The 72,089-nt window shown below is 32.8% G+C and overlaps 6 protein-coding genes, 1 non-coding gene and 1 pseudogene across 11 annotated transcripts; 1 reads left to right on the top strand and 7 right to left on the bottom strand.

Annotated features, from left to right (window-relative positions):
* LOC141696467 (UDP-glycosyltransferase 79B30-like) overlaps positions 1-568 on the bottom strand; it is a 798-nt pseudogene extending 230 nt beyond the window's left edge.
* Positions 569-4,923: 4,355 nt separating this feature from the next.
* LOC141695122 (uncharacterized) lies at positions 4,924-7,074 on the top strand. Its single transcript, XM_074499379.1, has 4 exons — positions 4,924-5,097; positions 5,173-5,223; positions 5,439-5,869; positions 6,052-7,074. The coding sequence occupies exons 1-4, from the start codon at positions 4,983-4,985 to the stop codon at positions 6,661-6,663; spliced, it is 1,209 nt and encodes a 402-aa protein (XP_074355480.1). The 5' UTR covers positions 4,924-4,982; the 3' UTR covers positions 6,664-7,074.
* LOC141695121 (cyanidin 3-O-galactoside 2''-O-xylosyltransferase FGGT1-like) lies at positions 6,848-8,386 on the bottom strand. The gene has a single exon (XM_074499378.1). It carries the CDS (start codon positions 8,219-8,221, stop codon positions 6,848-6,850), a length of 1,374 nt encoding a protein of 457 aa, XP_074355479.1. The 5' UTR covers positions 8,222-8,386.
* Positions 8,387-14,115: 5,729 nt separating this feature from the next.
* Positions 14,116-25,886, bottom strand: LOC141698499 (uncharacterized). The gene is given in 10 exon segments (XM_074503204.1): positions 14,116-14,442; positions 14,538-14,658; positions 21,656-21,886; positions 22,087-22,278; positions 22,379-22,489; positions 23,571-23,939; positions 23,941-24,063; positions 24,204-24,407; positions 25,424-25,489; positions 25,491-25,886. Coding segments are annotated over 10 exon segments (1,893 nt in total). The 5' UTR covers positions 25,854-25,886; the 3' UTR covers positions 14,116-14,329.
* On the bottom strand, positions 19,981-20,087 carry LOC141699128 (small nucleolar RNA R71). The gene has a single exon (XR_012565613.1). It is a non-coding gene; the product is annotated as a small nucleolar RNA R71 (small nucleolar RNA).
* Positions 25,887-26,613: 727 nt separating the features above from the next.
* Positions 26,614-30,234, bottom strand: LOC141698217 (uncharacterized). Its single transcript, XM_074502878.1, has 4 exons — positions 29,931-30,234; positions 27,586-27,720; positions 27,077-27,163; positions 26,614-26,956 (listed from the first exon to the last, which is right to left on the bottom strand). The coding sequence occupies exons 1-4, from the start codon at positions 30,057-30,059 to the stop codon at positions 26,801-26,803; spliced, it is 507 nt and encodes a 168-aa protein (XP_074358979.1). The 5' UTR covers positions 30,060-30,234; the 3' UTR covers positions 26,614-26,800.
* A 952-nt stretch (positions 30,235-31,186) lies between these two features.
* Positions 31,187-41,056, bottom strand: LOC141697230 (protein HESO1-like). Of its 3 annotated transcripts, XM_074501509.1 has the most exons (10): positions 38,316-38,542; positions 37,028-37,150; positions 36,251-36,398; positions 35,672-35,836; positions 34,686-34,864; positions 34,510-34,605; positions 33,968-34,037; positions 32,617-32,741; positions 32,281-32,391; positions 31,187-32,071 (listed from the first exon to the last, which is right to left on the bottom strand). In XM_074501509.1, exons 3-10 carry the CDS (start codon positions 36,387-36,389, stop codon positions 31,529-31,531), a joined length of 1,428 nt encoding a protein of 475 aa, XP_074357610.1. In that variant the 5' UTR covers positions 36,390-36,398; positions 37,028-37,150; positions 38,316-38,542; the 3' UTR covers positions 31,187-31,528. The 3 variants fall into 3 exon arrangements, with proteins under 3 accessions (XP_074357610.1, XP_074357609.1, XP_074357608.1); XM_074501508.1 differs by lacking the exons at positions 37,028-37,150; positions 38,316-38,542 and adding an exon at positions 40,923-41,056; XM_074501507.1 differs by lacking the exon at positions 37,028-37,150 and having other exon boundaries at positions 38,316-38,541.
* On the bottom strand, positions 40,924-60,133 carry LOC141697231 (protein HESO1-like). Of its 3 annotated transcripts, none has more exons than XM_074501511.1 (14): positions 60,006-60,133; positions 57,894-58,075; positions 57,502-57,603; positions 57,347-57,417; positions 49,787-52,426; positions 49,238-49,402; positions 48,605-48,780; positions 48,435-48,530; positions 47,929-47,998; positions 46,981-47,105; positions 46,658-46,768; positions 46,134-46,469; positions 45,785-45,895; positions 40,924-41,056 (listed from the first exon to the last, which is right to left on the bottom strand). In XM_074501511.1, exons 5-13 carry the CDS (start codon positions 49,923-49,925, stop codon positions 45,887-45,889), a joined length of 1,227 nt encoding a protein of 408 aa, XP_074357612.1. In that variant the 5' UTR covers positions 49,926-52,426; positions 57,347-57,417; positions 57,502-57,603; positions 57,894-58,075; positions 60,006-60,133; the 3' UTR covers positions 40,924-41,056; positions 45,785-45,886. The 3 variants fall into 3 exon arrangements, with proteins under 3 accessions (XP_074357612.1, XP_074357613.1, XP_074357611.1); XM_074501512.1 differs by having other exon boundaries at positions 40,982-41,092; XM_074501510.1 differs by lacking the exons at positions 40,924-41,056; positions 45,785-45,895 and having other exon boundaries at positions 45,933-46,469.
* Positions 60,134-72,089: the final 11,956 nt, after the last annotated feature.

Genomic DNA, 72,089 nt, shown 5'->3' with positions numbered 1-72,089 from the left:
AGCAACCCACTGAAGGATGTGCCAATAGTAGTTGCTGATGCATCCATCCTCCATGAACTACGCCTCTTTTTTTAGTTCTCTCGTTAAATCCTTCAGGTACTGCTGCTTCTAGACTCTTTATGCCAACTGGTGGCCTAAGAGCAGCCAAAAAGGGAAAAATCTGTGAGCTCAAATCCTAATAGTAACTCTTGGAACTGATCTTTTCTTAAGATATACTCACTTCCGAATGAACAGAAAATCATTGAATTTGGCTTGCATACGTCCAACCACTTCTCCTATTTTTCATCTAGTTTTTTTTAAGTTGGTTGCTCTGCCACATCCGGTCCTGCAAGTAGAATAGGCCTCTTAAAATGATTCTCTACATAGTCATAGTATGGACCTTCCATTTCTCGACAAGATTTGAAAGCAATGGCATCACTATCAGTTAATGAGGTAAAAAGACGTTCCACGAATGGTATATTTTTCTCATGTATTATCATATCCACACCACTCAGTGACGAGCTTCGTCTGCATAAAGCTCTATCATAGATGAAGTAGGGAATCCCGGAGGAGGTTTCATCAAATCAGGTTAGATAAACATTTTTAGTGACACATTTAGGTAGTTAGATAACATTTACAGTAAATTAATGATCTCAACCAACACATTTGGGACTGAAACAGTAATCCAATCAATTGAGAAATGGCGAGTGAATGAGCCAAAATTTTGCAACTATATAAACCATGATGTTTCTGCGCTTCCCTGCAAGTAGGTAACTAACGAGTTTCAACTGCTGCAAAAGAAACCATGATATTCTATATCTACCTATTTCAAATTTTTTGAGACATTTCTTTTCCTTAACTGCTTTACCCTTCCTTTAAGCAAAGAAACCTGTCCAATTGTCTAACTTGCAGGAGAGATTGGTTGCCAAAATATGCATCTAAATTAACAACCACGCAATCTTAACTTGGCTGATCTAGCTAATTTTGCTAAACAGGAGCCAGTCTTTACGGTATAAACAAGATTAAGGGTAAAAATGTTGGATATCAGGGTGCAGAAGAAGTTAAAATAACACGTACCCTGTGCAAAGAACCTAGTTGAAAAGGTGAACCAAAGTGTCATGCCGAGCTGATCTTTGAACGGTTCTTTGAATTTTGGATTCGATTTACGTTCCAAGAACCAAACAAAGAAAATAGTGTAGAACGAAATGCTAAATATCGCTAGCCTTATACTGGACATATTTTGATCGGGTGAAATTGATGATTCATAACTCAACTTCGACTCAACTTGCAGTTGGGTAATCGAACTCAAAAAACTTGCAGTCAACTATTTAAACCATTAAAAATTTGCAAATGGGTAATGATCGTTAAGTCACTTGACGGGACTAACGGAAGACTCAGGTGGCACGCTGATGTGTATTTTTTTTTTGATATTTCATGTATATGTGTAATTCGGATAAATTAGTATGGTGAACTCAATCTTTATTTTTCTTGGCCTTTGCATTAGATATTTTAGAATTCTGTTGTCAGCTATTTATTGATGTTGCAGACTAGCAATACAACAAACATAAGAGCAGCAATAGAGCTAACAAGATAATTTAATAATTTAAGCTAACAATGCAATTTAAAGAGTACCAAATATAGAGCTAACAAAACAATTTAATAATTTAAGCTAACAATGCAATTTAAAGAGTATCAAATCCAGCCTTAAATTAATAGCACCAAATCCATACAAAAGTAGTACCAAATTAAAATAAATCATAGAAAAGTTGTCTAACAGTGAAATTACTTGTCTCAAGACACAGAGTACCAAAATCAAAACATATAGTGTCACAGTGATGGTTTAAAATATATGCAGCAGTACAATCAACTGGAATCACTTTTGGGTTTTCCTTGGTGCTCTAAATTTCTTCACATTCTTTGAAACAGTTCCACTAACACTCTTTGTGACAAGAACATGTAAAGTTGGCTGCTGCGTAGAAGTAGGTATGGGGGTGCAGATGCAGGTAGGGTACTACTACTCACATAGGATTGTAAATTCGGCATCTACAAAAAATAAAGAGTATATAATAAGAACAAAAGCAAAAAATACATCTGACAAAAAATTAAAAAAAAACTTACAAATTCCATAGCAGCTTTGGATACCATTTTGGGTTGCACAACTTTAAAAACTTTAATATCATCATTCAAGTTGAGAATTTCTTGTTCTCATATATCATCTTCATTTTCCATCCGATTCAACAAATCATCCATCATCTCTGCTTCACCAGTGGCAGCCTCCTTGCTCTACAACTCTTCTTCAACCATCATTTCATTATCAACATGCTTTTTCTTTGGCCTACCTCTTTTATTTCCAGTTTTAGGAGGTGCATACCCTTCAGGTTTTGTTGGACATTTATTTATCCCGTGTTCTGCAGATTTACAATAACCACAGTGCATGATTCTTCCTTTGTAACTCATCCTAACATATTTTCCATTGCTAACACTTCCCTCCCATCCTTCTCTTCTTCTTAACTTCTTTGGCGTACCTCTAAGTTCTTTTTTAATTATTGGTGACAGTATAGTATCTCCCATCATATCCTCCCAAAATTCCTCACCATTGAGAATCTCTAAATAATGGGAATAAGTCTTCATGTATGTATCTTTTGTAAACCAGTTGGCTACAAAATCAATGGGATTTTGCCTTGATTATTGGATAGCTGTGACAGCATGACAACATGGTATGCCTGTCAAATCCCAAACCCTACAAGAGCATGTCTTAATTTTTAGGCATCAATTCTCTTAGAGCATCTGCAATGCATGAACCCATTTTTTTCTTTTTCTGGGACCCTTTTTATGCCACATATATAATACATGGTAAATGGCCAATATCATCCAGTGCAAACTTGCAACTCACCTGGCTACTTAGATTTAAATATTAATAAAACTGATCTTGTAACACAAAAATATTTCACACATAAACAGTAAAAGGCAGTGTAGCAGTAGTTGTAATCAATAAATTAATATAAATAGTACATTTCTGATCAAACTGGGCAGGGACATCAAAGAGGACTTGAACTAACTTTCTTATGCTGCTCCAATGCAAAATATGATGGTCATGTCCACTTTATTTGTCCCAATGCACTAATTGGACATGCATTGAAGTTGCTCTTATAGCCTTGTCCAGGCCGCGTACATAATAGTAATATTTAGGAATTGTTGCATTTCTATAAATATGAACAAGTTTATTAAAACTAAAGTAAAAATAAAGTTAGGTTATTTTACCTTTTGATGATCTGAGATTAAGGTTATATTAGTACCTTCACCTAAGTCCAGGTTTTGCAAAATAGAAATATTGTTTTCAATAGCATGAATGTATTGTCGAGTTCTTAATCGTTGGTATCGGGTTATAATAGCGATATGTATTCATGGATCGAGTCATAGTCATTGGGTTTTAATTTATTTTTGTTTATATTTATATTTTAATTTATGTTCAAATTATTAGGTGGCAACCGATCTCGCATGATTTAACGGAGGCCCGTCAAAAGTCAACATACGTTAACGGTCGTGCAACTTTCTTTCTGTTTAATGATTTAATCCCCATTAATAATTGGTATAATTACCCAATTGTAAATTTTTTGAGTTCGATTATTAATTATGAATTAGCCAATTAACCCTATTTTGATCGATTTGATAGTGTAGTTACATCACCCACCCCAGCATCAAAATTCTTCAAATTTTTTGTTTGATTCACATGATAAAACAAAATAAAATTGTCAACACCAAGAGCAAATCAAGGCTAAACAAACAAATGAAACTTTTCAAATATTTCCACATAGCGTTGTCAGTGGTCCCGTCAAAGAATATTCAACATAATTGTAGAGGTTTCAAATAATCGAATTAAAGTTTTAACCCAAATCAAATAACCATTCAATCATCTTTGCTTTAGATGTGATGTCCAAGTTATTTTTGAGTGAACAAATAGTTCTCACCGCTTTGTAGAACAGTTAGTGGAGCAGATAATGCAAACGAATCCACAAATGCTGCTCACTGGTAACAGCTCGGGGAGTACTCCGCTCCTCATTGCTGCCAAGGTTGGGAATATTAAAGGTACAAAGCTTTTGGTAGAATCAAACCAGGAAATGTGTCAGATGAATAACAACTGTGATGAAAACCCTTTAGAGGCCGCAGCAAATCACGGTCGGAGAGACACACTGTTGTATTTGTTGCAAAACACTAGAGATGTCGTTGGAGAGGACGGAACTAGTCCTTTTCGAGGATCACATGGTGCTGATCTTCTCTCCTACACTATCATGAGTGATTCTTATGTTAGGTCTGAGTTGCTTACTTAACGTGGTATGACAATTTTAAATAAATTTCTCTGTTTTTTATCTTTATATCTGTGTGTCGTAATTTGGTTATCAACTATTACGAGTAAGTCGTGCTCTTAAATATAGTATATGATCTGGTTAACATGGTATAACAACTCTAAAATAATTTCTCTATTTTGATCTTTATATGTGTCGTAATTTGGTTATCAACTATTATGAGTAAGTCGTGTTGTTGAATATAGTATATGATCTAGTTAACATGGTATAACAACTCTAATATAATTTATCTGTTTTGATCTTTATATTTGTCTGTCGTAATTTGGTTATCACCTCGTACCAGTAAGTCGTGTTACTGTTGAATATAGTATATGATCCGGTTAAGGCATCCGTCTAACATTTCTTCTAATTTTTTTTTGTAAATTATACTTTTCTGGTTAACTACCACTATCTTGGACAGATATTGCTCTGTATTTAGTAAGAAAGTACCCAGACCTGGTGCCGGAGAAAAGTAAAAGCAATTCCAAGCAGACCAGCTTAGAAATACTAGCAACAAAAAGTAAGGCATTTCGCAGTGGAAGTAGCTTTGGATTTTGGCAACAAATCATCTACTCATGTGAGTAATTTTCTCATGAAAACGTCGTGTCAGTCAATTTCCTTGTAGTGTTCATATATTTGTGTTCTGGTCTTTTATTTCTTATGGAAACACGATCTGATAATGAATTGGAAGGGATGCCTGTTAATCGCGAAGTAGCACTGGAATGTCCTGTAGAAAAAGCATCACAGCCGATCACAACCCAAAACTCTATTAAAGGTATAATTTCACTAATGTCAATCTGAACTATAAATATATTTATAAAACTAATCATTTCTACTGATTTATTTGCAGCAAGCTTTGGTCTAAAGAAATCCATGATTTGGAGCGTACTTCAGTACTTAGGTATCGAATCAAAGCCATCCCTGATATTGTTCGAGACGTGATTTTAAAAATAATTATAGTTTTATATGAAGTACTGCAACATAGTCTGTTCATTTGTTTTGCAACATCAAGAATAGTTATTATTGAGAGCCATTTGTTTTGAAATAGATTGCCGGATTATACGCCATTAAATTTGAAGTAAATAATTTCTGAATTATAAGATGATATCACTGCAGCACCACAAATGAAGCGGATTCATGACAGCAAGGTAAAGCACATACAGGTAGAAGAACTAGTAAAAGAAATGTGCTCAGCTATTATAAAGAAGGGCAACCATACTGATGTTTGGGATGGATTCGGAAAGGCAATAGTAGCAGCAGTAGAATATGGTGTTCATGAACTTATAGAAGAGTGCATCCAACAGTATCCAGGCATCGTCTGGTATGAAGTCAAAGGATTCTACTTGTTCTCATTGGCGGTCAAGCACCGCCAGGAAAAAGTGTACAACCTTATATATCAAATGTCAGGGCAAAAGTCATATGCAGTGGCAGATAAACGCGATGGAGAGAATTCACTGCATTACGCTGGAAAGCTAGCGCCTCCCCATCGCCTCAACACAGTCACTGGTGCAGCTTTGCAAATGCAACGCGAGCTTCAGTGGTTCAATGTCATATTCATACTTTCAATTTGTAAAATTTCTCGATTTTATTTATCTTACTTTAAACTACACACATCTGCGTTGGGAATATCTAATATTTATGTACTACTATTAATCCTGCCTTTAGTTAACAAGTCATATAACCTAATCAATATCTTGTGGTACTTAAACTACTTATTATCTTGGTTCAGGAAGTTGAAAAGCTCGCGAAACATTCACACAAAGAAGCCTTAAACAAAGAAAAGAATACACCAAATATGGTATTTACTCTTGAACACAAGGAACTCCTCAAAGAAGCTCGAGAATGGATGAAGAGTACGTCATCATCAGCCACGGTTGTAGCAGCTCTTTTTGTTACCATGACATTTGCAGCTATATTTACAGCACCTGGAGGAAACAACGATGCTGGAAATCCACTCTTCTTACACAATGCAGTCTTCATTCTCTTTGTCACATCAGACGCAGTTGCATTATTCTCTTCATCAAGCTCTGTACTGGTGTTTTTGTCTATACTCAGTTCGCGTTTTGCTGAAGAGGATTTTTTATATGCTTTACCAAAGAGATTGACAATCGGACTAATCTCGTTATTCATATCAATAGCGGCCACAATGGTTGCCTTCAGTGCGGCACTTTCACTGGTGATACGTGATGCAGTACATTCGATCACTGCTCCTGTTATTTTACTAGCTACCATTCCGGTGACATTGTTTTTATTGTTGCAGTATCCTCTACTTGTGGAGCTACTTCGCTCCACATATGGAAGGGGCATTTTCTACAAGCAAAACAATTTGTTGCTTCATTAAATTTATTAATCAATATTAGTTTGTACTTTCAAAACAACGGTTGGTGCTGTTATGCACTACTGGAAAAAAGTCAATAGACATCGGTTCTGAGCTGATGTAAAAAAACTCTGAAAACCGATGCTCCACATACAAGATGATGATAAGCAAGGACAAGAACTTATTGAAAGCAATTCACAATATAACATCACAGTAGAAGGCCTTGCATCTTCTGAACAAAACCATCAATATAAGAATTCTCGAAATCTCTTTTCAAGAGCAGCTCTCTAAACTTGCAGTGATTCTCTCTTACCTCCTTCCCAATCTCACTGTCAACATCCATCACAGACTGTATAGCGTTGCAGATGCTGTGTTTCGTAAAAGCACCATCCTCTCCTTTCTCAACCTCCACTCCTACTTTCAAATCTCTCCCCATCACCCTTGCATTGATAAATTGATCACCAACACTTGGTAGTAGCACTAACTGGCATTTATTTACTAAACCCTCGGACAAGGACCCGTATCCACAGTGAGTGACAAAGCACCCCACTGAAGGATGTGCCAGTAGCAGTTGCTGCTGCATCCATCCTCCATAAACCACACCTCTTTTTTTAGTTCGCTCGTTAAATCCTTCAGGCAATGCTGCTTCTATGCTCTCTACGCCAACTGGTGGCCTCAGAGCAGCCAAAAAGGGAAGCTCCGTAAGCTCAAATCCTAATAGTAACTCTTCAAACTGATCTCTTCTTAGGATACACTCACTTCCAAATGAGCAGAAAATCACTGAATTAGGCTTGCATGCGTCGAGCCACTTCTCCCATTTTTCGTCTAGTTTTGAAGTTGGTTTCTCTGGCACAACTGGTCCTGCAAGTAGAATAGGCCTCTTAAAATGATTCTCTATATAGTCACAATATGGACCTTCCATTTCTCGACAAGTCTTGAAAGCAATGGCATCACATTCAGTTAATGAGGTAAAAACACGTTCTGAGAACGATATATTCTTCCCATATTCTTTTACACCTGCACTACTCAATTGCCTAGCTTCATCTGCACAGAGCTTTATCATCGATGAACGAGGAAATCCTGGAGGAGGTTCCATCAAATCAGCTTCTGTAAACTGTACATTCTTAAAAGTACCTGTTTCTCTTATCAAGTATCCAGTAGCTGCAGAGCTTATGGTGCAATAATGAATAGTCCTAATGCCTAAAGGGCGCGCCACGGATGGCAACCAATGCGTAAAATCAAAGAACACAAACTGAGGCTTGTGTTCCTTAAGAAAAGCTTCAATGACTGGCTGTGTCAAATCCATGGCAGTCATGAGATAAGGCTGCATTGGATAGGCAATATCAGCAGTTGTTTCAGCACCAGGAGGAAGTCCTTCGACATGCGGGACAGTGACTGGTATGAATGTGATCAGATCTTGGTGCAGATTGAATTGCTCCAACTTTTGCAGTGTTTTGGAAGGTACAAAGAAGGAGATTCTATGACCTCTCTCTGCAAATTTATTTGAAAGATGAAGAAAAGAAGTAAGATGGCCCATGGCAAACCAGGGGTACATGACAATGTTAAATTTTTTGTCACACATTCTGAGAGGACTTGTACTTGAACAAAACAAAAGATCTTACTGTAATGATTTTAAAATGGTTAAGAAAACCCAAAATGTATTAGATGTATGTGTAGGTTTTTCAGTTGTAAATATGATTTGTACATGGAAGATTTACGAATTACCAGGAAGAAGTTGGGATCATTGAAGAACTAGGGAGACTTGGTACAACATGTCCCCGTGGAACAATAGTATGTTAGACTGCCACGTGGATGTTCTTTTTTTTTTTTTAAATAGATGAAAATGAACTATGAGTATAAATCTCAGTATCTTACTAGCTCAAAAGCTGATATCAGAGAAAAAAAACAACCTCTAGGGGAATTATCAGAGTTCAAGTGAATTTGTAGTTAAATCTGGTGTGGTATTTTTGTAAATACAGGAATCTTCTCGTACAATTGTGTTCTCGTGTAATTATACGAGAAATTTTTGTAATTACCCCGGGTAATTCTCAGGAGCATGAAAACTAAATAGTTTTATCTAGTTTTTAACATAATCCTTTAATTAGAGGTTTACAATATTAAATTTTGTTGGTAATTCCAATCAACATAAGATGATCTGGCTTGCATTCAGGAAACACAAGTTTAACATCAACACCAAATGTGTTTCATTAGACACAATTAAAATTAAAAAGGCTAGACAACCAAATAGTCTATTGCATGAGACAAAACAGAAGCAGCACAAGGTGTTATAAAGACAGAATTTTCATTAGAGGCTAGCCAGAAGCTTTCTGGATCTCTCTTATCTTCTCCAAGCAATAACTCTGCAGATCTTGTAATTTGTTTTCGGTATCATCCATGCAAGAGTCAGTTCCATTGGAGTTCATGATGTGAAAGCAGAAGTTGTTCAATATAGTTTAGATGGCTCACCAGCCAAATTACGTTAAATCCCCATCTCTGTAAATCAGCAAATAGATCTCTGTATTCAGCGATAATATTAGTGTTGAACTGGTCATTGAGGTTCTGAGAAACTCATTCACTGTGGTGCACAACATGTTCATCATCATTGTATGGAACCTCTTGCTTTTGGCTGTGGAGTGAGCAAAAGTCTCTGGGTAATTTTTCATAATAACATCAAGGAGGCCTACAAACTCTAACTTAACTTCATGGCCATGCCATAAGCCGGAATCACTATCTCCTCTAGATGAGCTAGCCCGGTCACTGGTTTCCCCTCAACTGGAACACCAATTTGTCTTCCCCTGTTGGCATCTACTACAGAATACACATTGGTTGGAATTGCGAAGGGCTCATCTAGAATCACCTTTTGGGGTGTACGAGAGACTGGCACCGCTAGATGATTCACTTTGAATCTAAAAGAAATCAACATTCCAAGTAAAATAAACATTACCAATGTGAACTGTTTAACATATTAAGTTTCTGACAAAAAGTTCAGACCGGAAATTAGTTCTGCACATCAAAGAATTTGTTCATAATGCAAGTAGAATACTACAAATATCAACATTGCACTTGCTGAGTGTAAATTTAGTCGAAAAGTCTAAGGTGTAGCCTTTAAGAATTAGTTAATATAAAGAGTCAGATTAGTCTGAATCATTTTAAGTTATGCTCTTTTTAATTGAAACATTGTTGTATAAACAGAGTTTACCTGATTTAATGAACATAAGCCATTTTCCTTAATTCTAAAGTCACTTGTCGTTCCATCATCATATATCTCTGCTCTATAACTTAAAAAATGACAATATATAGAACTATACAGAACCATAACATTAATCTAAAACCAAAAGATCATAAATCTAAAACAAAAATATTAATTATGTTCACGTCATGGATACCGAAGGCAATAACTTCTCTATATTTGCTCAAGATCTGTTCTGCATAAGCAAGTAACAACTTTGGGTACTAAGCACGTAAACTTCCTCTGGAAGTGTTATGGGAAGCTTTTAAATAAGACTGTTAAATTTTACGAATATCCTTATTTCACACCATGGTATTGGTGACAGAACAAAAAAAGTGCATCAGAGACAAAGGCTTACGTGATTGCTACTAAACAATTACCATTTTCAAAGCGTCATGTCTCTAAAGTCACCAAAAGATGTAAAAAAATGGAGATGAAAAAATTGACAACATGAAAGTCCTTAATTTGATCAAGGGAGATCAGGAAAGTCTAACACTTCTAGACAATCCCAACAATGCCAACACGGTATCAGCTAAACAACAAAAGATAGAGAAATAGAAATCAAAGACAAAAGGCTTGATTGTTTGCAGCACTAACAATTACCAATTCCAGAAGCATCATGCCTCTAAAGACCAAAGACTTATATGATATATGGAGTCGAGGAGAAAGAAATAAGATGACTTGAAAGTGCTTTATTTAATCAGAGGAATTAAGTTTAAAAGATCTGGGAATTACCTAAAAAGTCATTTGATTGTCTGCTCGGTACTGCCTGATAAAATAATGTAAGACTTCTTGGCGCTCAATTATAAATCAAGAATTGTACAAAACACTCATGTTACATTACCACAAGGATACAGATTAACTACTCTACTGGTCCATCGGAAAATATCAAAGAACTGCCAGAAATCTTGTAGACAATATTATTTATTAGAGGCACAATGCAAAAAAGGATAATAATAAATGAAGGTATAATGGAAGCCTGGAAGGCACTCTAACAGCTTTTTATGTATTTTCAAGTGTCACCATCTTTAGGTTCATATCATCATTTCCTTTAGTGTGTGTCAACATTGTGAACAAAGTTTGATGATATATAATCTAAAGGAGTTAGCTTTTGTCGATTTAATAAGTTGTTACTTATTACTAAACATATTTGGACAAAAATTAGGTACTAATAATATTGATAATTGCATGTTTTTCTCCAAGTAAAACTTATTCTATACTACTTAAAGCTTCAAATCTCTTTCAGTCGAAAGCTAAGACTCATATTTATCAAGAAGACTAGCAGAGTAGAAGAACTTTTTCTAGAACAAATAAATATACACGAAAGAACAATACGTTCTATAGAGATTCACTTTTTAATGCAAATGGATACAGAACTTCAGGCATAATTCCCCTGCCACAATAACATAATTTGAAAGAAATATACATAACTTACAAAAAAAAAATACATGCACTATATCCTACATTAAAAAAAAGACAACAAATGCATTACGTTATCGAGAAGATTGAAACAGATTCATTACATACCTGAGACAATGTTGTGACAATGGTGGCTTTTGGAGAGCCACCAAGTAAGTAGGTTCTCAGAGCACCAGACATACTTAATTCTTTATATCCCGGTGGTAACTTCAAAATCTTCAAGTCATAAAATGGAGAAGGTAAACTTGCAAGAAAATCTGTCGCTGAGAGCTCCTGCAAATTAATATAACAGGGTTCAGAAAAAAACAGTCAAGTGAACTTTCAATATATAGAGCAATTCGAAATGCAAAAAAATATAACACTGTGCCAATTTCCCATGACACGAGTGTGAGCATAGCATCTTAGTCGGGTCTTTCTGATTGAAAATGGATACATAATCTTGCAGAAAATAAAATTTAAAAATATATATGTAAGCCCTTACAACAACTTTTAATTATCTGAAGTGAGATCCAGAGAAGCTTTTTCTATGTTATTATTTTGATAGTATGCTACATGATGGACACGTACAGTTACAAGTATAAGTTTAATTTCTAGAAGACACTTTTAAAATGTAAAATAAATTAGGAATTACAATATTTTACTTATGTGATGCTTATCCCAGAATCCTAATTTTTTTAAACTAAGAATCCAATGGTTGGATCTGCACTTAGTGTCACCAGAGTCAAGGTACATAACGGAAGATAAGAAGAAGTGACATAACTACTTATCTGCTAGGGAACTCATGAATTGCAGCTGTCCACCACAGAAGTTTGGAAAGAGCATTGGCTACTGTACATTTGTTAATCTAAAATTTGTCCATCTGGTAGCAACTAGGGTTGGATATTAATCCTAAAGGTCAAAGATGTAATAGATGCTCATCATATAGTACTAGCATTATACATATATCAACATATATTGATGATTGAAGCAAAAGCGTGACTATGACAGACATAGCCAAACATAAAGATCCTGGCTTTTATAGATAAATAAAGACGTTTTAGCAACTTGGGAGGGTATAAAATTGAATGTATGTTGTCGAAAGTGTATTCCTCCACAGTCTAAAATCAACTCAGGTCTACTCATTCATTCATTGGAATTAACTGATTTCATAAAATCCATGATCAGAAACTAATTTTATATAAAAGCAACAAGTTTAACAATCAAGTATCAGTACTATCTATCTTCAAAATTAGAAGAGGGTCTAAATGGCATTGATATATTATCAAGATAAAAATTTATAGAATGTTACCTCAATGCTACTCAAGTCAAAACTAAGATTCTTGACATTACCAAGTCCGAAAGCATCTCTGTAAGCAGGTAAGATAATTTTTTCCTGTATATCCAATCCAGCTTCCCGAACCAAGGGCATGACTTTATAGTTACAGTCTCCAACTCAGGAACTTCAAATGTGACTGATAAGATACCAACACAACTGAAATTGCAAAGTTTTGGTGCTAAAACCTCGATGTTACCATAAAGGGAATCAGAGGAGTTGATCTTGATATTCAAGTTCAAGCAATTGAGGACATGATATTGTATGATATTGTTCCATGTTCGACCTCGTTAAAGATAATGTGAGATTTTGTAGATTGTCAAGTGTAGTGAATATGTCACTCATGTTTACAACAAAATCCACATCATCTAGTTCTAGAGTTGATAAAGCTGGGAAGTTCCAAATTTTTCCAGGAAATATTGTACACCGACACACACGGAGAGTTGTTAAATCAGGCAAGCTAAAAGAGAAAGATGATACTGATAAATCCCAATTTTCAAGACCAAGAGTCCTTAACGCAGGCAAGCAGGTCAAACACGATTCAGGTAACTTATGATGAATACTTAAAAAAGCACGGGAGCGCTCAGTAGGGCGCGCCAAGTGGAGATATTTTAAAGCAGGTAAATCCCAGTACTCAGATTCCACTGCAAATTCCATAAGTTTAACTCGTAATGTGAGTTCCTTTAATGACTTGGAGCTCAAGGTTGATAACTTAAACGTAAGGATGATGATAAAATATCTGAAGATTTATGTACTGGACATTATGCGAGATAGCGTACTCAACAAAGTCATCAACAACAAAGTTATAAACTAAATAGTCAGAGGGCATGCACTGTGTAACTACATAATCTCAGTTCAGAAATATTGGAATTATGGTTTCGATTCGACAAGACGTGGCGGATAAAGCTGCATGTGTTTTCAGGTGAAGAGTGTTCATACTCACCAAAATTAAGAACCGGGAGAGTGGTCCAAACAAGCTTCCATCGTTTCGAGAGTACACTGGTTTGAACTGCAGCTTTTGCATCAAGAAATGAGAGTATAGCATGAATCACATCATCAGACAATTTGCTGATTTTGTCTTCATCTTCGAAAATTCTCAGTTTCTTCACTGGAGACCCCATGTGCAACAACCTGAACCTGAGTTTCTTCAACCTGAACCTGTGTCTATTCAAGTGTCTAGGGATTATGAAACCCTAACCCCCTTTGAAGAAATGGAATATTAAACGATAAGAACTGTGTCTATACAAATATCAATGTTTTTAAATGTCGATTGAATTCATCTTCAAAAAAATGTCCCGGCAGTACACCAGTTTACAATGTCACGTCTACTCGTATTCTCCATGTTTTTTTAAATGAATTTAGTGCATATGTTTGATTTTATCAAAAGACAGAACTGAATTATTTTTCTTGATTAACCTTATTGTATGTGGTTTGAATTATAAAGAGAACTCAATTGTTTGGAACATTTATCATATTAAAATAAAGTGAGTTCTAAAACATGTAACTGAGTTTCAGCTGCTAGAACAAACCATGAAATTCTATACTGCCTACTCCAGATTTTTGGGAACATTTCTTTTGCAGGGAGTGCTATACACTTCGGTGACATTTAAGCTACAAGGATGATGAGTTTCGACCTTCCAGGTTATAGTTTACATGATTCTTGTCAAATTGTTTAAACCTGTAGGGGAAATTGGCCGCCAAAATTTGCATCTAAATTAACAACCAAGCAATCATAACTTGGTTGGTCTAGCTAATGCAAAACATGAACCAGCATTTAACGGAATAAACAAGTCTAATACAAACATATCAGCCGGATCAATAGTTTCCGATCTGCCTGGTAAACCTGTTGCAAAGAAATTACTCTGGTAAATCAACATGATACAATGTAAGCTTATAACTAAGATAGGTCAAGGACTGGGTTATATTACTAACTTTTACCAGGCAAAAGATTTCTCCCAACATGCAGCTCTTTCGATAAGGGGTTTGTTGCCCAATGATTAACAGCGAAAGTGCTTGTTGGTTTAATCTCTACAATCTTGCCCTCAGCTGACAGAATAACCTGAAATTTAACAAGCAGCACACATTTGGTTCATCAAGGCTCGTACTATATAGTATAACTACGAACAGTATTAAGTATTAACAACCAAATACAAATGAAATAACATATCAGCATCCAAAACCAAATTAGTAAAGAAAGATGAACCTTATCTACATTCTGGAAGACCTCACGAACGACAAAACATATCAATATAAATCAGATAAACATGAAGGGGATTGCCTCTGAAGCTCAGCCCATCATGGGCGATGAAGCTCCACCTATTCACCTATATGCGCCTCAGGCCTAGGTGCGCATCTTAAAGCATTGGTCGCCAAAAGATATCTTCACAGATAAGAATTTGGCATAATTAACTCTATTTAAATAATATTAGTCTTATTTGATTGAGTAAGGAATATATATATAGGGTCTTCTCCAATGAAAACTCGGGTGAGTGACAAAAATAGCCCATTTTTAATAAGAGAATGACAAAAATAGCCGGTTTCAAAAAAATGGCCAACTTTAGCCGGCGGAATACGCATTTGTGAATAGAGTAATACATATTACGCATTTGTCATAAGAGTAATATGTATTATATATATATAATTTTACTGAATACGCAAATGGGGTCGGAGTATTATATTAGTTAAGCATTCTTTGAATACTGATAAGCATTTATTGACTGCGTGAGCTTATTATTAGAGCACTAGGCTGCACTAACCATCTGACATCACATGACATTACATGTGATAGTTTTCAGTTTTTCACCTTTCTTTTTCTTTTTTCCCAACAACATTACGCAATCGATAAAAGGGTATTCAAAAGGCCATAATTTGCCAACTTTTCTAATACGGTTAGTTTTGTTAAAAATTTCTGAAAACAGGTTATATATGTCATTTTTTCTGAAAACTCTTTTTTGATGAGATATGAGATCTAATCTCCACCATAAAAATTTAAATCTGCTTTTAATCTGGACCACTTATTTTAAATCTCATCATCCCCGACCATCACCTCCTCCATCATCTTCTTTCGAATTACCACCTACCACTACCTCCAACCACCGATAACCACCATTTCCGGACACCACCACCACCAGTGACCACCACCACCTCCGGCAACCACCAGAAAATCACCACCGTCAAACATAAAATCACCAACGTCAAATCAAAAAATCACCACCGAAAAACCAAAAATCACCACTGGAAAATGAAAATTCACCACCAGAATACAAAAAATCACCGTCATCAACCAAAAATCACCACTTCTAGCAACTATTTTTCCCACCAGATCCGACTACCAACTCATTTCATAAACTCCAACCACCAACAGCGTGACAGAAATCATCATATTTAAATCTAAATCACCAACTAATAAACTATAAACACCAAAATTCAACCACACCTCCGAAAATTTATCCGACGACCTAGACCAATCCCAACAATCACCATAATCTCTAATTAATACCTAATTAAAACTACAAAGGTGTTACACAACACAAAAACGAAATTTGTGATAAATCAAATATGTACACGTTGGTCGAATTTTTTACGATGAGGGTATAGAGGAGGCCATGTAAATATCCGTCATCACTGATTTTAAGACCGATGTGGTTGAGGATTGAGATTCCAGCATCGACGATGAATGTTCTGGTGGGAAAGAAAACAAGCGGTGCAGAGAGTTGATGAGTTGGAGATTAAAAGAGAGGTATGAGCTGTGTATTGTAAAAGATGTAGATAAGGTCAGGCGGCAATAGTGGATGGCGGAGGTGAAAAGAAATGGTGGAAGTTGGGGGAGGAGCGAAAGAGCGAGAGCGAGAAAGAGCGGGAGGGGAGGGAGGGAGGGCGGTCGGTGGAGAGAGAGTGTAGAAGGTGGATATATTACGTATGCATACAAGTGTGTGTGAATGATTGTGAGGCAGATGAGAGAAACGGGGGAGAACAGATTGGCAGGAAGAAGGGATAACAAATGTGTGGTTTAGATTATAAAACATTATTATAAAATCGATGGTTGAGATTAGATCTCAGTTCTCACATTTGTGGAGGTTCTGATTTGAGCAACTCTATATATATATATATATATACCATTCAGATATAGACTAAAATATTATTTTGCCAAATAAGCTTGCTTCTCTTATGTCACACTCCTAATATTCCGGAATATCATCTTCTTTTCCCCTATGTTACTCGGACTCGGCTAGAAGTGTTTGACATGGATACATGTCCAAGTATCGGACGCGGCAGCATTTTGCAAAATATGCAAGTTTTAGCTTAAATAAGTGTACAAGTCCAAGTGTCTATGTCCGAGTGTCGAGTGTCTGACACGGGTACTCGAAATTAAAATGAAGAGTCCGAGTAACATAGTTTTTCCCCACTAATTGGTATTAAACCCATTTTTCCCTCCTATTCTGGTCCTGAATATCTGCCCACCTCAGTAATTTTAAACTTTCCCCCAGATCCCGTTGCCCATCATGGTTCCTAAATAGTTGATCATGATAAGGAACAGGAATGAAAATAAAAGGATATTTTTATTTTCCTTCATTGATAGTTACTTAAATATGTAGTTGAAAAACTAGTGTTTTTACACATGTTTGAACTACTAGTTTATATAATAAGCCCAATCGTATCGGGCCGTAGTTCATTAGGAATTTTATCCTCTATAAATAATGATGTACTCCCACATATTATTTAGATTTGATTAAACATTTTTTTATCTGGGGATAATATTGATCGATTCTTGGATATCGTATAATCTCTGCTCTTGTTAATCACCGTCCTGCATCACATCATCATCCTCGGCACATAGCCTACAGTACACTAACTTTGCAGCTTGGTTGTCACTTTGACACACCTTATCAGAAGCTATGAAGCATGGGTGCTGGGATACGCGAATTCCGCAAAATAAAAAATATGGGAGTATATATATAAATATATTAATAACCTTTAAGCGAAACCCCTTTTTAAATGGTACTATTAATTTTGGTTTCACCAATTTTTGGAACCACCAACTTTCTATTTCACTTATTCTATATCATGTAATTCTACTTTTGTTTGTCTTTTAATTCTACTAAACTTTTGATTACATCATTTATTCCTGTTATACTTCTATATGTGTTATGCTTTGGTTTTGTTTTTGTTATCTTATACTTCTACATGTCTATGATACTTTTAAGTTTAGTTTCACTTTTGTTTCCTTATACTTCTACCTATTAAGTTTGGTTTTATTTTTATCCACCATTTTGGCTTTAAGCTTTGTATTCTTTATTCCCTTATGTATTGCTAATTCAATATATTATACGTGTTTGGTATCATCAACTTTTGATTTACCCTTTTTGAATTTCATTATAACTCTAAATGATAATTTTTATTCTTTTTTAACTTCTATATGACTTATCATATTATATGTATTATTTAACCCGTTTTTTAATTACAATTTTTATATTGATTTCAACTTAGTAATCATATTTCCCATATGACTCAATAGTATATTTTTATGAAATAATAAAATTTTTGAAATCATATAATAATTATCATCTTTTTATTATAATCATAACACGAATATAGTACTCAATAGTTTGGGTTGGATTTTCTAAGTAAAAATTAGAAATTTTGACATGACACTTATATTAATATGATTTTTAAAAATTATTTAAATAAATTAACTAGGCCCGTGCGAAGCACGGGTTATCAACTAGTATATATAATTAGCAAAACCAAGAAATAGCACTCAATTTCAACGAATTAGTCAAATACATAAGTTCGTTGTACTCAAGTCTTGACAAATAAAAGACATAATAATAATTCACACTAAACATCAGTCATCTCGATGATTTAAGATAAAGCGTGGCTTCCATCTTATGCTCATCAAGAGTAGCTATCTGAAGCTCTACGGTACCATCAAGTGGATCAAACTGATAACCTCCAACATCCCACAACCTTACCTCTCCAATCAAGTAACGGCCACTCTTTCTAGAAAGAAGAGGACCATTGGTGTGAACATAAACCAAATCCTCCACCAAGTTCCTTCTAACCGAGTGAATATAAAGGAATAAGTGCTCCAATTTCTTTCACAACGAGAAGGGCATGGTTGTCCTAATAGCTTCAAAGCTATTTTTTGAATATTTGAAGACGAGTCGCCATTAGGGCTGAGCAAAACCAAACCGAAAAACCGAACCGAACCGTGTTAATTCGGTTCGGTTCGGTCCTAATTTTTTCAGAAATTCGGTCTATTCGGTCAGGGCCGAATAGACCAAAATGAAATTCGGTTCGGTTCTTTTAACAAATATTTCGGTCTCGACCGAATAGACCAAATCATAAATACTATAATTTCGTATTATATATATTTTACATATATCTTAAAAATAATAATCAAAATTTTTAATTTGTAATTATATTTATGGAGTATTAGAACTCTACATATCACATTACTTTAATTATATTTTAAATTTTATGATTTTTGTGATTTAATTTTTAATGCAATTTTCTTTTTGAAAAAATTTTCGGTCTATTCGGTCCAAAAACGGACCGAACCGAATTATTTCGGTTTGGTCCATAATATAACTTCGGTCATGTTCAGTCCAAAAAAAATGACTATTCGGTTTTTCGGTCTATTCGGTTCGGTCCGGTTTTGGACCGAACTGACCGAATGCTTAGCCCTAGTTGCCATCGCCATGGACAAGCCACCACATCTTTGACTCCATCTTCTATTCAGTCTGCACTTCCAAAGGTATCCATCTATCCTAAAAACGAGTATGCTCCGTACTTACGGCTATTCTTGCCTTCGAATCCGGGAAACAACTATTTATACATTTGTTTCTTTCTAGTGATATCTCGATAAGGAGGTATACGATTATCAGCTGCACTATAACACCTATATATAACTATTCATTTTTTTTTCGCTAGCCATTTCATATGTGTTGTCGTGTTGATGTGGTGAGGATTTTTGCAAAATGAAAAGGTAGGCCCCCGATTAAAATGTCCTTGCTATCTCACCGTCCAATTGTGATCTCAACTCAAAATTTTATGCTCTTTGGATAGGATTGTTTATGTCCGTTGCCTTTTTATCCTAGTAACTGCATCTAATAAACTCCTCTGTAAGTACTAAAAGATTGAGTTACACTTAAAATAATTCTACTACCTCCTTCCAAAGTGAAACTCAATCTTTTAGTGTCGAAGAGGAGCTCAAAAGATGCAAACGAAAGGATCAAAAAGGAAGGCAACATACACAAACAATGTTATCCAAAAACATATAAATTGGAGTTGAGATCACAACTGGATGGCGAGATCGCAAGAGCATTTTATTCGGGAGCTTACCTTTTCATATTGCAAGGAGACTACATCAAGTCATATTGCAATCAGAAACGCACTTACTCAATTTGCTCAGCAATCTGGAGAATCTTTATGTGAGGCTTGGGATCGCTACAAAGAAATGCTTAGAAAGTGTCCTACCGATGGGATGTCTGACTGGATGATCATTAACTGTTTCTATAATGGATTTGGTGCTACTTCTAGACTCATGCTTGATGCAGCATCAGGTGAAGCCTTGTGGGCAAAAAGCTACGATAAAGCGTATGAATTGATTGAATTGATGGCTGCTAATGAATACCAGAATCCTTATCAGGGACTAACTCAAGGCAAGGTAGCAGAAATTCTGGAGGTAGATGCAACTACTGCTATAGCTGCTCAGCTTAAGGCTTTGACGATGAAGGTGGATTCTTTGGCTAATTATGGAGTTAATTAGATCACTAGTGTTTGTGAGGTTTATTGTCATGCATAACTTAGTGTAGTTAATAATCATATTCCTCCTCATTAAGAAATCACAAGAAAGAAACAAGTGCATCAAAAGATATTTTCCAGATCCGGAGGCAAGAACGATTGTAAATATTGAGCACGCTTGTTTTTCAGGACAGATGGATACCTATGGAAGTGCTGACTTTATAGAAGATTGAGCCACTATCGAGCCAAAAATGTAGTGGCTTGTTCATGGAGCCAAAAATGTAGTGGCTTGTTCATGGAGCCTCGACTATTATGACAACCATGCTCTTCTTTTTGTGAAAGAAATTGGAGTACTTATTCCTTTATTCATTATGTTTAAAGGAATAAGATACTACCAACTCTAACCAGAGGGCATGGTTTATATTCACACCAATCTTCGTCTCCTTTTTAGAAAGAGTGACCATTATTGATAGACAAAGTTGTGGGATGTTGGAGGTGATTACTCTGATCCATTTGATGGTGCCAAAAAGCTTTAGATAGCTACTTCTTCTCATGATGGGCCCGAGATGGAAGCCATGATTTATCTAGATGATTGATGTTCATTGTGAACTATTATTATATCTTTTATTTTCAAGACTTAAATTTGGAGAACTTTTGTATTTGACTATTTTGTTTAATTTGAGTGTCGTTTCTTGGTTTTGCTAATTAATTATATATATAATATATTTGTCAAATTCCCCTGCTCCCAAATTCCCATATTTTTAATTTTTATTTTGCCAAATTCGCATGTCCTCGCACCCTTACCCTTGCTTCATAGAGTGCAAGTGTTTCACATTTAAAGTGAAGGTGAAAATTTATTTTCGGTATTTAAGTATCTCAATCTACACTTCAGTTACCAAAACACCTAGTGACTAGCATAATATACATGACTAAATGACTTCTACAATTATGCCTTAGTCAAATAAACATATAAATAAGCTTGAGATATTATTAGACTCCAAAATAGTCATGAGACTTCATATTGTAACCGCAATTTTATTAACACGTCCAGTGCATCATAACTTATATCCTATTTAGTAAATACCCTCACTCGCATTGTGTAAAAGAAAGAGAATACAGGTTGCCAGTATTTAAATCCACCATGTACAAGTTCCAGACAGAGATCCTTTTTATTAAATAATTAATTAATTATAGCAAATGAAAGATGACTTTTACCTTAATACTATCTTCATTAAAAAACACTTCCTGTAGATCACGTTTTATTGCTAAATAAACAAAAAGAGTTCAGTAGGCTAAAATCTGGCATGTACCTGATAACTTGCCATCTCGTGTATCAAAGTTTTCATTTCATTTTCAATGTTCTCTGATGAGGCAGGAACAGATGTATTGTCTACACCTAGACAATCGGCTTCAACCATACTCCTACAATATTCTGGAAGTTCGCCAATCCATGCAGCGCCACCACTTTGTCTCATGATATCCCCAGGCCAGCCATAAGTCTCTTTGACTGTTGCTACAATTGAAGTGGCAAGATTTTCTGGCTATGATATTAGAAAACATATAATCACTTACCAAAGGAAGAGAAAACATTCAAGCTGATAAAACACATATCTAAGCATGAAAGACCAAGTACGATTCAAAATGTGTGAAATTAAACTGCCTAGACACTGACACAAATTAGTGTAACAGTATCAACAATAATACTAAATTCATATATATGCAACCAAATATCAAAATATACCTTTGCAGAATCCACAGACTGTTGATGAATAGATTCAGTATCGGATGCTTTAGGTAGTTTATAGTCTTTAAGGTACATTCTGCCATTGCGCAGATGAGGCAAACGAAGTTGTCCAGTAGTGCTGATAGTAACTAGACTGAGTGCACTCACCATGACAACTGTTGACAGGATTTTAAGAAAAGATATTTGTCCCTGTACCACAAAATATACAGGATGTGAGGACAGAACTTGAGTACTTGACAAACCAATACTTTCTCTTTGTAGAACACTTGACGGAAATACAGTTTAATACCTTATTGCTGGACATATCCGTAGCTTTATTGAAGGCACCACATGTTAGCTCTTTATTTGGAAGAGTGTATGAATCTTCATAGTACATGTCCAGGATGTTGGCCAAACCAACCTGTTTAAGAAGCAAATAGGACTAATGAGGAATGAGGGAAAACAATAATTTATGATTAAAATCCAGATAGAGCTGCAGAAAAGATTGTGCTATTCAAACAAAATATTAAATCCCTTGTCCGTTCATCATTCCCTCTATACTTAGTGGGTGTTTGGCCAAGCTTTAAGTTGACTTAATTTAGCTAAAATGCTGGTTTTGACTTGAGTGTTGTATTTGGCAACACTCTCAAAAACCGCGTTTTCACTGCTTATATGACATAAGAAGAAAGTGATGAAGGGCTAACATTCTAGTTCTGTGTTCCAACTTATTTTTTTACAATCATGTGACTTTATAATTTAACCACTAAAACTAACTGAACTACTAATATTAATCTTCCATTGTTCACCATAAAGGTGAAAAGAGTTATTAAATTCCGTTCATTTAATAATTTTTTTAAAAAAAACTTTTATCTTATAATTTATCGAACGTATTACCAATGTATACACAAAATTATTTAAACAAAAAAATAACATATAATTAATAATTTTTACGTAAAACATGATGTGAATATTGCTCATATTACGTAAAATTTGTATTTTTTATTTATGTCTTTTATCTTTACCTTTAGTAAATTGTATTTCAATACTCCTATTTTTAAATTTGGTCTTTTTATTTTTTTATTAATATTTTAAAATTATATATTAAATTTTGATTATTTTTTAAAAAAAATTATTACTTATAAGTTATAATTTACCAAATGCATCCCCAACTTATACGTAAATTTATCCAAACACCTAAATAATTTATAAGTTACAACATTCATATAACTTTTATGGCACTTTTCAACTTTAATCATAGGTTACATATTTTAAGAAACCCCAAACGGGCAGTAGATAATAAAAAGCATTCTTAGACAACCAATTTTGAAAAAATATATATTTACAAGTCTACAACTTAATGGCAATATTTATTAACACTACAATGCGACTCCAACAGAACATCAAACAGAGACAAAAAAAATACTACACTGACACCAAGTAAATTATAAAGTTTACTGCTAAGTTTCCAAAAGAACTTCAAAGACAAAGTAACTACTTTTTACCATTTGGGAGTGGGTCAACAGAACTTCCCACCAATTATCTGAAGTATTCTTCCACCCTTCCAACTTTACATTCTTAACTTTATTGTGGTCAATTTGCAGCTTATAGGCAGGTACATACTCGCTCACCCAAGTACTAAATTCAGGGCCCCCAATCTTGGTCAATTCAGAAAATGCTGATAATGTCCACCAATTATAATTTGGATTCATACCCATAAGCTTGTGGTTTGTCTTTTCAAAGTTGAATTTTTCTAACAAACTTTGGGCATTTCTTACAAGCTCGTCTTCTACCAACACATGAATGATGACAGACATATCTTTCGATGATATCCTTTCAGGCTTCCTGAAGAAATTGAAGAAACTAGCGGAAGCCTCTTCCTAAGGATTTATCACGGAAATGTCTTTCAGTGCTCTTAAGAGCAGCTAGGCAAACAACTTCTGCAAGGACGGAAACAGGTAATTCATCTGATGAGCTTAGCGTGAAAGATGCAGGGACCTGCCGATAGGAAAGGAATAAGAGAACTCAATCCATCAGTACTACATGGCACCTGCAGGACAGACATATTTATAATGGTATTACAAATGAGAGCACTTGTTGGTAGATGATTACAAACAAGAAAAGAGAGTATACCTGACCTCTCTCAGTTTCATGAGATCTTCCATATTTCTTCGCGTTCCAGGTCTCAATATTATCATTTCCCAATTCCAAAGTTGTTCCAGAACAACTTGCCTAAAAGTCATGGCAAGCATATTTTGAGATGAAGTACTTGACAAGATTTCATCACTTAACATACTTTTAAGCTTTTTGGCTTTCTCCTTGACTTTGCTAGCAGGCAAAAACTGTGATAAAAGGCTATATCAGCATAACAATAGTCATATCAGGTACAACAAAAGAGAAATTATTATTACATGCCAACAAAGTGTTGGTGCAGTGGTTGAGGTCATGTCCCCCTTGCGGGAGGTCACATGTTCGACTCCTGGTGTATGCGTGTGTGATTAATTATTAAAAAAAAAGAACTTATTATTACATAGAAAGAACTCTTGTTAGAAACTACATCATACTAAAGCATTTAACATCTCCTATGAAAATCTATAAAGCTTCTTTACCTTGTTCCAAAAAAAACCAATTCAAGAAATATAGCCACCTACATTTGTGTAAAAAGTGCTACAGGCCTACAGCTTACAAGTCCTATTTCCGGGTGCATACTAATTCAGATGGTTGTTGATGGAATCAAGTGTAGTTCTCATAAAGCTTACAATACTAATACATCACACGTCAAAGGATGAGCCTGATTTGCAAAGCTCGAACAATTTAGAATGTAGCATTAATCATTATTTACCGTAGCTTATCAACACAAGTATTATCGGAATGCATTTTCTTCTAGAGGAAATAAAACATTCGCAAGAGTTAGTATACGCACAGTTATACATTTTCGGATTACAACAGCAAGTATATGCACATTTCAATACAAGCTTATCAAGTACCTACTTGCTAGTGCTAACTTATCGAGATTACTAATTAAATTTACGAGCACAAACTTATTGCGATTATTAACTTATCGAGAACAACCTAATCGAGATAATTAATTTATCGAGTACAAACTTACTAGTGCTAACTTATCGAGATCATGTATATACTTTACGAGTACAAATTTATCGAGATTATTAATTTATCAAGTACAAACTAATCGAAATTATTAATTTATCAAGTAATAACTTACTAGCGCTAACTTATACGAGTACAAACTTATCGAGATTATTAACTTATCGAGAACAACCTAATCGAGATTATTAATTTATCGAGCACATACTAATCGAAATTCAACACTAAACAACAAATAATCCAAACGACTAACCAGTCGAGTCGAAACAGTACTCTTATCATCACCACTACCAGGAAACACGGTCTCAACAACCATCCCCAGGCGATCCACTAACAACATGCTCCTCCGCAGCTTCACCGCCATCAGCCGCAGCAGCAACAAGCGCCTGATCAAAATCAACCGATCCAACCAGAGTAAACCGAGTCAACTCGTTCTCGTACGTTCGCACAGCCGGAAGCGCGGTGTTATCGGAGCCGTCGAAACTGGCGAGGATTTCGAGAACGGCGTCGTTTTGTGCGTTGGGAGTTCTGAGAGAGTGGCAGTGGCGGGGAATTTTGAGGAAAGTGAGGGGTAGTTTGGGAAATGGAAATGAGAAAAGAGGAGGAGTTAGGGTTTGTTTGGAAGAGGGTAGAGAGAGAAAGAGAGGAGTGTGGAGGAGAGAGAGTGAGCGTAGTGAAGCCATTTTTGTTGGTGATTGGGTTTCAAGCTCGCTGGGTTTAAATTAGTATATAATTCTAATTCTAATTTTAAAATATATTAAAAATATATTGGGTTTTTGAACATTTTTCAGTATTATGATTTTTATTTTTAAGCAGGTATACATTTTAAAATAAGTTGTATTAGGTAAACGGATAACAATTTATTTTATTATTCATGATCATCTATATTCTTGTAATAAAAAAGTATCAAAATTTATTACGAAAAGAAAAATGGTATTATTACTAAAAATGTTGAACATACTATATTTTAATGTTGAAAATGTAATTAATATATTCAAGGAATTGAGTGATTTGGTGTATGATATAAAATATAATAGTTTTTTTATTCCTTTTTACTATCAAGTTGAGCAATATTATTGTTATTATGTAAAGAATTAGCTTTTGTAGTGTGTTTAAGAATGTGTTTGAAATTAAGAAGGAAAAATGACAAAAATAGTTGATTTGTCGGTTGGGTATCTCAATTTGTATAAGTTACCACTGACAGGACAGTTGGGTATTTCATATATATGATACTCAACTAACAATTAGGTATCTCATATTACAATTGGGTATCTCATCGGTTAAAATTGCCCAACTTTTTAAAAATTGGTCATTTTTATTAATTTTATATAAAAATATGTTAAATTTGTCGTCACCCGATTAAGAATGTATTCAGTGTTAATAAGATCTCAAAACAGCACAAAATTTTATTCTCTGAACTTTGCAGATTTTTAGATGTTTAAATATAGAATATAGCATGTCATTTCTAAAAAAAATAGCAGATTTTTTCCAAGAGAAAAACAGGGATCCATGTACTTTCTCTTTTTGCATTCCATGTACCGAAGGAATTAGCAGAACCAACAACAAATGATCCCCAAACTAACTAAAAAAGGGTTAAAAATCTAGTTTAATCCAGGCTTAAATGATCAAATCATGAAGACTTTGCAGGTTTGGCATCTTTATTTTGACTGTTGGACTTCAAAGTACCAGCAAGAAGTGCTTCTCTGCGGAACTGCTCAAGCCCTTCAACTTTAGCTCGAAGAAGCTCCACTTCTTTTGCTAACTCAATATCGTGCTGCCTCAGTTGCTAAAGACCACAATGTGCGAGGCTTCAGCAATAAATAAACACAAGGAATATGCCAAATGTATTGTGTACGCGAGAAGACTATCATGTCCAGTGTTCAAAACTATGCCAAAGAAAAGTTACCTCTATTTCTTGCTTACGGGCTTCCTCCTTTTTTGCTTCGGACCTAGCATTCCTTTGGACTTCAAAGACGATAGCAGCTCCTGCAACCTAAGTAAATATAACAAGATGATGTTAATCGCTTGATAGAGTTTGTCTGTGTAGCCTTCCTATTGAACTGATTTTTGATCACAGCGACCGAATAAGTTAACCAGCAAACTGGAGGTGTTGATTCTCATGGTAACTAAGGAATTTATTACTGTAATGTAGCGAGAAACAGTGCAGCTAAAGGCAAATTCAGTCATACAAAAATAGCTTTAGGAAGCCTTGCCCCCAAATTGCTTGAATTTTGTCGTGATGCCATTATAGTTTATAATACCTTGTTAACTTGGTAATCCTTAAAGGTATCCCATTCCAAAATAACATTGTAAATAATTAATATGACCATTGCTGCAGAAGTATATGATGGTTACCGTATATTTTTGTTTCAGATTAATAAGTGTAGGTAAAAAGGTAGGCATATTGATGTTTACCGAGAAGAGGAAGGCCTCCCCAATAAGGTCAGCAGCAGCTTGAACAGCTCTCTCTTCATTTAGAGGTCGAATTTCAACATTAGTTGCACGACCATAGATTCTTCTTTGCATTTTTGTAGTAAGCCGATGATTTGCCTGGTCCACCAAACATTAGTACTGATTTTCTGAAATTTACAAGTTAAAAACTAAACAAATTTGCAAAAGAGAAGAAAGACAACATTCTTGTCGTCTTTTTCTTTTAAAAACAACAAGAACAATTTATTGTCAAAGTCTCTAAGATTTACGTTAAATCAATAATTTGCGATAAGTAACATTTATTCAGTATGCTGAAAGTGGTAAGCGGTTAAAGGAAAATCAGTCATAAACAATATTTCAACGAAATAAATAACCACTACTACATCAGTCATAAAATGCAAGATCATGTATCATAAAAAGGTGCAAACCTTTAACAGCTTAAGTATATATGACGCAGCTAAGCATTCATGAACCCTAAGGGCCAGAAATACAGCCAAGACAATATATAAACACCATAAGCTACTCAAACTTACCATAAGATACAATTCATTTTTTTTGCTAGTTCATAAGATAAAATTCACACAGGAGGCTGACAAAGGAAGAACTGACTTGCCCTTTTAGTCACAATACATTGTAAGATTTAAACGTTTTTGCTTGCTACAACACCTATCATAAACGAACTAGCACTGTCTCCCAACTCCTCCATTGCTCCTTTAAACTCTAACTCCTTTCCAAATATATAGAAAGGCTCAAATTCATCCTGCAACCACCTAGTGAACAATCTTAGGTTATCATCCTTAGTTTTTTGATATCTTCAGAGATCAGAAACTCAGATAGTAAAAGGTAAAAATGCTGATTCGCAATCCTTGTTTAAAACAAAGCAGTTATGGGCCTAACAGCATACCAGATGTCATAAGAGATTCTGATGGCATAATAGTCCTAAAGTTCTTTGTTCATGATTTAAAAGGCTGCCACGATTTTCTTTAGAATAAAGCAGTAATTGCACACCGTCTGCCACAAGGGATTCTGAGGCAAAATAGTTGAAAAGTGTTTGTTCATGACTTAAAAGGACACTTTACACGAGACCCGCATGGGATGCCCTTGTATTGTAATACCATGGTCACAACCTCATAAGTATACAGTTTCATACTAAGATCAACTTGAAACTATGGCATGTCAATGAGGTATTTGCACAAGCATCTTTCGCATGAGTGGCCTGAGCTTTACACTATGTTTGCTAAGACAATTGAATAACTAAACTTTGAGAATTTAGCAATATCAGCCACTAAAGCATCAAGATCCATCACCGAATCAAACAATTTCACAACGTTAGTATCTTTAGGTAATGGGACTCTAATGAATATCCAACTCAAACTCCCTTTCCTTTGACAACCTAAATTTTTATTTATCTCACACCTATCCTAAACTTCCAGACTGTGTTTCTGGAGCCCGTTTCAAGTTTCAGTAACCAATTTGATGCTTCATCCCAAATTTATATTACACCCTCAAACTTTCCATTAGTAAAGCACCATAACAATTCTGTTTTAGCATTTTGTCCCCAAACTCCTTGCCCCAAGATTACCCAACTAGATAAATTTTTCCTCCCTCATCATTCTCATATACAAAAAATCGTCTCAACTCTCAAATCCATAAATCATCATAAATCAGGTAAACTTCAAGTTTAACCTCTTCTTCCTCAACCCTCTTAAAATGTCGATTTGAGCCTTTTGAACTTGAACTGCTATATTTAATCGGTACATTTGACCAGTTGCAATCAAAATAGCTAGATGATCATAATTTATTCGTTCAAAAATTGCACTCGATGTACTTGACTATTCTTACCCATCAATGCAAACAAGATTTACTAATTTTTAAATGATAACAAATAACAGTACACAACAATATCAATACTAAATAGACTACTACAATGCCACAGTAGAGAACTTTTGACCTAATTAACACAAACAGTCGTGCGCGTGCACATAGGCATTGACGGAACCAAAGGGGTTAACCTAGGCCACAGAACACTTGTCCTTAAAAAAACAAAATCAATCCCCTGCTGGCCTTAAAAAAATCAGCACAATTTTTTAAGTCCCGATTAACCTTCAAAAATTAACTATCAATTCTTTATAACCCCGGTATTTCGAAATCCTAGTTACACTTAATTAATATTAACTATCATTTCATTTTACCCTGGTCTTTCGGAATCCCGGGCACCGAACATTAAATATTAACTATCATTTTTTACTCCGGTCTTTTATAATCCTTGTTCCGTTACTAAATACGAGAAAAATCGAAACACTTGAAATCAAAAAATGAATCGAAAGTACCTGAGCGAAATTAATAATATGTTGACGAAACTTAGGATGATGACCAGCAGCAACTTTGAGTCTACTAGCAATAGGTTTGCTAAGTGTTCTCAAAGCAAGTGATCCTAGTTTAAACAAAGGGAGAACCATTGCTCTCCTTGCGTTATTTGTTATTGTATCCACTTTGTTTTACGTACAATATTATAGTTTGATTATTATTTTTATCTACCAAGTGTTCGATGATTTGTCGCTAACAAAATGTAGTAATAATCGTTTTTGTTAATGCGATAACGATGTATAGATGGGAGGGTTTCTTGACAAGAAAGGCAAGGAGTATGAGTAGGTAAGGGAGTTGAGGTTTATGATCATTCCAAAAACCCAAAAAGCCATATTTTTAATAAATTTTAAATTTATATTTGATTTTTACCGGGATAATTTGCACGCAATAAAAGAGTATTCAGCAAACTCTAATTAAAATCAAATAAAGTGATTGTTGAAAATGTAACATTAAATAGTGTTTTCGGTCTCAAAATAATACACAAATAAAGCTTAAAAAAAAGAAACCAACACTAACTCTGATTGATGTAGCGTGTGCTATACAAGTTTAAAAAATATAATAAATATAATGGGTCTTAACGCCACTTCGTGTAGGAAAAAATGACAAAAATAGCTGATTTTTGAAATTTTTTAACAAAAATAGTCATTCTGAAAAAAGTGGCCAATTTTGACTAATTGAATACTCCACTGTCAGTTGGGTATCCCAATTTGTATAAGATACTCCACTGGTAGTTGGGTATTTCATATATGGGATACTCCACTACCAGTTGGGTATCTTATATAAAGTGGATACTCCCCTGACAGTTGGGTATATCCCATCGGCTAAAATTGGCCAACTTTTCGGAAATTGGTTATTTTTGTCAATTTTGTGTAAAAATAAGCTAAATTTGTCATTCACCCTTCGTGTAGTGTTTTGTTCTATTTTTAAAACATTACACAATATCCCGTTGTAAAACCACATTTTGAAACATAATTTCTAGAAGTGACATTTTGAACATTTTTTATTGAAATAGCGATATTCTGGTACATTTCTCCTATAATACTGGGCTTAAATGCTTAACCTTAACCGGACCTCTAGCTAGTTTTTTGAGATTACCATCAAGCATAAGCTGCTAATATAATTTGTCATTCTAGGATCTCTTACTATTTTAATATGAAGATCTAAATTAATTTTTATGCTAAGATTGCTTCAAAAGAGTTTCATAATTTAGTTCTTATTAATGGCCATGCATCGAATAAAAATCACCAAAGCATATAATTCACATACCGGCCAAACTGTTTCACCCTGTGACTTATCAAATTTCAAATCCATGGCGCCACTATATGGCCACAAACAAAAACAATCCAAAATTTAACGGTGACGAAAACAAACTGTATTAATCTTGTTACACTTTAGTTCACGATGATTATGCTATTTTCCTACTTGCACCAGCCGCAGAGGCTACTTTACCTTGTCGACAGACATTTTCAGCCTCGGAGATTGCTGAGCTTCAAGAGACATCTAATCGCAACATTGAATGTAAATTTCTAGGCTCCTTGGATAGATACATAGGATGAACCATTTAAGTTCTCTGTTTAGGCCTCCAGATCTGTTGTGCTTGATTCTGATTTGGCTGCACTGTGTTTGCGTTGTTGGAACGTTGCTGTGCTTGATTCTGATTTGGCTGCCCTGTTTTTGCATTGTTGGAACGTTCTGTGTTTGCTTTGTTGGAATGTTGTTGTTCTTGATTCTGATTTGGCTGCCCTGTGTTCGCATTGTTGGAACATTGTGATGCTTGATTCTGATTTGGCTGCCCTGTTTTTGCATTGTTGGACCGTCCATTTTTCCTTGTATTGCCAGTCTGATGTGATGGTGATGGTACTGCTTTGTTTACCTGAGGACCACTCCGGTTGTAGTTTCTAGGCTTATTACGGTTTCTGACTGATGAACTTATCACATGTTGCAATAACTCCTCTCTAACAAGATTGGCAAAAAGAGTAGCCTGGTTATGATCATTTGATTGAAGTTTATTGCGGGTTGCTCGAAATGCACGTGCCATTTTTGTTAGATGTCTGCTGGTAACAGTCCTTGCAGTATTACCAGGCTGCTCAAAAGGATCCTCAACCTAAGAATAAATTTATAAAAATACCGGAAAAAGTTAAATCTGGAGGCCGAAATGTATCAGTTAAGGCTTTAAGCAGTTCATTATAGGATTTCATCTGTGGGAAACATGCCAGCAGGATATCTGCTAGTGTGTGTGTGTGTGTGTGTGTGTGTGAAAGAGAGAGAGAGAGAGAGAGAGAGAGAGAGAGAGAGAGAGAGAGAGAGAGAGACATAGAGTGCAAACGTCCTGGGCAGCCATGCCATGTTCCTTTCAATATCTTCCCACTTTCCAGTATAAGGGTTAATGCCTTGTTTTGAGGCCCTCGCATCGATGTTAGAGAACTGCAAAGATTATCAATATAAAAAAATCATTTTGTTACACCAAAATTAATTCCTGGCACTTTCACTGTACACATACATACTATGAAGTGCAAAGTATTTGTGCTTTTTAGCGGGTCATGGTTGCAATTACGGTATTCTTGTTACCCGCATCAGTTAATCGTACAGACATCTGAAGAATAAACTTGAATGCAGGCTGAAATAAAGAGTTCAATGGAAAAAATGTACCTTTGCAAAGAAAGAAATGAGCAGAGCAGATAAGGAACTTCCGTTACGCCTCCTAGATCTTTGAAACCTGTGTATGTTCACAGCACATGTTTCTTCAATTTGTTTCTCAGCATCAGTTCTCACACCTGAGTGCAACAATTAAGTATTATTTAGTGCAACTTATTAAAGATTTTGAACTGCTAAAATTTAAAAGAGGTTCTGTGTTTTAATGAAAACTAAATTGCAATGTACTCTTATCAGAGCAAATGAAGTTCAAGCAATAATGTTAATTAGGACCTACTCCCTCCGTCCCTCCCAATTGTTATCGTTTCTGAAAGAGTGTTCGGCACGCATTTTAAGATGCGGCATGCATTTTAAGATGAAGAGAAAGTATAGTTCTTTAACTTTTTTTAAAAATTTTATTTTTCTGAATAAAAGTTTAAACATTCTATTTTTATTCAGAAAAAAAAAATTTAAAAAAAGTTATAGAACTATACTTTCTATTCATCTTAAAATGCGTGCCGGACACTCTCCCAGAAACGATAACAATTGGGAGGGACGGAGGGAGTATTTAACTGTAATATAGTCATAAACCCCACGCACAGATTAATATCCTGTAATCTTCAATAGATGCAAGAAGTTTACATCACCGCCATACCATCTTCTTGATCTGTATATGGTTAATCAAACCCTCGTCATACGATGACTAAATCTTCTTAACTTCTGTAGGAAATGAGAATTCCAACATTAGCCATTTTTACTCGTCAACCCTTATTTGTAAATTGGTTTAGCTGCCAAATTACATTTGAAGGACTTCAACAACAGAAATCCCCAAAATTTTAATCAATTGGCTACCATATTGCTATGTTACTCGGACTCGGCTAGAAGTGTCCGACATGGACACGTGTCCAAGTATCGGACTCGGCAACATTATGAAAAATATATATGTTTTTGGCCTAAATTAAGTGTCCGAGTCTGAGTGTCCATGTCCAAGTGTCGAGTGTCCGACACGGGTACTCGAAGGTAAAATGAAGAGTCCGAGTAACATAGCCATATTGTGTATAATAAAAACCTAAAAGGTGGAACTACAGTTTGAACCTTAAAACCTAAAGTTCTCATATTTGAATTTCGATTCAACACTAATTATTGATTGCACTGTAAACAAATGTAACGCCATTCCACTTGTTGCCTTTCAATTTATACTTGATTATGTGTGCCATATATATGAGATTTCTAAACTCTGAAGCTAGAAGCAAATGTATTAATTTTTAAAAACATATCCCAGCCATTTTGAGAGGAATAATAAAGTTTATCTAGACTTGAAATTTTTAATATATATATATATATAATTATAATTATAACAAAGTGGTACCTGAAAGGTCATGTGCCAAATCTCCTGGATACAGATTTTTAGTAGGAGGAAGGATTGCAGGTACACATGTCTGCACAATATATATGAGAATTAGCCTCGATGGTAGTACTTCTGGTTTCCATTTTGAATTAAAATTAGAAATTACATATTTGACCAATAGTAAAACAAATTTATTAATGTCAAAAGGTTACAAAACATACAAATTCAGAAATATAGTACATTCATCCTAGACCAAAGCTCTAATACCATGTTGAGTTGAGTAACCAGTTGCTCTTAAACTGTAAGGTGTTAGAGGAAGACCCCAATTGGATCTTATATTATATTCTAACAGCAAGAATATGCTATCTAGGTAGTTCTTTTCCATTCTCCATGAATGTAATTGGTTTCAAGTTGCAATATCTTTTAATACTACAAAAATGTGTTCCTTCTAATCTTTGAAGAGCTTCAGATGACTTAAACAGTGATATAACTATTCACTTAATTAGGAATCAGTTATATTGTGAAAAACAAATATGAAAGACATGTCAAGGGACTGATATAACCTGAAAATGAAAGAGAACCAGTAAGGTGAGACAGTATGAATTTAAAGTTCCAGAGTCCGATTCATTTATCTCATGTGCTTTGGCCCATTCCTTGACCTGCACATAAATAAAACACATGTCAAAATGGTGTATATGATTCCCGAGACAGGCATCTCAAATTTGCTTTGGGGAAATACCAGCAAAACCACATCACGAAAGCGTTCATCAATCTCAGTTATCCAGAACAGCAACTTGGACTTCATTTGTCCATTCAGATTATTAATGCATATATCACAAGAGATGCGTTGAAGGTTGTGCTCCAACCTCAAGAAGGGTACTTTGGCATTACTTATTAATCTGAGCTTTCGCCATGTACCTGCAAACGACCCTTGTTAAAACCTAAAAAACACGGTACACTTCTAAGAGTCACTCATTTCAAAGTTCCCTTCATTACATTATATATTAATCGACATGCCAGTTGAGCATATAAACCAATATATCTCCATAAAATATGTGTACACAAGTAACAGACTAACATGTGCCATTTACCTTTTGGATCTAACGGTTTGACAAACCTCGAGTTTTGACAACCAGCAGGCTGCAAAGAGGGTGGCAATGAGAGTGGGGGGAGGGGTGAGAGAGGGGGAGTGAAAGGGGGAAAGGGAGGGGGAGAGGGAGAGAGAGAGAGAGAGAGAGAGAGAGATCATATGTACTTATTTTTAACATCTCCAACTTTTCAGAGAATGAATCGTCGAATAATGCTTTTAAGAGTTTCCAAGTCAAAATGAAACATCAAGCTCATTAACAATATATGACAACAATTTAGTGAACTCACCTACATGTTAAGCAGATTTCTAATAAGGAAGTAGATGCAACATGAGAAACATTACTGAATCATGATAGGAAAACTAAATATATTTATCTGCCTATCCATGTTTGAAGTGCCTATATACACACCAACACTGGAAGGTATGATCAGGTAGCTGACACCGGCAAACTTTGCAAGTATTTGTTGGAACTATTGTTTATGTATCTGCTAATCCATGTTTAAAGTGCCTCTATATACACACCAACACAAAAAGTGATGATTGGCTTTAATTCATATTGTAAGATGTCACAAAAGGCACCAATAATTTCACTGTAAGTGTACAGTGTCCGGTGTCCAGAGCTTGAAAAATATTACCTTTACTTCTAAGGGCATTTAGTACTTCTGTAAGAAAATCTTCCTTTTGTTTTCTCCAAGTATTCGAAATATGTGATCTTGTTAAAATTTCGACAGATAAATCTAAATCCCCACATCGGGTGAATAGATTAGAGACAAAGGAGCCAATCGGTTCCATCGTTGCACCTGTGCACAACAGTTCAGCTGTAAGTTCTTCGGCATAATGCCATTTTAAATTGAAAAAAGAAAAGAATAACCATATTCCGTCCTATAATGTAACAGATAAATATTTAACATACATAAATATTAACCATCATAAAATATCGATCTTAACACTTGACCCAATTTGGCATGCCTCTAATTATTCTATCTATGTTTGTGATGGCATGCCACCATTAAACAAACCTGTGGCAATAGGTAATTTCTGATGTAAGAGACCACAAAGGTAAAGTGTGAGCAAAATAGAATTTATTAAAGAACTTCAGTCCTCACCAATCTCATTTCATGTCTTAATCCAAAGATTAGCTTTGTTTCTGCTGGAATCAAGGATGTACATAATATGCTAGGGAGCTACTACTTGTTATAAAGCATTAATAATACCTCTAAGACTTTCCAGAGTCTGAACGGCATCTCCAACTTCTTGAATGATTTGAAATCTAACTGCCCAGTCATCGTTATTAGGTTTGATCAGAGAAAGAACATCCTGCAGAGTTTGCTCCACTCGATTGTACGAATTCATTTGCAAATACTGAAAGAATATTTATACCATCAGACAACACTAAAGATATCTGAAAGTCAGAAATGAACATTCTCTGCATTTATCAAGAAAAAGTATAAAATGATGCCAGAGAAAGAAATGCAAGTATTATCACATAACTGAATAATTTATTATTATTGTTTAAGAAAATACAACTGTAACTAAATTATTTAATTTAAGCTTTTAAGTAGGCAAATTCCGAAATTATATAAAGAATATAAAGCTCATTATGACGGCAGTAGAGCAATATAAGCATTATAGCATGCGTTTTTCCCGACTTAATCAATCCATAGTGTCTGGTCTAGCATACATGCATATGGAAACAGTGAAATTATTTCCATACACGCATGAAAATTAAGCAGATCCGAGATAAATTTGTGTGATGATTTCATTGTTTCAATGCTTCTGAAAGATGTAAATTGAAAAACTTTTAATTGGATGGGTCTAGGAAGATAAATTAGGACAAGGACTTGTACATGCTTGGTAGTTTGAATTACACTTTCATGGTCATTAGTAAATGGACACAGAATGTTTAGACAAGGAGAGCCAAAATACATTATAATCTTTTCCACCAATATATGAAAAATTACATCAAAAATTAATTCTGTTACATAAATTACCTTTCAACGCTACTCTAAAGGCTTTGTATTTAGAAATCTTTGAAGTATATTTGAAGTCTTAAAGGTTCAAAAAATCTCTCCACGCTTGTCACCAATATAACATGTATGATGCAGGACAATGTACTACAACAAAGATGAGATGATAAGAGAAGAATCAAATCAAAAATTATATGATATCCTAAACATAATCAATCAAATATTCTTAAGAAATTGCATATATTCCATGCATAACCAAAATACATGTAATGTTGTATAAGTATTAAACAAAACAATAACGAGCTTACAAACCAAAGTTCAAAAACTTGTGGAGTAATCTATTATCCAACAATGAGCAAACCATCCTGATATGGAACACGAAATTAAAAAATTGGTTTATATTTAATTTTTGTCATTAGTTGAGAACAATTTTGATTGTAATTTACTAGGTATTATTCATATTAAATGAATAGATTATTGAAAAAATATTCTAGATTATAGTAGTAGAATAATAAAAGGATTGGTTTATAGAATATTTTTACGTGGTGGCTAAGTTTGGGATTCACTTCTATATAAGATGTAATCTTTTATTAATAAGAAGACTTTATTTGATCAATGAATTATGGTTGTTGTGGGTTTGCACATGTGATCCAAACAAATATTTTTTCATCCTAACAAACATCGGTTGAGAAATCCTAAAGTCATTGGTTCTTCAACGGTTGAATCACCATAAATAGAGTGAGTTTTGAGCGATTAATCCACAATTATTTATCTTTTTATTGTATTTTTATTCTTGCCCTGCATCAAAGTGGTAACAGAGTCACTATTCACCTAAACCTTTTATCAAACACTTTCCCTACAATTTACCCAAAGAAAAAATGTTATTGTTCACAGTATCTAATCATTGACTGTTCATCCAACACTATTCACAATATTGTCCATCGGCACTTCCCCATCAATTTAACTTCGTTATGTTGCCTTTCACGCATCGAATCTTAACAAACTTTCATTAATTTATTGTGAAAACTAAATATGTCTTTGACACATGGACTTGCGCTAGCTTTAATCAGTGGTTGGGGTTCCTGAGTAACCCTGTCTTTCATTCATGATAATATCGCTCCATGATTGCCAAGTAATTAACATTCAAATTCACCAACAAATAGCTTATAAATAACGAATATCACTTTTAACATCAACCATCAATGTCCAATGAGTATCAATTTCTTGAATTTTAATTAAAATCAACATAGAACAATAAAATGTATAAATAGATAGATACATGGTGGAGATAAATTAGGAGAATGATTTATACCTTGAATAGAGAATCTGTCTTGAAATCAAAACATCAAGATAACTCTGGTTGTTTGCTAATTTTGGGTTCCAATCGAATTAAGGATTGCTTTTTTTATTGTTGTTAAAAAACGGCAACACGGATTTTGATATCGAAGAGGCGATAGAGAATTGTCGAATACTTATAGTTTTAGAATTTAGAGTTTAACAGTTGTGATCTAGTAGGCTCCCGGTGATTTGGTTGGGCCTATTAAGGTAAAATTGGGCGAGTCGGGAATATTTTAGTATTATATGAAAAACAGTTTCTTCTTTAAAAAATTTGAGTAGACGGAAAAAATGTGAACTTTGCTATTTTTCTTGTTTTAAGTCTTTCACAATTCTTAACCTCACCCAAAAAAAATCGTGAAAGACTTAAAAAAGAAGAATAACAAAGTTCACATTTTTTCATTTATTCAAACTTCAAAAAAATTCATATAATATTAAAATATACCCGTCTCGCCCAATTTTACCTTAATAGACCCAACCAAATCACCAGGGAGCCCACTAAATGACAACCATAAAACCCTAAATTCTAATACTAAAAGAAATTGACAACTTCTTTACTGCCTCCTCGGTATCAATATGCGTGTTGCCCCTTTCTAAAAACAATAAAAAAAAAATTCAATTTGATTGGAACCTAAAATTTGGCAAACAATCAGAGTTATCTTGATGTTTTTTAGTTGAAGACAATTCTCTCTTTAAGGTATAAATCATTCTCCTCATTTATCTTCATGGATCTATCTAATTTAAACTTTTTAATGTTCCATCTTTCTTTTACATGTTTTTTAGCATCATTTCCTACACCTTTTTCATTGTATGTACGTGATAAAACCATCATTCACAGAAATCTATCTTAGATCTGCCTGATTCCGATGACTGTGTATAGAAATAATTTTACTTTGTCCATACACATGTATGCTCGAGTAGCAATTTTGGATTGATTTAATCGGGACAAACGCACCTTAGATTCTTATATTGCTCTACTACCATCATAACGAGATATTATTTTTTCGTAATAATTTACTTACCTAAAATCATAATTTAGATTTTTCAACAGTGCGAACCTTTTTTAAACAGAGGGAGTTGATAAATATTAATCTCTGTAAACCTTAGCAGTTGTACTCAAGAAGAAACACCTTTATGTAAAGATTACGAAAGAACACCGTCATAACATTTTTTAAGTAAATAATTAATCCTTTTTGTTGTGAAATTTTGAATCTAAATAAAATCCTATGTAAGATTCTATGGTGTTCAATTCTTCATGGAACATTGGTCTATAAATATATATTCTATAGACTTGTATATCAGTTTTGGACTTTAGTTTATTCTACTAATATGTCTTATTTCTCAATATTTATATTAAACATTGTACATATATTTCTTTATGTTTCACTAGGCACCAACTCGAGACAATATTCACGTGGAGTTCGGAGTAAAGGCAAACTGGGCACCAACTCGTGTCGCGGAGTGAACATATGAGCACGTCTCTGGGATATGAGATATCAGTAGATCATTATTGCTATTGTATTATTGAATATTTTTACATTCTATTTCTTGTACTGGATAATCGAGGAAGAAATTGATATCTTGTACTTCAGTAGTGATTTGAGTTTAGCTAGTATAGTTTGGTGTAAGAGACCCATTTTGTACCCACTTTATTTCCTACCCGGCTTTATTTTTGAGTTATTTTGGATTGTTGTACCAATTTGTTAGATATTGTCAACTGTTTTGAGAATATTTATATTCTTTTACTATACTCATTGATAAATTATGTGATAGTAAGACATGATCCCCTCTATCGATTTAAATTTCATTTTAAAATATATTAGTATCGGGTATTTGGCTAATTTTTATTAGCTCCGTTTCATAAGTAATCAAAGATAAAGTGGGAAGAGTGCTGAGTGGCCCTTAGTTGCGCTCTACCTTGGTGGATTTAATTATTTTGAGAATTCTTTTAGTTGGTTGAAGACTTTATTAGTATCATAATTATTTATGCATTAAACTTTTATCCAAATGTTTGGGTTTTTTTTATTAGAGCTTAATATGATTTGAAGTTAATTCAGTTGTGTAGCCTTAGCATTTTAATAGCAGGGTGTTACACAAAGTGTGTGTTGAATTAGGTCTGAAAAATAGTTGGGGCTAAAAAACGAATTCCTTTGGACTTCAAAGATGATAGCAGCTGCGGCATCCTAGGAAATATTACAAGATGATTTGATAGAGTTTGTATGTGTAGTCTACCACCTACTGAACTGATTTTCGATTTTGCGACCGAATGAGCTAACCACCAAACTAATGCTCTGATTGTATCTAATAACTGAGGAAATGGTGCAGCTGGAGTCAAATTCAGTAACGGAAAAAATAAGCTTTACGTAGCCTTGACCCCAAATTGTTTGAACCTTTCCGAGGTTCCATTACAGTTTATAATACCTTGTTACCCAAGTAATATCTACAGGTTTCGCATTCCAAAATAACATTGCAAATTATTTATATGACCTCCTAGATAGTAGCTGAAGATGTTTATGCAGTTACTAATTTATTTATTTCAGAATAATTGAATGTAGGTAAAAAGGTAGGTAATACTGATGTTTACCGTAAAGAGGAAGCCCCCCTAATAAGGTCAGCAGCAGCTTGAACAGCTCTTTCTTCATTTACAGTTTAAATTTGAACATTGGTTGCACTACCATAGACTGTTCTTTTCACTGTTGTAGTACGCCGATGATTTTCCTGGTCCACCAAACACAAGTATCGATTTTCCGATATCTATAATTAAAGAAAAGGCGAATAAAAAGAATAAGAAGAAAGACTACATTCTTGTTATCTTTTCCATTTCAAAACAATAATAAAATTCATTGTCCTCAGATTCATGTTTAAGCAAGAAATTTCAACAAGTAACATAAATTTAGCTTGCTGAAAGTGGTTTACAAGTTGTAAAAGGAAAATCACTTAAATATAATACTTCAATATAATAAATAATTAACCACTACTTAAACTGTACCAATTATCAGAGGACCTTAAGATGACAGTTATACTGTATTTCTCCATAAACACAGAAACCCAGACAATTATACAATTTAAGTTGTTTAAGCCAATTAGATAGGCATTTGTAAGAGACACATTTTACACAAAATGTTACCCTGCATAGCCATAATTGTTGTCTATATGTTTCCCATCACATTATGTAATGGGAAATCGTCAGATATAAGTTTGGAGCTTCCCTCAAAGTAATAATGTAAGGATCATGTAAATAGAAGCTTTAAACTTTTTACTGCATAATTATACACGAAGCACAAATAAGTAGCTGTGAACCCTAGAGGCCAGAAACATAGCCAAGACAGTGAACAAACATCATATGCTACACGAACTAGTATAAAATATAACACAACTTATCAAAAAAATGAGATAACACATACAGGAAGCTAGAAAAATGAACAACTTTTTTAAAAGTTTTCACTGTCTAGAGCACTTGTCATAAACAAAATGGCATTGTCTTCCAACTCCTCTGATACTCTGTAAAACCGTTCCTCTGAATACATAAAACGTCTCAAATTGATCCAACAAACAAAACTGCCTAAAGCACGACCAACAATGTAGAAGATGGTATTTATAATTCAGTATCCCTGTATAATGGAAGTCATGCTGTATAATTGATACAGTTTCCCTAGATAGATGAATAATATTTTATCTTAGTTTATATAGAATCATACAAAGTTAATACTGAATATTTGTTACTTATTAGAAAATATTCTCTTGTCTGCACACAGCGAATATAAAAATATCATCTTCAATGAATGATATACAAAATTCTGATTTCCACATTGCATCGCAGCTACATTTAAGAACTAAAAAAATCATTATTACTCTCAACCTTATTTTACTCATGTCAGGTCCTCAAGAAAACACATCAGATTCTACAGTCTCTAAAAAATATTTCAGGGGGTTCATCTGCCTACAAAACCCTACTGATACTTCTTATACTGATTTTGAAAATCAAAACTATCTCCAAATAACCATTTACAAAATGAGCGGCCAAAATTATCTTGAATGGTCACAATTTGTCGAAATGTACCTCAGGGGTGTGGGGGTTATTAGGCTATTTGAGCGGATCTGTAATTGCTCCAAATAATGCAGACCCTTCAATGCAAAGTGGGAATCTGAAAACTAGTTATGGCCACGTTAATTAACTTGATGGAGGTAGTTAATTAACCTCAGGGGTCGTGTCGTGTCAACACGGGTACGGAGGGGTCTAGAGGCAAGTCCGAGCATCACAGGCTAAAACATATTTGTTTTTTCAAGAAGCATACTCCGAGAACTCCACACAAGTTCTTAAACTCTAATCCAAACTGCAAGATCAACACGTCAAAAGTCTCTCACGGTTACCTAATTCTACAACATTCTTTATAGATGTGGCATGAAATCGACATGTTCTTATGATGCATATTACTAAACAAATGCTTTGTCATAATAGACTTTTTGATTTCCTTCATGGCCTAAACCGTAAACTTGATGAGGTTCGTGGCCACTTGATGGGAAACAGTCTTCTTTCTTCGGTTTGAGAAGCATCTGCTGAAGTCTGTAGGGAGGAGAGACGCGAGAGAGTCATGTTAGGATCTTTAGTTGTTGATACAGATCAATCTGCTATTGCTACTCATCATACTAATATTGTCAAGAACGACCCGTGCACTCAGTGCAGCACGGGTGGTCATACAAAAGGAAACTTTTTCGGGTTATCTATGGCAAGCCAAGTGACTGAAAACCTTGCTCATCTAACATGCATTCTATTGGATGTAAGCCTCCTGCAACTAACCAGACTCCTTCCGGTAGTAAAGCTCTCGTTGCTGCTACCTCAACCGAGTCTTATTCCTTCTCTGAAGCTCAGATAAGCTGATAAACCAACTCCGTCAACTGCTCAATGCTTCCTCCACTCCACCAGCTGCACTAGATCTTTCCAATAGTTGAGATAACACGTAATTCCGCTTCCCTCACGACTCAAAATTCTTCTTGAATTATGAACTCAAGTGCTTCAATCCACATGCCTCCAAACTAAGACACCATGGTGTATCTTCACTTTAAACTATAAACTAAAGACACCATAGTGTACACTATATACACAACAAAATGACTATAAACTATAAATTATGAGTTATGGTGTTTATAGTGTATCTTCATAAATATCGAAGGCACCAAAGTGTATCTTCACTGTGCTGAAAATGACGGACCTAGGACAAGTTAAGACTATAAACTATGTTTGCTAAGACAATTGAGCAATTGACCTTTGACAATTTAGCATAATCAGCAACCAGACCATCCAAACTGATCCATCACAACAATAAATGGATTCCATAACGACAGTATCTTCAAGTGATAAAACTCAAGGTACCTCCCCTACCAAAGTACTCTACAATTCAAGTTCCCTTCTCTTTGCCCAACAACAGAATAATTGCGTTAATGATACCTATCCTTAAATTCATGAAATGTTCCTCGAACCCTGTTGTTATAACGGAAGCAAAAAAGATTATAATAAACGTAAAGAAAATAACACAAATCGGCAGAAGAGAAAAGTTTTATTGATCTTAAGGATACAGATTACAACATACATTTAGGTTATGCCGATACAGATTACAGAATACATGTTTAGATTATACCCTAGGGCCATGTTTGTTTCATGGGATTATAATCCCGGGATAATAATCCGGGGATTACTAATCCCATCAAAATTAGTCTTATGGATTAAATAATCCTCTCCTAAGTTTGTTTGGAAGGATTAAGTGTAGGATTGTAATATAATCCTTTAAAATTTTATCGTATGTTTGTTTTGAGGGATAGTACTAGCGATTGGAATATAGTCCTTTAAATTTTCCAATCCTATGTTTGTTTCATACGGGATAACAATGAGGGGATTATAATCCTTTAAAAAATGACTTGTAGAAGGCGATAAAACAAAACCTCCTCCCACCAAGTATTAGAATGGATTATAGTCCTATCATCTACTCCAACAAAACAAACATGATAAAAGATAATTTAAAAGATTATAATCCTTGGATAACTCTTCACTAATTTTTTACAAAACAAACATGGGATTGGAAAATTTAAAGGATTATAATCCTATCCCCTACTTAATACCATTAAACAAACATGGCCTAGAGGGTTTATATAGTACTCTCTAGGTGGTTACTGGAAAAGTCCGGAAAAATAGGCCCCAAACAGATAACCCTCTGAAACCAGATTCAAGGCATATTCTAACACCTGTCTCGACTGTCAGGCATCGATATGATGCTTCATCCCAATTTCAGATAACAATACCCTTGACCTTTCTGTGGTCATACACTATAACTATATTGCTCAAGGAATAGTATCAGATAAATCTTAATCTCTTGGCCCAATATTGCACAGCTTGAAAATTCTTTCCTCCATCGTCATTTCCATATTCGCAAAATCATCTCAACCCCGTATTTTTCAACTAAACTACCAGCAACCAAATTCAGAGTATAAAGCTAATCCACATTCCCAAATATGGAGTATAAACTTAATCCACATTCTACAAGTCTTTTGTTGACTTGTACATCGGACCCTTCGCGATCAAAATAGCCACAGAATCAGAATTCTTCTGAACAGAAACATGCAATTCTCTTGTTTTACAGTTTTAACAGATTCTCCTATTTTGTTAAACTAAACAGCTACGCACGCAATGGTATAAAAAAGGACCATCTCTATCAAAAGTGTGTTTGATTACACCCCGTTTGATAAGCTACTATTCAACTGTATTAACACTGAGTCACATCCACTAGGTGTTCGACGAGTTGTCGCTGTCAAAACACAGTCATCGCCTTTTTAATAACAAATTACGAGGAGGGTTTATGTAGTAGTATGTAATGATAGTTATGCAATGGAAGGGCTTTAACTAAATTATAAGTATTTCATTTTCAAGCATGTACAATTCATATTCTTCATTTATTACAAATTTGTTCAAGCAAATGGTCGGGTTTGATTAATTGAAGGAAAATGCTAGGTACCCCAAAAATTCTCCAAAAAATTTCCCAAATGGTGATGTGTCACTTGAATAATGGTAAACCCAATAACAATATGGGACCCGCGTGTATACATATGTGCCCACAAATTAAAAGTTGATATGTGTCGTGCCAAGTCATTTTGGGAAAATTTGGGTAAAAAAATTGGGGTACCTAGTATTACTCTTAATTTTATCTCATTTAAACTCTCAATGATATCAAGGTTGTATTCATGTACTATTGACAATTTTTAAAGTTGATAAAAATAGTTTAACACAATAAGTTTCATTCATTCTAATCAAAACTATATTTGAAGCTGAAAAATTTGAAGACTTTACTAGTAGTAACTCTACGGGCTGGACAGGCTACTTTCCATTGATAGGTTCACTTGATAACCATTTCCTAAATCAAGCTGAACGAAGATTATTAAATATACACGGGTTCGAACCTTGTAAAAGATAAGGCGGGCGACTAGCCAAAAAAACACTTCTAGTCCTGAGAGGCAACCCTCCATGACCAAAGTCGGGGTTCAGTTCCTCGCTCTCCTCCCTTAAAACAGCTGTATATAACTAATAACTCATCAAAAAAATGAGGGTATAAATTTAAATTAAACAACAACGCCAACTACAAAAATCTGTTTAAATTTGTATAGCTTTTAATATAAAATTTGTTAAGCTCTTTCAAACTGGTACTGAAATGTAATATTTAACGTTTAAACATTGCCAGCAAAGAGATAATTCTGCAATAAATAGGCAATAATGAAATGCATTTTAACTCTAATGTTTTGGCCTCCAAACCTGTTGTGCCTGATTATGATTAGACCACACTGGTCTGTTCTTATTCGCATTTTTTGAACGTCCATTATTCTTTGAATTGCGAGTTTGATGTGATGCTCTGTCGACCTGTGGACGACTCAGGTTGTAGCTTCCAGTCTCTTTAGGGTTTCTGACTTTTGATCTTGTCCGTGGTGACAATCGGTCTTGTCTAATTAGTGTAGCAAAGAGAGTAGCCTGGTTATGCCCTGTTGCTGCAAGTATATCGTGTGTTGCTCGAATTGCCTCTGCCGTTCTTGTCAGATGGATGTTGGTTACGGTCCTTGCAGTATTAGCAGGCTGCTCAAAAGGGTCCTCAACCTAAGAATCGATTTACAAAAACTGAAAAAAATTAGATCTGGAGGTAGAAATGATTTTATTAAGGCTTTAAGCAGTAGTCGGGTCCCTAAATGAGATACATGCCAGCAGGGAATATCTGTGTGCGTGTGTGTGAGAGGGAGGGAGGGAAGGAGAGAGGGGGGGGGAGAAAGGAGACCAAGATAACATACATAGAGTGCATATTTTCTGGGCAACCATGCCATGTTGCTCCCAATATCTTCCCACTGTCCAGAGTAAGGATTAATGCCTTGTACTAGGGCCCTCTCATCAATGTCAGAGAACTTCAAAAAAGGAATATACAAAAATTATTATGCTACACCAAAATTAATTCATGGCACTTTCACTGTACCCACACATCAATATTGTGAAGTGCAACGTCTTTGTGCTTTTCGGCAGACCATGGTAGTATACTTGTAAAGTATTATTGCTACCACAGCAGTCTTCATTGGGGATAAAACAATTCACGAGTATAATAGAGAAAATGTAAAAATACCTTTGCAAAGAATGATATGAGCAGATCGGTTAAAGAACTTCGGTTTATCTTCCTAGACCTACGAAACCTGTCCATGCTAAGAGCAAATGTTTCTTCAATTTGTTTCTCAGCATCAGTTCTCACACCTGAGTGCAGACAATAAAAGTATCATTCTGTGCAACTTAATTTGGATTTTAAACTGCTAGATTCTAAAAGAGGGTCATGTTTTGGGGGAAAACTATCTTGCAATGTTTCTTATCAAAGCAAACGAAGTACTATATCTATAATTAGTTAGAACCTTATGTTCATGTAAAATAGTCCTAAACCCCACACACAGATCAATATTTTGTAATCTACAAGATTGCAAGAAGTTTACATCATCGTCGTGCTAGCTTTTTAATCTGTATATGTTTTCATCAAACCCTCTTCCTATGATGACTAAATCTTCCTTACTCTTGTAGCAAATTATAAATCAAACATCAGCCATTTTTATTCATGTCCGTACATCTGTAAATTGGAATAGCTTGCACTTCAATCTTTAAGGACTTTCAGCAACATAAATAATGCAAATTTCAAGCAATTGAATTCCATAATACGTACAATAAAACCTAAAAGGTGGAACTACAATTCAAATCCCTGAGATTAGGGTTTAAGCTCAACCTCAGTCTCTTATATATAAAGTTCATCTCAACACACTTGCTATAAAGTGAACCAATGTACCGTTTAATTATATGTGTTACATATATATGAGATCTCTGAGCTTTAAAGTTTAAAGCAGATGTATTAGTACTTAAATAATTTTACCCGCCCGAAAGGAAAAAGAGAGTTTAGCAGTGCACATGATATTTTTTGAAATATATAGGTGCATCTATATTTCAAAAATTTCATGTGCATATATATATATATATATATATATATATATATTTTACCTCCGAACATTTTAAGTTATAACTCTAACAAAACTGGTACCTGAAAGGTCATGTGCCAAATCTCCTGGATAGAGATCTTTTAGAGGAGGTAGAATTGCCGGTACACATGTCTGCACGATATATATATATATACACACACATAAGAATAAGCCTGGAAGTAGTAATTCTGGTTTCCGTTTTGAATTGAACTTAAAAAATTCATGTTTGAACCGGACAGAAAACAATAATAGATACATATACTATAAACACGAGTCATGACGACAATCTTCTCATTTTGAGCAAATAAAGAACATGGAAAATTATGTACAAAAGGCTAAATAATACACGCGCAAGAAAATGGTACATACTAAGTTGTTTTTTCCTTTCTCCATGCATGTAACTGGTTTTGAGTTACGATATTTTTAAATAATAGAACAGGTGTCCCTTCTAATTTCTGAAGAGCTTAGGGGGGGGGGGGTTTACTAGTGATATAGCTATCACTAAGTTGATAATAAGTAATGGTGTGAAAAACAAATATTCAACACATATGAAAGAGACTGAGATGACCTGAAAATGAAAGATAACCAGCAAGGTGAGACTATATGAATGCAAAGCCCCAGACTCTGATTCGTTTATATCGTGTGCTATTGCCCATTCCTTGACCTACATATAAGACACATTTTAAAATATTGTATATGATTCCAGAGGCAGGCATCTAAAATTTGGCTGGGAAATACCAGCAAAACTATTTCATGGAAGCGTCTATCGATCTCATTGATCCAGAATAGCAACTTGGCCTTCATATGACCAATCAGATTATTGATGGAGATGTCAACAGAGATTTGAAGGTTGTGCTCCAATTTCAAGAAGGGTATTCTAGCATTGTTGACGAACCTGAGCTTACGCCATGTACCTACAAACACGACTTGTTAATACTTAAAAAAACAGGTACGCTTCTATGAGTATCATATTTCATAGTCAGCTCATAACTTTATAATGAATCGTCATACCAATTTTACATATATACGCAACAAATATATTTTCATAAAATATGCGTACACAGGTAACATGTGCCATTTACCTTTTGATCTATTGGTACAACTAAATCCATTGAATCATGGTACTATATCTATCCTTTTCGAAAAACTATTCTTTAAAATTCATGCCAATCCATGATCGAAATGTCTATAAATTTACACTGACACAGGAAACAAGGATCAGGTAAATCACATCAGCAAATTTTGGTAGTATTTGTAAGAATGGGGAAACTATTAATTGGATATCAATTGTCTATGATTCATAGTGAGATTTCACAAGGGACAACAATAATTTCACAGCATGCGTAGTGTCCAGGACTTAAAAAATATTACCTTCACTCCTAAGAGTTTCCAGTAAATCTGCTAGTAAACTCTCCTTCTGCTTTCTCCCAGCATAAGTAATATACGAACCACTGAGTATCTGGATAGATATATCCAGATCCCCCCGTCTTGTGAAAAGATTAGAAACAAAAGAGCCATACGGCTCTACCGTCGCACCTGTGTGCACCAGTTAAGCTGTGAGTTCTTTTTGGCACAACGCCATTTCAATTGAAAAAAACATATTTCTAAATTCTGTCCAATTAAGCATAAATTAAAAATAAATATATGAACCATCATAGAGTATCTTAACACTTGACCCAAATTAGCATTGCCTTTATTACTTTATATATGTTTGTGATGGCATGTCATTAGGACACAAGCCTGTGCCAATTGGTAATTTCAGAACTAAGAGATCACAAAGGTAAAGTCCGAGTGAGACAGAATTTATCAACACTTTGCCGGGAAAAACTTCAGTCTTAATATGACGATTAGTTTTGTTCATGCACGAAACAGGGATTCACATAATATGCTAGGGAACTACTTGTAATAGTGCATTATCACCTCTAAGGCTTTCCACAGATTCAACGGCATCTCGAACTTCTTGAAAGATATGAAATCTCACTGCCCAATCATCGTCCTTAGGTTTGATCAGAATAAGAATCCTCTGCAAAGTTTTCTCCACTAGACTGTAGGAATTCATTATACTAAAAAAGTCCAAATACCATCAGACAAGACTAAAGATATCTGTAAATCAAAATGAACATTCTTTTCATATATCAAAAACAAGTATAGCATGATGCTGAGAAAGAAATAAAAACATTACCAGATAATTAATTTATGATTTAAAATTATTAGTTAAAAATTGACTACTGTAGTTAAATAATCTAATTTTAGCTTTTAGGCAAGTAAATTATAATGAAGAATTTGTATCTCCTTAGGAAATTAACGTGCATTTGTCCAGATTTAATTAATACAATAGCCAGTCTAGCAGTTGTGCATATGGAAAGAATGAAATTACTTCCATACACGTGTAGAAGCAAGCAGATCCAAGCTAGATCTGAATGAACGATGATTTGATGTAATTATTGCCGTGCAGTGACAAAGGTGTAAGAACTTGTTGGGTTTCAGGCACATTAACGCAGCGGAAAATTAAAATTTAAAACGAGTGACCGAAACCCCAATACAATATATGCGGAAACAATTAAGTCAGAGATCTGGATTCTTACCGAGTGATTGAAATGGAGAAACAAAACGAAGAAAGAAAGGAGAAAGATCCACGAATCCCAACGTATCCGGTTCGCACGATGTACACTTCTACGGTATCCACACGAATGCCTAACGCCTGAGAATCGTCCTTCAATCAACAAAGGACCTTTCTCTTCTTTCCCAAATATCCCTTTTATGAGCGGCTAGTTTTCCTTTCTTCTATCTGATTGATATACTATGACAACGAGATATATTGTTTATATAGTATATACAGGCATCAAAACCCTAGTCTTATGTAAGTAACTTAATAAATCCAAAATTATATATATTTGTAGATATATAAATATTATATATATAGGCTCTTGTTGAAATGAGAAACCCCACGAATGCGAGAATTGAGATCTAATCTCAGCCACACAATTTTTATCCCTACATTAAATCTCAACCACCCATTTCATATTTTATATTTTATTTTTTATCTTTAATCTCTCATCCAACACTCTCTCTACCCACCCCTAGCTCACCAGCCCCCACCGGCCTCCGCCACCAACCACTGGCCATCACCGTCGCCGGAAAAAGCACCGGATCTAAGATCTCCCCTCCCTCTCTCTCTACACCGCCATCGATCACCATTACACCGCCTTCAACTCCGGCTACACATCTATGTCACCTTCGCTATCATCAACACTTCCTTCAAATCAAGATCGTATGCTCCAATTAAATCGTTGACGATGTTGAGGACGAAAGAGATTAATGTGCGGGAATCCTGTAGCGATCGAGACGCCATTAAAGCTATGCTCGAGCTTCAAACGGAGGCGATTTACTGATTTTCCGTTCAGATCTGAGGATTCTTGGTGATTCAGTTTGATATTCGGTGATTTTCTGGTTGATTGCAAAGATTAATCGTATATGACGAACATGTGTGATTGTGGTGTGGTGGTTATGATAGTTTGATTTAGTGAATTATGTGTTTAATTGTAGTGATTTTTCTTCGACGGTGGTAATTTTTTTTGTTCTGGTGGTCAGAGCATGGCTGGATATAGTTGCAGTGGTGGTGATTTTTGTTTTTTGGGGGTGACTTAGTTTTCCGATGGTAATTTTTAGTTTGGTGGTGGTCATTTTATATTTCCGATGGTGATTTTCTGGTGGTGGCCGGAAATGGTGGTCTCGAAGGTGGCGGTTGGAGATGGGAGGGGTAGTGCTATAACAATTGCAATGATAAACAGTTAAATCACCAGCATAAATGATATAATCACTAGTTAACATTTCAAAGGGATTCTCATTAGAACGCGACCATATATATATATATAAAAAGTTATAAACACACAGACATACAGATATTAGATACATGTGGGCAAAAACTAAATGAAGACCACTTAAATTCATATTTTTTAATTAAAACTCACCGAGATGTTTTATGTGTGTGACCCTAGTTCATTATGACGTTGACAATAATTTTAATATCGAATATAGAAATTACAAAAATGAGTAGTGTATCATTGCAACCCAAATAAAGATTAACATTTTTACAATGTGACTTAATCCTTTTACTTTTAACATTTTAGCTTAAACTCGAGATGCGACTTATGTCATTATCTTCAGTATTTAATCTCTATTTTTTTATCAGTTACTACATTATTAATATAAATTAACATTTGAGCACAACCACCCATTTCATAGTCTTACTCGGTCAACAGGCATCTTGATCATTCATATTTCTTAGACTATTCACCAGTTCATGTATTAGGACGGTTAAAACTAGTTATTGCATAATCAAGAACATAATGTCAACTAATACAAAATAAAATGACTCTAGGGCATAAACATAAACTTGAAGAACTAAAGCTCAGACACATCTTATCGAATGTTATCGAAAGACAAACATAAAAAAGCTTTGATTTGATAGGTCGGAGAAGATAGAAAAAAGATTACCAAGCGAGAGTTTGTCTTCAAAATCTACCTCGAGACTGATTGTTAGCCAATTATGAATGCCAACTGAATTAAAGATAATTTTTTTTATAAGAAACAAGAAATTGTTGTTGAGAAAAGGGCTGCAATAACATCAAGGAGGCGACCAAGATATTTTCCAATACTACAAGCAAAAAAATCTTGGAGTTTACGATAGTGATATGGTCGATTCCTCGGTGATTTGGCTGTGATTTGGTTAAGCCGGTTAATGCGAAATAGGATGATTTGGGTATCATTTAGTATTTTATAATAAACGTATCTTTCATGTTCAAACTTGAACGCCGGAAAAAAGGTGAATTTGGTTATTCTACTTGTTTTAAGTCTTGTTCATTTTTTCATTGTGGACAAGGTAAATTTAAAAAAAAAATTATACACTCACACGCACATTTGTCTCTAGTGACACCCGCGGAGTAAGAAATTAAAATATTAATTTTTATGTATTTTATATTTTTTTACTTTTGTATATGAAATATATGACCAAAGATAGTAACGACGAACTAACTGCCATTTATATATTTAATTATTTCACATAGTCTATTCAAGTATAGGACTAAGTGTAATATACGCAATATACAAATTATTTTCCTAAAATTTAGTTAACTTCGTCCAAATTGTATCCCACCAAAAATAAAAGTATTTCTTAACTAACTATTGGGTAAATCATAAACACATTTTTGTTTATCGAAAATAATTCAGACCTTTTTAATAACTTCAAATACATCTATAGTTCTAAAAAATTAATTTTCAACACTCCCTCTCGATTAAAAGTTGAAATTTTTTTATGAAGCACTTTTCTCATTCAATCATGATCTCATCACCTTCAACTTTTGTTACTTGATGTTATTTTTCCAACATTTATTGTTTAGTTTTTTCGAACATTAGAGCACTTATCTCAAGTGTTACACATGGCCGAGGACAGGTAAAAAAAATTATATAACCAAACCCAATTTATTTAGTATGTGAAATCTTCACCCATTATTAAATAAATTGTTTCACAACTAACCCTATAATATGAAGATCGCACTGGGTCAGAGGTCGGGATATTTAGGTCAACAGATTAAATGTTTAAAAAAATAAGTCAAATTATATCTAAAACATAGAAAGGCCGCATTGTATGACAAAAAATATTGATAGAATGTCTACTTTGATGTGTAAGACAATTTAGGTGTACAGTAAGCTTAGTTTATGGTATGATGATATAAAGACATTACCTAGTAGTTATGCATAATAACCAAAGATTATTAAACAACCATTATTCTTAGAAAATAAAGAAATAAATCCAACACATGTTTACAATGCATCTTAATATTATAGTCGAAAGTATTTATGTACGGAGTTGGGTTTATTTAGGTGAAATATAGTTCGACCCGTGTCTAACCCAATTGAACATGTCAATATTTGTAAATTGTAACCAATTAATATTCAATTTATAAGATATCAGTTTAAATAAGTCCAAAAAGGGATAGTCTAGTTCGGTTTAATAAAACTCATGAACGGCCCTAGACTTCTCTTTATGGGGCACAGTGCACTTCTCACTCATAGTTCTAAATCAAAGTCTCTTTAAAGCCACCCGTGCCATAATTTCCTTCTCACTATTGTCATGCCGATCATAGGTCTAGTGCCTAGGCCTTGAGCAAAACCGATCTGAAACTAAAATTTGGTATTTCAGGTATTCGGTCTATTAGTTCCGACCGAATTATATTTCAATTTGGCTCGGTTCGTTTTTTATAGACCCGGGTCCCGACAATTTTGGACACGACACGACTTACACGATACGAAACGACAAGAAAATTTAGTGTTTGTGTTTGCCTTTTTAGTACACGCCACAAAAATACACAAACACGAAAGTACACGATCGAGATTTAGTGTCGATTTTGTGTTTTGCCTTCAAGTATACGACATGAATAAATATTATATTTAAATATTAATATTTATAATGAATATATGTATATTTATAATAGATATATCGTATATACATATTTATTCTTAAAATAATTACCTAATTTTATAATATGTATATAAATGTGATCTAAATATATTTTTTTAATATATTTTGTAAAAAATTTACCTAAAAACTTACATTTTTATTTATTTATTTATTTTAATTATTATTAATATTCGATTTTACACGAAAAACACGACACGAAACGAAAGTACACGAACACGAATGTACACGAACCCTAAACATGTCGGTTTTGTGTTTGACCTTCAAGGACACCAAACACAAAAATACACGACACGAAAGTATACGACACAGACGAATTTCTAGGTCTAGTTTTTTAACAAACAAATTTGATTACAGGCCGAATAGACCAAATTAGATATATCACACATTTATATTTTATCTATTATAGATATAATACATATTTTTAACACATTTAAAATTATATCCACTTATAACTCAACCCTTATCAATTCTTTGTCCACATTCAGTCATTTATAAATCCTAATATGTAAATAAGCATGTTGTAAAATATAGGCTAAATTCAAGGATGGGCCATTTGAGAACAGCACAACAAATATAATAGTTTAGACTTTGGTACTCAAGTTGAACAAATGTGATTATTGAACTATTTTCGTTTTAGTATCCCTACGTTTGAAACAAACATTGATGAGCTTAATGGTCAATATTGGTCACAGTCCAAGTGCACCTTCTTCTTTTAAATCTTCAAATTCTTGTCTGTTGTGATTTCGTGATTATAAGTAATAAATCATAAATCAAAATGCAAAAAAATTAAAAATTTCGGGTTTTTTATGCACGAAAGCAAATAGATCAAAATATTTCGATTAGGTTCTTGTTTGGTCCGAAATATTATTTTGGTCTGGTTCGGTCTATAAAAAATAGAAATTCGGATTTTGGGTAATTCAGTTCGATTCGTATATTGGACTGAACCAACCGAATGCTCATCGCTAGGCACTGCCTATATTTATCGTATCATGCTACCTTTATCCTGTTGTTTCTCCCATGCTTTATTCTCACAAATCTCCGCAAATTGCCTTTATTTTTCATTTTGTTCACCGAAGTTCATCATCAACGCCCAATTACTCAAAATAAACCTAGCTCGAAAACCATGTTGACTTTTATATATATATTGTATTTGTATATACATAAAAAGTAAAAAAAATCAATTGCCGCTTTTTATTTATTAAACTAAGATATATATTATAGGCAACATACAAACTATTTAGCTATAATTTAGCTAAATCTATCCTACTAAGTGGTTGAAATATATGAAACCAACATTAAAACATATTCTTATCTTAATAAATAAACGAATAGTTCATCAACCTGCTTTTGTTTATAATAATTCATATAGTTACTTTATATGAAGTGATGAGTTGTAGGATAAATCTACAACTTTAAAATATTTTTTGGGGTGATAAATTCATCTATTTGGTTTTTCTCTTTCCTCGAGGTACTTTCTAATAAACCTATATTCTTTCTCCCTCCTCCCCTGTTAGTCGAAATTCACAAGGAATCGACACTAGAACGCATGATATCCATTGGTCGTTATTTAAAATAATATACAATATAAATATACATTCAACATACACTATTCTTTATAAATTATGCTATTTAAAACACAATATACATACATATATATGGGGCAGTTTCATGGCTTCATAAGTTGTACACAACTTTTTACACAAGTTTTGGGCCATCAGAAATAAGAAAGATTTAAAGGCCACAATTTATTTAAACAATCACGTGCAATTTCCCTCTCCTCCCTCGATTCATTTTCTTAAATAGTATAATTTTTTTCTAGTGGACGCATTTATAATGACATAAATTTGAATAATGGTCTCATTTTTTTGTTGGTTACAATGTGTTCAAACATTTGAATATATTCCTTTTCCCGATTATTTATTCAATGAATTTTTCCTGTTTTTGTTAGAATTAATCAATCTAAAAGTAGATTTTGAAAAGGCTTATTTTTAAAAAAAAAATACTATATTCCCTAATAATATAAAATAGATATAAAAATATTTAAATATTAAAGATGAAACCAATATTGAATTTCAAAAAGATTTAACGATAATCAAAAAAATTGAGTTGATTAATAATACTGAAGAGAGAGTTCAAAATGCCAGGAGAAACAACTGAAGACTGGGTTAAAAAATCAATTATGAAAATAAGAAGATTATTTATGTAAATACAAAAAACAAAGAATTATAAAAATTCATCTAATCGTTCATAATAACTTAAGTTTCCTAAAAACAGAATAAAATTATAAAAAATGAATAAAAATAAAAATTTGTAATTTAGATTCTAAATAGTAAGCTAGTGTGAGAGAAAAGAAGCAAACAAAAAAAGGAAGTTAATTAGTAAAACGGAAAAAAGAAAAACAAGTTCAGATGACGAGGGAGGGAGGGACTAGTTAGCGGCATTGCATCCTAATCGTCAAGTTCAATTAAATCTAATGGCCCAGGACTTGCGTACAATTTATGGTGTCATGGAACGGTTTTTGGGGGTTAAACCCAATAGGTAGTATGGGCTTGGTGATAGAAAACATAATTGGATTAGGTAATAATTATATGGGTAGACAATTATAATCATAATTGAGTTGGGTAATAATTGTATGGGTAGACAATTATTATTATAATGGGATTATGTTATTAGTCTTGGTGGTCAAGTTTGAGATGGTTATATATACATAGTCATGTTATTCATTGTTTTGTTATGTGCTTGAGTATTGTTTGACTTAAGAGTCAATACCGTCTGGTGAGATTGATTGTATTATTGATAATTGTTTGGATTAATAATACAAGTTGGGACGTGGGTTTTTTCGCGTCATATATTGAGTGTGTGTTTTGCATTGTTTGTTTGGTTCTATATTTGTGTGTATTCCCCCTAACACGGTCACCCTATATAAATATATAGACATATGTATATATATAAACATATATAAACATATATATGTATATATATATATGTGTATATATTACCTGGAGAACAAACAATGGAGTGAACGGAGACAAAATGCGGGTCAAAATCCGCGAAATGGCATGAAAAAAGCCTGAAATGCATGTAATGTTTATTATAAATAATGTTCAATCAATGAAGTCGAGGTGTGTATTTAATTAGGGTTGAGTAAACGAACCCCAAGTTCCTAGATCATGTCATGTCCATCTTGATTTTTTGTATGTACATTTTCATGAACTAGCATTCCCTGGACTTCAAACATGATAACAGCTCCTCTGACCTAAGTAAATATACCAAGATGATGTTAATCACTTGATAGATTTGTATGTGTACCTATTGAACTGTTTTCAATCATAGCGAACTATTGAACTGATTTCAATCACAGTGACATAATAAGCCAACCAGCGAACTATGGTTTTGATTGCATAATTTGGACTAATACTTCATGAATATATTACTATGAGAAACAATGCAGGTGAAGGAAAATTCAGTTATAACAAAAATCATCTTTAAGAATCCTCGCCCATATTACTTGAACTTTTTACATGATTTCATTACAATTTAGAATACCTCGTAACCTTGGTAGTCTCTACACGAATTTCATTCCAATATAACATTGTAAAGACCTCCCCAGTAAGGTCAGCAGAAGCTTCAACAGCTCTATCTTCATTTAGAGGTAACTTCATTATTAGTTGCACGACCAGTCGACCATAGATTCTTCTTAGCATTGTTGTAATAAGCGGATGATTTTCCTGGTTCACCAAACATTAGTACTGATTTTCTGATAGTTAAAAATTGTTAATAAAGACAAGACAAATCAAAGGAATAAGAAGAAATACTACATTCTTGTTGTCTTTTCCTTTTTAAAACAATAAGAAAAATTCATTCTCCTAAGATTTATGTTTAAGCAAAAAATTTCTAACACATAAATACGGTATGCTGAAAATGGTTTGCAAGTAAATTGGAAAATGTTTAAAAATAATAGTTTGATAAAATAAATAGAAAAAACAACAAATATTCCATCAGATCTTTAATTGTACCAACTATTAGAGGTGAGAGGACCTTAAGATGATAGACATACTATGTTTCTCAAGTATCAACACACACACGCAAATAAAAAAGAGACGAACAAATATACAATCTAAATTATTCAAGTCAGTTAGACATTTATAATAAAGCACTGTAACCCAAATATTACTAGCAAAGCCCATAATTATTGTCTACATGTTTCCAAGCAGAACTGGTAAAGGGAAACCTTCAGTTATGCTTTTTAGAGATTTAACAAAATAATAATGTAATGCATGGATCATGTAAATTAGAGGTGCAAACTTTTCACTGCTTAATTATACATGAAGCACACTATTTCAAAAAAAAAAAAAATTATACATGAAGCACAGTCTAGTGACTGTGAACCCTAGAGGCCAGAATCACAACCAAGACATTTAACAAATACCGTAAGATAATCAACCTAGAATAAAAAGGATATAACGTATACAGAAGGCTAGAAAATAAAGATCTGATTTAAAAAATTCACTCTCTACAGCACCCGCCGGCCGCCATAAACAAAATCACAGTCTCCCAACTCCTCCAGTGCTACTTAAAAACTTTCTCTTTTCTGGCCCCATAAAAGGTCTCATATTGATCCTACAAAACTGCCTAAAGCCCTACCAATGATCTTAGGACTATCATCCATAGTTTAACTAAAAGATTAAAAAGATCTGATATATAACCTTGTTTAACTAAAGTATTAACTGCACACCATCTACCATAAGGAATTCTGAAGCAGATATTCCCAAAGTCTTCGTTCTTAATTTCGAAAGACCACTTTTCACAAGACCCTCACACATGTATTCTTATGTAATATCAGTCACAACTTTAAACATGTAAACTTTCATACTTAAGAGCAACGTGAAGCCGTGCCATGTTAAAGAGTGATCCACCACAGTGTGTCTTCACAGTGCTGAAATGACCAACTTAGGACAAGCTAAGACTATAACATATGTTTTCTAAAACAATTGAACAATGGACCTTTGACTATTCAGCAAACTCAGAAACCATACCATTCTGATCCATCACAACATCAAACAGATACCCCAGTCCATCTAAGTGACGAAACTCGAGAGCTCCTCCCCTACCAAACTACTCTCAAATTCAAATTCCCCTAAACAACAAAATAATTATGTTATCAACACCTATCCTAATTTACCTATCCTAATTCAATTAAGTTTCCTCAAACCTCGAGTCATGTTTCAGTAATCCATACGATGCTTCATCTTAATTGTAAATAACACCACCCTCGAACCATTCCGTAATAAAGCACCAGAACTCATTTGGAGTACAAAATTAATCCACATTCCCATATTCACATATTCACAATGACAAAATCATATCATCCCCGTGTTTTTATCGCTAAACAACCACCAAATTTGGAGTACAAAACTAATCCACATTCCGCAACTCTTTTATCGATTAATGCCTTTAAACCTTTACAATTGAAATAACCACTTATCCTATTTCTACCTAATGAATACAAACAAGACTAAAAAATTTAAAAAGTTAACGAACTATTATATCAGATATCAGTTCAAATTTTTAATTATAAATTGTTTTTAATACTAAATCTTTTGAAATCCACGTAATTCAGATAATTTAAACACTGAACATGGAATTTAGAGAGGGCACCAGTGATTCTAGTCTGAACCATTGCTCTCGTGGCGTCAGTTGTCACCGTATCCACTTTGTTTTATGTAAAATATCTGATGATTATGTATATCCACCAGGTGTTCGACCGTTTGTCGCTGAAAATGGACAGTTATCAGATATAGAAAACGATCCCCGCGAATCTGGTATCAGAGGTAGAAAATAGGCCGGAAAAATGAACAGTAAATTACTGTAATAAAATTTCGGAATGAATAGTAACCGATGAATAGTAAAAAATGAATAGTAATAGAAAAAATGAAATATTAAATTAAATGAGACCTCCAGCAAAATTACTAAAAAATAAGAATAAAAGTTATAAATCTAAAATAATAGCAAATCTATTAATTTATTTTATAGTAGAGAATAAAGAAACGAAACAAATGTGTAAGAAAAATCTATATAGACAATTAATATATTTATATAAATAAAATAAATATTATATTTATGGAAGATTATAAGTTAGAAAGTATTAAACTAATAGCAGATAAAAACTTTACTTTTAATAAAGATATAAATCAACATATTGAAAGTTGTAAAATAAGTATGCAAATAATAAATGAAAAATTGGATATTATAGTTAGATTACGAACAATGTTGGAAGAGAGAGATGAAAAAATTAGAAGACTAGAAGAAGAAAAACTTTTAATAAAACGAGAAAAATTTATTAAAGAAACTAATTTAGAAATTCAAATAAAAGAATTAAAAGAAGTATTAACTGAACAATATAAATTAATAAATGATTTAAGGCAAAAAATTTAAAAAAATGAATTGGATAGATTCAAATGCAATAACTAGAAATAATAGAAAAATAAAAGAATTAATAAAAAATCAAGAAAAACTAGAAATAGAACTAGATAAATTGCAAGAAAGAAAAAATGAAATTGAATGGACAAGAGAAAATAGGGATGAAATAATAAGATGTTATCAACAACTTGGAAATATGATAATAACATTTAGAAATAGTAAACTAAGAATTCAAGGACTTAAAAGAATAATTTTATCAAGTAATATAACTGGATAATAATACAGTTTGAAAAATGTCATTAGAGAAATCAAGTGAAACACAAGATGTATATTATCAAATGGATGAATACGAAGAAGGAACATCACAAACTCTAAGTTTTAAACCAGATATATATAATCAAATCCAAAGTGAAACAGAAGAACTAACAATAAAAAAGATATTCAAAACATCATATTTTGAAAGAAATAAAGAAGTTAGATATATAGTTCAAAAACATGAAAATATAATAGACATAGATACAATAAATGGAAAAGCAAAAATAAATTTAATAACAGATGGTTTGATAAAAAGAGAACTATCTAAATTAAAACAAAAAGAAGCAAATAAACTAAAAAATATTTATTTTGGAGCAATAGAATTTACAATAAAAGCATATTTTCAGAAAAATATTGATACTCCTATACAAATATATGTACTAGACGATAGAATAATAGGAAATATACAAGATTCATTAATAGCAGTGGTAAAAGGAAACTTAATATATCAGAAATTAAAATTTATAATACAACCTGATTTTAGCATATCATTAAGAGATGAAAATAAAGAAAGATCTTTAACATTATATTATAAATTAGATGGAATAAAAATGCAAAAGGGAAGTAAAGTAATTAGTATAGAAACTAAAATAGTATATGCTATGACTGGAAACCATCATGTAAAGAAACAAACGGAATTAGGAATAATAGTACCAAAATTATATAATGATATATTAGAAAAAATTGAACATAAAGAAGAATCTCAAATAACAATCCGAGAAGAATTTACAATAGACTTTAGTAATAGACAAATAATTCCAACACAAAGAATTAAACCAATATTAGAAGGATCTAGATTAAGTTTTAGAAGAGAACACAACCCTATAAAATTAGTTAGATCAATGAGTATGACCAGTAGAAAATTAGATTTAATAAAATTACCGTGTTACGAATCAGATAAATTACGAATAAAAATAATAATATTTAATGGAATATTTGCCAAAGAAGTCATAACAGAAATAAATACGGGAGCAACAAAAAGTCAAATACATATAACTGAAGTTGACTCAAACAAATGTGAGGAAATAGAACCTCAAATAATAACTGAACCAAATAGTTCGAGAGAAACAATAATAACAAAATGTATAAAATTAAGATTAAAAATTTTAGACTTAGAATATAATATAAGCCTAGGAGTAATAGAAAATGACGTTAGTTATCAACTATTATTAGGAATGGATTTCTTAAATGAAATAAAATATAATATAACCAATGAAGGAATAGAAATAAATGATCAGAATAAATTAAGATTTATAGACAGAATATGAACCCTGAAAAGGAAATAAATGAAAAGAAAGATGAAATAGAAGCTATTAATAGGATAATAAAAGAAACATTAATTATGTCTCAAGAAAAAGAACTACAATACTTAAAAGAAAAAGAAAAATTAGAGGAAGAAGTAAAAGAATTAGAGAAAATAAAAGGTAAGAAAAGAAAAATATGGATAATTAAAGGAGAATGGAGAAAACGAGTCTATAAATATGAATAATACTGAAAACCAAATAAAAGATATTTGGAACGAAATATTTATAAAAGAAAGTTTAAACGCTATATTAAAAAAGATGGAAGAAAATCAAGAAATTAGTAGAAAGATAATTAAGGAAGAAATAATAGCGTTATGGAATATATCAGAAATCCCAATCTTTAAACAAATATTAGATAAGTTAACTATTATACAAAATAGTTTAGAACAAAATAAAGAAAAGAAAATAATTAAAGACGAAACAGAAGAACCAGAACTAGTACCTATAACAGTAATAGGAAGAACTAAAGAACCTATATTAATGGATATAAGCAAATCAAAACCGAAAATAACTATAGGGGTTAAAAGAACAATAAATGGTTTAGCAGAGCTTCATAAATCAGGAAAATTCTAGGAAAATGTCTATAACAGAACATAGTGCAATAACATTTCTTAAAAAACATGGAAAAGAATTACTGGAAAAAGAAAGACAGAAATATGAACCTATAAAACAAGAAATAAGAGAAAATGAACTAAAAGAATTAAGAAAAGAAAATGCTAAATTAAAAACTAAAACTAATATAGAATGGTTAAATAAATATAAATTTTATAAAAAAAAATATAAAACCCAAAAGAAAGAATTAAAAGAAACAAAGTTAGAAGTAATAAATGTATTAAAAGAAATAGATAATTTAAAAAATGAGATTAATCAATTAAAAATAGAATTAAAAGAAAAGGAAATTATTAAGTCTGACGATAGTAATTCAGAAACGAACAAAGAACAAGATGAGAGCATTAATACAAGTAAATCAGATAGTAATCTAGGAGAAGAAGGATTAAATTACTTAGAGGAATCAGATAATGAGGAAAAGGAAATAGTAATAAAAGAAAATAAAGAAATATTAGAAGCCCTCGGAAAAACCGTAAATGCAATAATAACAAATGAAGAGAAAAGCGATGAAAGTGATATTGAAGAAAGAGAAACTTCACGTAAACAAACAAATTATGAAACCGAATCAGATAACGATGCATACCCAGAAGAAGAAATAGAAGATCATATAATAACTAAAAATAATATTAAAATACCAGGAAATATACCTATACGACAACAAAATGAAGTACAAGATTTCATAGGATCAATACACCAAGGAATAAATATAAATGGATATTTTCTAGATTTAGATAATGTCTACGACGATCAAGAAATAAGTAGAAGAATAAAAGACTGGAATTTAGGAATGTATATAGCCTTAATGAATTCAAAAAATATAGAAGATCTGGATTATGTTTTTGAACTAATATCAAAAACAATTATAGGAAAAGCAGCATTTTGGTTAGAAAATATTATTTATGAATTAAAGGGACAAGTAAGAACATATGCTAGAAGCTGGAAAGATACGTTAAACGCATTTGATATATTATTAAAAAGAGAATTTCTAGGAGAAAGATGGTTTGTAGCTCAAGAAAATATAACAGTAGAAAGAAAATTAGAAATAACAATGTATCTAAATAATATGAAATGTTGTAGGATTAGTAAATTACCAGAATATACTATAAGTTTTACTAAATTCTTTTATGAAGCTAAGTTTTTACTTAATGAAAGTTTAGTATATCAACAACTGTATTATGATTATCTACCTTCACCTTATAATACCGAAATAACTAAAGAATATAATAATCTAGAACCTAAAGAAAATACATTAGGAGAAAGAATTAGATTATTAAGAGCATATTTAACTCGAAAATGTGAAGAATATAGAATTCAACAGAAAATTAAAAAGGATAAAAAACAAGGATTAAGAGAAATCTGTAATTTTACGGAGAAAAAATTAATATTTGGATGTGATAATCAAGATTATAAAACTAGAAAGAAGTATAGGAAATATAGGAAACTAGATTATAATAATCAAAATGAATATTATAGAAAACAAAATAAAACCTATAGACCTTATAAACCATTTAATCGAAGATTTAAAAGAAGAAAATTTAAAAAATATAGAAATACTCCTGAAAATAGAAAGAGATTTAGATATAAGAGAAAGTTTAGAAAAAGAAATAAAACAAAAATAGCAGATTGTAAATGTTGGAATTGTAATGAAAAGGGACATTATGCAAATAAGTGTCCTAAATTACAGCAAAAAGTAGTAAAATACATAGATACCACCGAATTAATAATGAAACTAGAATACATAAGAGAAGATAACAATAACTGGTATGATGAAGAAGTATTCTATATAAGTAAAACAGAACCAGAAGAAATAAATTATATAAATGAAAATGATAGTAATAATGAAAGTTTAACTACTGAATAGAATAAAATGGTAGCTATATATATTGAAGCACAGGTAGAATATAAACCTACGAAATATATAAAACAAAAGATATTTATAGATAGCGGAGCAGATATTTGTTTAGCTAAAGAAGAAGTATTTACTCAACACAAATGGAAACGTACAAAAAATAGAATAATAGTAACAGGATTCAATAACCATAAAAAAGAGATAGATATAATAGCAGAAAATGTAAGATTTATATTAGGAAAAATAAGGTTTAGGTTACCTATAATATACCAAGAAAATAATATGAAACAACAAATGTTACTAGGAAATAACTTTTTAGATTCTTTTAAAACTCAAATAATAAAACAAGATAGGATAAGTTTGCTAACACCTTGCGAAAAATGGATAGTATTAAAAAGAATAATACCTGTAAAATCAATAGAAATAAGTAATATTAAAACAGAAAGAAAAATGAATTTAGAACTATTAAAACAAAAATATTTAAAGGCCTTAGAAATAAATTTTGGAGAACATCCAATGAAGTTATGGGAAAAAGAAAAAATTTATGCTGAAATAAAACTAATAAACCCTAATGATATAATTAGAAACAGACCAATAAGATATAGCCCAACAGATCAAAAGGAGTTAGGAGTTCAAATAAAAGAATTATTAAACTTAGGACTAATACAAGAAAGTAAAAGTCCGCATAGTAGCCCAGCGTTTTTAGTAAGAAATCATAATGAAGTAAAAAGAGGAAAAGCTAGAATGGTAATAGATTATCGAGAACTAAATAAAAAGACTATATTTGATGGATATTTTTTACCATATAAAAGAAATTTAATCAACCAAACAAGTAATAAAAAATGGTTTAGTAAATTTGATTGTAAAAGTGGATACTGGCAAATAAAATTAACTAAGGAATCTAGATGTTTAACAGCATTTAGCGTTCCACAAGGACATTATGAATGGATAGTACTACCATTTGGATTAAGAACAGCTCCACAAATATTCCAAAGAAGAATGGATAAAATATTTAGAGAAATGAATGATTTTATTCTAGTATATATAGATGATATATTAATATTTAGTGATAATTTAACAGATCATTCAAAACATCTAGATATATTTATTCAGACTATTAGAAAACATGGAATATTATTATCAGAAAAGAAATCAGAAATATTTAAAAACAAAATAGAATATTTAGGATATATTATAGACTCCGAAGGAATTCAATTACAAGAACATATATCAACAAAAATAAAGAATTTTAAAGAAATTTTAGAAAATAAAAAAGAAGTGCAACAATTCTTAGGAATAGTAAATTACGCTTCAGATTATATAAAAGATTTACCAAAATTAAGAAAACCACTACAAGATTTAATAAAGAAAAATAAAACTTTTGAGTGGAAGGAAGATCATACAAATGCAATAATAACGATGAATTGATAGGCCCAATGAGAATTGGTGACCTATGGATATTACAAATGATATTTCGGCCCAATGAGAATTGGTGACTGAAAGCATATTACAAATGATATTTCGGCCCAATGAGAATTGGTGACTGAAAGCATATTACAAATGATATTTCGGCCCAATGAGAATTGGTGACTGAAAGCATATTACAAATGATATTTCGGCCCAATAAGAATTGGTGACTGAAAGCATATTACAAATGACACTACGACCCAAATTATATTGGTGACTGTAAAAAATCAATAATTTTCAGAAAAAAAAAAGAAAAGAAGACAGCAACAACAAAGAAGAAAGGTTACTAGAAGAAAAAGACAGCAGCAGAAAAGACAAGGACATTTACCAGAAATTTTATCTCTAAAGTCAAAAAGAAGGTGGAATGGCAGACAAATTACAGAAAGTGGATTCAGCTTTTGAAAAAGAGGAAAGAAAAAGAACGGAGGAAATTAAAAGGGAATCTTAGAAATAGAAATTAGTAGGATCAACAGAGATGGGAAAAACTCTATAAAAGCCATCTTGTAAATCATGAAGAGATATCGAAAGTTTTCATTAATAGAAATGGCTGTTTATAAATTTTCTATGAGTAGCTAAACCCTTTACTCTACAATCTCTATACAAGAAAATATTGTGAGATCGAAGTAAATATTATACTATGTCTATGTTTAGTAATTGTTAAGACAGATATAATATTTTATTAAGTGTTTTAGAGGATATCCCAGGCGATCCCAAGGTCAGGCTATATCCCGAAGCAAGGAAGCGAGAAGGGAAGGAGAGCCAAGACAGGTTGACAGCCATAGGTGATCTAGGATACTTATAAGGTATTATTCTGAATTTATGATTGCTAAATTATGATATTACTAGAATGTTTATGGAACAGATCACAATATGAGTATTGTTATGAGGTTGTAGACATTTAAATAAAATATGTTGATTTTTGGATTTAATCATGAAGATAATTGTTTATTATATATCTGTGTGCCTTCCCTCTTTAGGGTTATCAGATATAGAAAACGATCCCCGCGAATCTTCCCCTTTTCTATTTTTCGTTATCCACTTCTGTAAATTCGAACCTAACTTATTAAGCTATATTTCTATAATATACTACTCTCTCCGTCCAGGTGGGTTGTTTACATTGGGAGACGGGATCGGCAGGCAATTTAAGACTCCTGTAAAATATGTTTTCTAATAATTTTAAATATTTTTTTCTTTTAAATAAAAATATAATGTTTAAACTTTTATACAGAAAAAAAAATTCTAAAAAAAAAATTATAGAACTATATTTTATAGTATCCTTAAAGTGCGTGTTAAGCATAAGACAAAAGTATGTAAAAAATTCAGTGGGACGGAGGGAGTAATGTATTAAGCGGAATGAGATATAATTTATAACTAGTCAATGTGCCCGCTATGCTATGGCATCATATAATATAATAAATTTTTATGCATCATAAATATAATAATTGCAGAGTTTGTGAGGTATTCATTTAAATATAATAACTTTAAAAGCTTTAAAGTTATTTTACATTAAAAAAATTCAGTTTAGACACAATATTTATCGTTAACTTCTAAAGATAAATATTTATTGGTAAAAGTATATTTAACGTTTGAATAAATATTTATCTTAAAAAGTGTGCAATGCAATTTTATCATTAAAAGTTATCTACAAAAATGTTCTTGCGTGTACCATTTACACCTGCTCCCGAGTTTTTTAAGGAACGAAAGCAAGAAAATGTAAGTGGAAGTAAATGAATGGGAGTGAAACAGATCTCATCAGCTTGCTCCCAAGTTACATGGAGTGCAAATAAAAAATGAGTGAAACTACTTTCATTCACCTGCTCCCAATTAGGAATGAAAGTAAATAATTATATTACAATGACAAGTTTACCCCTGCTGTATCAAAAAAGAAATGAACTGTATTGGAGTAAATAAAAGACTCAATCTTATTTCTTTTTAAATAGATTTTCGAGGACAAAAATAAAAAAAAACTTGTTATTTTATTCATTAGCAAATACATGTTCACACAATCACGCTCACTTTTTGAAAACTGAAATTTCATTATAAAGAAATTAAAAACAAAACTATCTAAATTTTTTAGTTATTTATAACTTACAATGACATGGGAATTTGAAAAATTATGTTATAAATGAGAAAATATGATAACAGTTTTAATAAATAAATTAATACACAAATAAAAAAATTAAAAATTTTGAATTTAATTTTTTATATATTTAACACTTAGTTGTATAGCAGTAAATACAATAATAACTTAAATATGAATGTAAAAAAGTTGAATAAGTAAAACTTAGGATATAACATCATTTTTTGACCAAAAACACGTTCAAGTGAACTCACCTTTCAGTATCATATTAACTCCAATAAAAAATATATTAATATGCATCATTTAACCAATAATGCAAACATTGAAAAGAAATTCACATAAATTCAATTAAAATATTCATAGATATAACCTATCCAACAAAAGACATAATAAAAATTTTACCACCAAATTCAAGTCTTTAATAGAAAAGTGAATGAGATTTTAACAATAATCACTTTAATTTTTTCCAGCCAGAGTCCTAATTAGGAAAAACAAAAAATCACCACTGTGCCTGTCTGATCAAGAAGAAGCTCTCTTCATGATATCTTCTAACAAACACTTGCGCATTGGAAGTGGACAATCAAACACAATACGTGCATCATTGGGATTTTTTGCTAAAAAAGATAAGCATCATATATTTCATCTGCTTCCAGGCCGATAGTTTCCAACTGCTTGAATATTTCTTCCTCAGAATAAACACGCTGGCGAGATTGTTCAAGAATGAGATTACTTTCCTTAAGTATACTGTTACCTTCTTTGATTGCATCAGCAACATGTTCCATTGAACTCACAATCTTTTCTAATTCACCTTCAACTTCAAGTTTTTTCTTCTTACCTTTTGAATTTTCTATTTCATCTTCACCATCATTCTTTCTTTTTCTGGGCATTGACTTAGAGGAGTTGGAATGATGTTCTGGTGGACAATCAAATCCTGATAAAACTTGGAGATCCTCCGCGGCGCCGAAATTTTCTAGTGTCACCTCATTACCATTTAGCAGGTCGTCAATTTGATCAACTGTGTTAATGATACATGAACCGATGAAATACTTATAGATAATATTCCTTTCGTCCCTTTTTAGATATCATGTTTGACTTTTCAGTTTTGACTAACTATTAAAACTTATTCATTAATAATTTTAAAAAACAGGTTGGTTCTAATTTTCAATAATATAATTTTTGAAAATAATTTTAATTATATAATATACTTAAATTTCGGTCAAAATTCGGTTAAATTGACCATGACAACTGAAAAGAGACGCCCGGGGAGTATATATTAGGGATTCGGAGAAAATGAGGTATTTCACCATATTAAACTATATAACATTAGGAAAAAAATGATGTAAGTTATCCAGGAAAATTATATAGTGTTATTTAGTAATAAATTTAAAAGAAAAATGCTCATAAGTACGTACTTATGGCAGAGTTATAATTTTTTAAATAAATTATGTAATTACGATAAATACCCTTCGTGAATTTGCATTAAAAAACTCTTTATTTTAGCTAACTTAAGTAAGTACTACTTAGAAGTACCAATTTTTTGAATTTAATACATTCAATTAAGTTGTGTAATTACATATGTACCATCATATTCAAAATTGAAAAAGCCTTTGTACACCTTGAGTACGGAATTAGAAAAATAAAACTCATAACATTATGCAGGTGGAGCATAAAAGTGGAATGATCTTTAAAGTTTTAATTTTTCATTGATATTACGAAGAAATAGATTGTGATGTTGATCGTGGAACTAAAGTTAAAAAATTTAATCAATACGCCCGATGTCTCATTAATTTATATGCGAATAATTTGGACACGTAGAATAAGAAAAAATATAATTTAATGAAAAAAATAAAAAAAATTGGTAAATTGGTTGGAGTAATAAGTATTTAATATGTAATTATAAAGTGAGTGTATTGAAAAAAAGTAATGGATTTAATTGTATATATTTTTTTTTGCTAAATAAAATTATATATGGTTAGTTTTTATATTATAAAATTTTGCTAATTTGATAATTTGGAAATGTATTGAATTACAAATATGGTTAAAAAAGTAAAAATTTAATAAAAGCAGAGAAAATATTACTAAGAAATGATTATAATGAGACAATGGAATCAGTAATGACTTATTTCAGAAAATATTACTAAGAAATGATTATAATGAGACAATGGAATCAGTAATGACTTATTTCTTTTAGTTCATAATTCGATTGTCGCTGACCCAATTTGTTTGTTAGAACAAATATTCGCATCGGAAGGCATATAAGTTTAATTATTAAAAAAAAACTATTCTCAATGCAATGTCTTGTTTTCAGGAAATTATTTTGACGCTATAATGACTATTACAATTATGGCTCCACCCTTGCATTTATAAATTAACATTTTATTCCTATATTTAAATTCTTTGCAAAATGTACAAATTCTTATTTTTATTTTCTAAATTGGGAACAAAATATTTTTATAAAAACCGAAAACCAAATTTTATTGATATCATTATATTACCAATTATAAAAAAACATATATAATTTTTACTAAGTACCGAAGTAGAAAAGAATGATAATTAAGTAACTATTAGTACTTTCTAGTATGTGCTACAATTTTTAGTGAATAATATAATTTTCAAATAATATATATTGAAATTAACATCACAGAATTAATATTTATTTTTAAGGCAAAATAGTATTTATTTTAAAATAATTAATATCTAGTTTTTTTATAAAATTAATACTCATAATAATAAATTATATTTTTACTAATTCTAAACTTTTGGCAAAATAGTATTTATTTTAAAATAATATTTATTTTTAAGGCAAAATAGTATTTATTTTAAAATAATTAATATCTAGTTTTCTATAAAATCAATACTCATAATAGTAAATCATATTTTATTAATACTCATAAAGTAAATTATATTCATTGAAACATTTGGCAAAGAAAGGTCATTACAAATAATCACAATGTTTGAAAATAAAACTTTTTGTTTTAGTTGAGACTTGAGAGGAACCCAGACAAACTTACAAATATTTAAATTTAGAATAAAATACTCTTTTTTTGCATAATAGAATAAAATACTTAAGTTTATCACTAATCACTAAAATAAAATGTGCCTAGAAAGAAAAGCTAGAATCTTCCCAAATATTAAAGTGGTCGTTCATGAGTTTCAAAATAAGATAGTACCACTGGTTAGATTTTACTTAACTAAAATAAAGCTGTTGAAGATCCCATCAGTTTTATAATATTTTTTTTATTTGATAATCAAAAGATCCCATCAGCTTTATAATATTTTTTTGTTTGATAATCAACCATTGTATTAAAAAGGAAACAAGACAACACGCGCATAACCTCGTATTGCTATAAGGGAAAAGAACACAGCCGTTGAGACACCCATAATCTAAGCTTAGACCATTGATGTCCATGAGCACTTCCTTCTATGTCCATGAGATTAAAGTTTTGACTCTCATGTCCACCTTTAAAAGATTTTGGATAGTTAATTTTGGGGAGCAATCAAATTAATAAGTTTTTCAAAATCACCAATGAATGCAATATTCATAGATCCTTCACACAGTAGCCTTCAAAAATTTGTTCCTCCAAGTCCATTAAACTATTGAGGTTACCTTCATCTAGAATTTACACCGCTTCTTGTGACATTAAACCATCACCATTGAACACACAGTCTGGGTGATAATTTACATTTCCCTTTGTCAT

This window comes from Apium graveolens, chromosome 11, assembly GCF_009905375.1.
Source record: "Apium graveolens cultivar Ventura chromosome 11, ASM990537v1, whole genome shotgun sequence".
Lineage (NCBI taxonomy): Eukaryota > Viridiplantae > Streptophyta > Magnoliopsida > Apiales > Apiaceae > Apium > Apium graveolens.
This window is presented reverse-complemented; position numbering and strand designations above follow the sequence as displayed.

Coding starts and splice junctions, on each gene's coding strand:
- LOC141697230 (XM_074501508.1), bottom strand. CDS start 36,389: ATGAATTCGTACAATCGAGTGGAGCAAACTCTGCAGGATGTTCTTTCT. Junction 34,606..34,685: donor TTCGTGATGTGGTTTTGCTG/GTATTTCCCCAA, acceptor ATTTATGTGCAG/GTCAAGGAATGGGCCAAAGC. Junction 32,072..32,280: donor CCAGGACGTTTGCACTCTAT/GTCTCTCTCTCT, acceptor ATTTATTCTTAG/GTTGAGGATCCTTTTGAGCA.
- LOC141695121 (XM_074499378.1), bottom strand. CDS start 8,221: ATGTGTGACAAAAAATTTAACATTGTCATGTACCCCTGGTTTGCCATG.
- LOC141698217 (XM_074502878.1), bottom strand. CDS start 30,059: ATGGTTCTCCCTTTGTTTAAACTAGGATCACTTGCTTTGAGAACACTT. Junction 27,721..29,930: donor ATATTATTAATTTCGCTCAG/GTACTTTCGATT, acceptor TTGGTGGACCAG/GCAAATCATCGGCTTACTAC. Junction 27,164..27,585: donor GGGAGGCCTTCCTCTTCTCG/GTAAACATCAAT, acceptor ATATTTACTTAG/GTTGCAGGAGCTGCTATCGT.
- LOC141695122 (XM_074499379.1), top strand. CDS start 4,983: ATGGAAACACGATCTGATAATGAATTGGAAGGGATGCCTGTTAATCGC. Junction 5,224..5,438: donor GAGCGTACTTCAGTACTTAG/GTATCGAATCAA, acceptor ATATCACTGCAG/CACCACAAATGAAGCGGATT. Junction 5,870..6,051: donor GCGAGCTTCAGTGGTTCAAT/GTCATATTCATA, acceptor ATCTTGGTTCAG/GAAGTTGAAAAGCTCGCGAA.
- LOC141697231 (XM_074501510.1), bottom strand. CDS start 49,925: ATGAATTCCTACAGTCTAGTGGAGAAAACTTTGCAGAGGATTCTTATT. Junction 48,531..48,604: donor TCCATGAAATAGTTTTGCTG/GTATTTCCCAGC, acceptor TCTTATATGTAG/GTCAAGGAATGGGCAATAGC. Junction 47,106..47,928: donor TTTGGCACATGACCTTTCAG/GTACCAGTTTTG, acceptor GTCTGCACTCAG/GTGTGAGAACTGATGCTGAG.